Raw genomic sequence first — 72089 nt, 5'->3', positions numbered from 1 at the left:
AATATATCTAATCTAGAAGTCTTTCTTTCAGGTTTGAACAAATAATATTGGACCATTCTTTAAATAATTTTTATCTCTGAGATAAAGTTCTACTTGCATTTTGTTTTGTTTCATTTTAATTTCAAGCTGTAGTTACAGCACATGGAAGACAGAGACAAAACAATGGCTATGAGCTTAAGGAAGCCTCTGACTTATAGTTAGCTCCATGCCAACCTAGGTACAGAGCCAGAATCTGTCTTAGAATAGAATAGAATAGAATAGAATAGAATAGAATAGAATAGAATAGTAAGTTTTTACTATCAGATTTCTCTCTTCCTTTTAGAAGTGGGCAATGACATATACAGCATCCTTTTAGCATCAGAGTCATGCTGTGCCCTGTGTAGCATTCATGTGAACCACACAGCTGCTCAGCTACAGAATATATTTTCATTGGGTATTAGGAGGAAAGCAGCTACTGAGACGGTGACTACGGGCACTTTCCCTAGGCATTGGGGCTCTGACCTTTACTAGTCTGTAGTTTACAGTGCCTCTTTCACTTCTGTGTTCCTATATCAAGTAAGAATTCAAATTTTATGTCATGATGATATGATAATTTACATGAGGTTATTTCAATTTTTTTGTATCTGGTGAGGTTTTCTTTGTTACTTAGTATGTGATCAGTTTTTGAGAAGGTTCCATGAGGTGTTGAGAAGAAAGTATATTCTTTTATGTTTGGATGGAATATTCTATAGATGTCTGCTAAGGCCATTTGAGTCATAACATCTGTCTGTTCCCTTATTTGTCTGGTAAGTTTCTGTCTGGCAGACCTGTCCAGTGGTGAGAGTGGAGTGTTAAGTCTCCCATTATTAGTGTGTAGGGTTTAATGTGTGATTTAAACTTTAATAGTGTTTTATTATTTTGATAGCTGTTTCTTGTGGGGAAGTGCTAGAGTTTTCAATCATGTTTTGCAAAATCTTCTACTTTTCCTTATCTTAAGACTTGCACCTTAATTGCGCTCACCTTTAAAATACGAACTGTGTTTAGGAGTTCATATAATGCCCAACAAAACACATAGAATCTACAAAAATGATAATGGGTCTTTGTGCTTTTGAGTTGGAATTCTTTCCCTTCTTCTATCCCTATTATTTTTAGGTTTGATCTTTTAATGGTATCCCATATTTCTTGGATATTTTGTGCTAAGCCCTTGTTAGATTTAGCATTTTTTTTGACTAATGAGTCTACTTCCTCTATGGTATCTTCAACACTTGAGATTCTTTCTTCCATCTCTTATATTCTGGTGTTTATGCTTACATTTTTGGTTCCTGATCGTCTTCCTATATTTTGCATTTCCAGAATTCCTTTTGTTTGTGTTTTATTTATTGTCTCTATTTTGGTATTCAAGTCTTGAATTATTTCTTTCACCTGTTTGGTTGCTTTTTCTTGGTTTTCTTTAAGGGATTTGTTGATTTCTTTCAATTTTATTGTTTTCCTCCATTTCTTTGAGAGAATTTTTCATTTCCTCTTTAAGGGCCTCACACATTCTCCTAAAATAATTTTTAGGTCATTTTCTTCTGCTTCATATGCATTGGGGCGTTTAAGTATTGCTATTTTAGAGCCAATAGTTTGTGTTGGTGTTGTGTTGCTCTTAATTGGCAGGCTGCCTTTCCAGCATCAAACATTGTCAGTACAGAAAACTGGCAAAGAGAACATGTAACTAAGTCAGAGTTGTACAAGGAGTATTATAGAGAAATATTAGGGATAAATACTATGCTTAGGAGTTTTTTTTTCCTCTTATTTTTTTGGGGGGAGGGGTGGGGGTGGAACCTTTCCTGGAACTAGCTCTTGTAGACCATGCTGGGTCAAGATCCCAGAACCCACATAGCAACTCACTAAGAGCTATATTCCAGCTTTAAGGAATCCTGACCTTTAAAAGAACTGCATGCACAAGATGCACATATATACATACAGGCAAATACCCATAAACACATATACACAGAGAATATCTTACTGCTTCTCCTAATCTGCATATGCTTTCACTTGGACTTTGTTCAATGCCATGGTCACAGCTTCATAGAAATTGACTCTCTCAATTTCTCCTTTAGGTGTTCCCATTACACTTTCACCTTCCCTATCAAAGGGGAACTTCAGGATCCAATTTGGTGATTCACAACCTGGAAATATGAGGTATCCAATGCCCTGATGGCAACTCTTGGGCGGGGTCACAGAGATTGCCATATTCTTACTGTTTCTGCCCCTTGGACAGAGAAGTACTGGTAAACAGCCCGTATGGCTCAAAAGCTCAAGTAAACATTATCTGTAAACATAATCAAGAAAATGATTATTGTGAATTGTTCTGAGTGCTAAGACCTGTAAACTTCAGAGGACAAAGTGGAAAGGTAGTCACTTTATAATTCCCAGTGTCCCCCCGCAAAAGAGAGAGGTCCTGAATTCAAAGCCACAAAAGATGAAGCTATCAGATAACTAGGGGAATTTTAGCTATCTCCTCCTTTTTTGTCTATTTGGTTGTTCAGGAGAATGATCATCTAGACCTAGTAATACGCAAGGATATTCTTGCTCAAATGACTTTTTCAAATACTACTAACACTCCCCCAAAAAAAAAAACCATCCTTAGTCATTTTCTAAAGTAAAGTTTCCCTAGTGATCTTTCCAACACTTAGGCTTCACAGTCTTTTCACAATAGCTCATTTACCTTAGCAGTAAATATGTGTTTATGATTTTGTCTATGCACCTGTATAACTTGAAAGATCATTTTACTCAATGAAATCCCATTATATATATATACATATATAAATATATATTCATTTATGTTTATACCTTTATAATTTATATTTATATATTAGTTATATATTTTAATACATATATAAATATGGATATTTCATTTCACTTTTTAGGGAACAATAACTGGTTGTGTCCAGCTTTTTGCAACTGTAAATTTAGTTGTTATAGAAATTTGCGTGTAAAAGTTTGTGTAGGCATGTTTTAAGCCACTTAGTAAATACCTTGCAGTATGTAAGCTATAGTATTATTAGCTTTATTAGAAACTTTCAAGCTGTCTTTTGATGTGCTATAATCTTATGGCTCCTCCTTGGCAGCATTTAAAATAATCAATTTGGGAAATGTATAGAGAATGATTTATAGATTCATTTTAATTTGGATTTCCTTAACTCTAGTAATGCTAATTTGAGTTTTATTAAAGGTTCTGAACATATTTTATACATTTATTTGCTTTCTATAAAGAATAAATTTTGATGCATTATATTGAGTAGTTTTATACCAATTTGACACAAGCTTACAGTCATCTGAGAGGAGGGGACCTCAATTGAGAAAATGTCTCCATAAGATCAGGATAGCAAGACTGCAAAGCATTTTTTTAATTAGTAATTGATGAGGATGTCCCAGCCCATTGTAAGTGGTACCATCTCTTGGCTGGTGGTCCTGTGTTCTACAGGAAAATAGACGGAGCAAGCCATGGGGAACAAGACAGTAAGCAGCAACCCTCCATGGCCTCTGCCTCAGCTACTGCCTCCAAGTCCCTGCTGTGTTTGAGTTCCTGCTCTGACTTTCTTAAATGATCAACAGTGATATGGGAATGGATGGCAAATAAACTCTTCCCGAGCTTGCATTATGTTCATTTTGTTTCATTGTGGCCCTAGAAACCCTAAGACATGCATCTATTCAGGTTTTTTATATTTTTAATTTTATAATTGTTTTTACTGAGCTATATATTTTCCACACTTCCCTTTCTTTCTCTCTTTTCCCTTCTCACCCTACCCACTCCCTACACTACATGCTCCCAATTCTCTGGAGCTATGGATTGCAATCCGGTTATCTTTTGCTTTGTTTTATATCTTTTATCCACTGTGAGTGAGTATATACCATGTTTGTCTTTCTGAGTCTGGTTTATCTCACTCTGGATGTTATTTTCTAGTTCCATCCATTTTCCTGCAAATTTCATGATGTCATTCTTATAGCTTTTAATACTCTATTGTGTAAATGTATCACATTTTCTTTAGCCATTCTTCAATTGATGGCATCCATTCTTCAGTTATACCAAAAAGGTATAATGGAAAAAGGTAAACATCTTTAACAAGTGGTGCTGGCATAACTGGATGACACCATGTAGAAGATTGCAAATAGATCCAATCTATCACCTTGCACCAAACTAAAGTCCAATTGGATCCAGGACCTCTACATTGAACCAGCTCATTGAACCTGATAGAAGAAAAAGTTGGAAGTAGCCATGAATGCATTGACACAGGAGATCACTTCCTAAATAGGCAGGACACAGAGAGCAACAATCAATAAATGGGACTTACTGAAACTAAAAAGCTTCTGTAAGACATAAGACATGGTAAATAAGACAAAATGGCAGTCTACAGAGTTGAAAATGATCTTTACCAACCCCCAATCTGACAAAAGGCTGATATCTAAAATATATAAAGAACGCAATAAACTAGACAAGTAATACTAAATAATCCAACTTAAAAAAAAACAAGGTACAAATATAAACAGAGAATTCTTAACAGAAGAAACTCAAGTGGCTAAAAAACATTTAATGAACTGCTCAACAGCCTTAATCATCAGGAAAATGCAAATCAAAACATCTCTGAGATACCATCTTACACCTGTCAGAATGGCTAAGATAAAAAATACTAAGGACAGCTTATGCTGGAGAGGATGTGAATTCAGAAGAACAATCTTCCACTGTGGGTGAGAATGCAATCTTGTATAGCCATTCTGGAAATCAGTACGGTGGTTTCTCAGAAAATTGGGAATCAATCTACCTCAAGACCCAGTGATATCACTCTTGGGCATATAGCCAAAGGATACTCAATCATAACACAAGGACATTTCTCAAAAATATTAATAGCAGCATTATTCATAATAGCCAGGACCTGGAAACAACCTAGATGCCCCTTAACTGAAGGACAAATAAAAAATTTTAAAATCACAAATTAATAAATTTATCTTTTATCTTAAGGTTTTCTTGAATACTTTGTTATAAATTCCTTGTCAAATATATGTGTGGGTTGTGAAAATTTTTTTTCTGTCTGTGATTAGTTTTTCATTGTTTTAATAAGGTCTTTCATAGATCTGAAAAAAAAAATAGTTAACAAAGTGTTTTTAGTTTTGAATCTGAAATTTAATCACCAAAGTCAAAATTAAATCAATTTTCTTGTGCATTTTCTTCTAAAATGCTTTAACAGTTTAATTCACATTTTCAGATGTTTATCTTTATGACAGTCATACATGAGTTTGTTGGTAGGTTTTCCTTCCTAGCTTTTGTTTTGTTTTACTAATTTCTCGGCCCCACACATTCAGCTGGCAGGAAATGAGATATTCTCTGTTATTTTTAGACTCAATTAATCAATGGAAAATTAAAACTAGAACATTTTCACTTTTTCAGTACATCTGAGAACTTCTAGGACCAAGCCTCATCTTAGTAATTTTGGGCCCTATAATTCCTCTGTCATGTACTTCCCATGTTTCAGGGTACAGTGATCCTTGGATCCCTGGAGAAATTCAATAATCCTGTGGTCTTATATTGGTTTTTGAAAAAGCATCACGGTATGTGGTAGGGGGATGTGGGGTGTAAGGTGGGGTTTGTGGGACATGGTTATTCTCTACTCTTTAATTGCCTTAATATTTGCAACTTAATAATGTACTTGGGTTTGGGGCTATATTTCTTGATTTTTATAAAGTAGGCTGGTTTTTTCTTATCAAGTGCAGTTTCTTTGTTCCTGGGAAAATTTTACATTAGCAGTTGAAACCGGCAGGAAAAATTGATTCCTTGGCAACCAAAACACACTTATCAGAGATACAGGTGGGTGGGCAGAGCTGACATTTTAAAACCAGATTTATCATAAAGCCAATTTTAAGGTTGAAATGCTCTCCCTTGGGTTGGAATTGGGTCTTGTTAATTAAAAAGTCATTTATCTAAATTGCTTCAAGTTTCTCACAATTCTAAAATGTGAACATCTGCAAATGATACTGACATTCTAAAGCCTGGGCTGCATAGGAATTTAGAAGAAATATGTATTATTTGCTACGCCATTGGTCCAGATTTTCATGGGTTGAAATAACTGTTTAATATAGACAAAATGAAGCCCACACACTCCTTTCAGGAGAGGGATGAATTTTTCGTAAAATAGGATGCTAAAGGATTGAAAAATCTTCATCCTAAATTATTTCGCTATAATATCTGTATGTGGTAGAATACTTTTGATGAATGAAAGCTCTGATTGTGGTTTATATGTACTTGTATCCAGTTCAAAACTGATTGGATCATTGATTGTGGATTAGATAACTTAATTTTTCTGCTTTTTATGCCCATTTTCCTAACTTTTCTTTAATTGTTGTGGGCTTAATGCTTCTTCTATTCACAGGAAAATATCTTATTGGTTTAATTAAGTTTTACCTTTGTAAAAGGAAGTGGCTTCATTTAGCCTGAAGTCCTCAACATCTCTTCAAAGGAGAAAGGTGGACTACTGAAGCCCTGGCATTTGCCATTAATGCCTTGGAAGAGGAGACTCAGGCCTCATCTCAGAAGTATCTCCAAATCATACAGTGTCTTTGGTTAAACTTTCGATGTCACATCCTTTGTTGTATCATTTCCCAGGTCTGCTTTATCTAAGTAAAATCTGTATATGGAAAGACATCCCTATCTTTCCTGTGGTATAACAAACAGAATGAATTTTTTTCCCATTTTGCTTTGTATTTCACTGTCAGAAGAAAGAGAAAGAGTGTGCTTTGAACTATAAAATGTAAGCAAAGACTGGGGAGTACTAGCACACATACCTTGGTAATAACCAACAATCTTTTAATTGGATTTAAGACCCACTCAACAAGAATGATACTGTGCTTGTACTGGAAAACCTAGCCTAATAACCAGAGCTAGTGATGTCATCGATCTTGGAGGAAAACCTACAAGTTCACTTTACTAAACCAGCATACTCTCTAACCACATTCTAAATATTTGCACAAATGAGTGTAGTTCTGACCCCTCATCAAGGATATTTCATTTTACAAAGATGGAGACCATTACAGAAAATGCTTAGTTATAGAGAGCCTAGTACCAGTGGATACAACCACAATATAACCCCTGCTCTTAAGTCTTAAAGACCATTGCAGAAAAAGGGGTGTAAAGATTATAACAAACCTGAGCTAAATGCAGAAAACACTAATATGTCAATATGCTAATATGGGTAGGGAAAGCACACTATGCCTCAGGTCTCAACCATATACAAACAAATCAAATGAACAAACAATAACAAGCAACAGAAAGGCAAGAAAACAAAGAAATCAGTAAAGTAGGAGCTGAAACAACATCATACAGAACAAATCTAAATGTTGCTTCTTTTTGAAGAAATAAATATGATTGAAAACTCCCAGTGAAACTACCAAAACAAAGAGAAGATCCAACTAATAAAGCTTGTGGTGAAAAGGGAAATTTACAACAAAATACAATGAAATCCAAACAAGTATTAGGAAATATATTGAAGACTTACATTCCATAAAACTGAAAAACCTAGAACCAATAAGATTCCCAAACACATACTGTATATCAAGTTAGTTCATAATAATATGAACAGTTTGAAAGACCCATAACATGCAATGTCTGAAACAGTAATTAAAAATATCATCACACAAAAAAGTCAGGACCTAAAGATCTACTAAATAATTCTACCAAGTTTTTAATGAAGAGCTAACAACAATACATAGTCCACAAACTACAAAGATAAGGAATACAACCAAACTCAGTCCATGAAACAAATAACTACCATAAGATCAAAAGTAGATAAGGCTCCAACAAGGATTAAGTTCCTTGATGAACATAGATCCAACATATATCCCAAGTGCTCAAAAACAAAAAGGAAAAAAAAAACCTTGCCAGCCTAATTTTAAAAACACATTAAGATTATACGTCACATCAACTTATTCAGAAACACAAATAAATAAAAGTGGCACCACCATGATGCTAATTATAGCTATGTTGCTAATTACCAACTTGATAGAATCTGAAATTTCCAAGGATTTTGAATTTGGCATGTCAGTGGCAGATTTTCTTAGTTTAGTTAATTGATATGGGAAGAAATATCTTGATGATGAATAAATGAAATTAGATCCTTATCACTCACTCTGCATAAAATTCTAAAGAGATCAAAGACCTCAATGGACTATCTGAAATATTGAATGTTCTAGAAGAGAAACTATGGGAAGTACTTCAATATATGGCATAAACAAGAGCTTTCTGAAAAGTGTTCCTATAGCACAGAAATAACTGCCCCCAATAGAATAAGAGAATCCTATTAGTCTGTTAAATTAAAAAGCTTGGAAAAGCAAAGGAAATCATCACCAAGGAAAAGGACTACTTATAAAATAGAAGACCATCTTTGTCAACTATACTTTAGAATATTGATTAATATCTGGACTATAAAAGAACTACGAAAGTTAAATATCAAACCCCACACATGTCTAATCACTGAATGGGATGATAATCCAAATAGATCCTTAGTAAAGAAACACAAGGAGCCAATGACTGAAAAAGTGTTCCACAACCTTGCCCATCAGAAAAAATACTGTTTCTCCCCAGTCAGAACGTTTACCGTTGAAAAACTAACAACAAATGACAACAAACAGGGTCTACAATGAGGGGAAAGAGATTTTACAAACTGCTGGTATAATGTAAACTAGTGTGTTGTTTTAACTTCAGCACCGTGGTTACACCTTAATCTACTGCTATTTTAGCCAGAAATTGCAACTCCGTAGCTACTAGCCCTCTTCTCTAGCAGCAGCATGGCTGCTCAGATGATATTCTAAAGAGACTTCTGCTCCTGCAGGCACCAGCACTGTCAATGCCACTAAAGATAGCTTTCCCTAAATCTCTATCATTCTAGTTATGTGTAAGACTCGAGAATCAAAGGCTGGGGTGAAAGCCTGCAAGCTCAGAGAAACCAAGTAGCAGTTAGCTAACTCTGTGTCCTTTCTCAGCCCAGGTTTTCCCACTTTGCCAAAACAGAAAAACCTGTACCACTACAAACCCCACTCTACGACTTCCTGTGTCTCTCTCTTCCATATGCCATCCTGAGGGATTATGATTACTGTCAACTAGTTGCTAACAGAGCCTCCTGACCCAAGTTTAATTTACTTCACTAATGTGAATGCAAACTCAGGGTCCACAGTGTAATCAAATCCCCCAACATTAGTATACTTGCCATGAAATCACAAGCTCCAAAATAAATTAAAAATATAATTATATTATGATATACAAATATATCACTTTGGTAACTACCTGAAGGACTCTAATTCTATCACAGAGATAATAGCAATTCCACATTTATTGCAGTATTAATCACAATCACTAAGACATGAAATAAGCCTAAATGCCCATCACCAGGTGAATATAAATAAAATATGGTATGTATACACAATGGACCTTTACTTAGACCTATAAAAGATGAAATCATGACACTCACTATATTAAATAAAACTAACCAGACTCAGAAAGACAAATGCAAATGCTTTCTTTCAGATAGATACCAGATTTATCAGGTACTATGTGCATTTGTGTATGTGGTGGGTCATATAACTAGCAAATATAGTACATGGAAAGAGGAAGAGTTCTTAAAAAGGGTAGAAAGAGAACAGATAGGGTTGTAGCAGTCTTAGATCACTTGCCCCCAACTCTGTACACAGAGACTTACTAATAGGAAAGCTCAGCCTGTAACTTAGGCTTGTCCCGCTAGCTCTTAGAACTTAAATTGACCCATTTATATTAATGTCCATTTTGCCTTGTGACTTTTTACCTCTCTACCAGCTTGCATATCCTGATGCCTCTCTTTGTCTTCTGGTATCTCTTGTGTACCTAGATTATCTCTTTTTCTTCTTTCTCTGTCTGGAAGTTCTACCTAACTTCTTCTTGACTAGCTGCTGGTCATTCTGCTCTATATTAAACCAATCAGAAGGCAGCTTGGCAAAGACAAATCTTCACTTCACAGAGTACAAAAAAAAGACTATTCAACATTTCCCACTTTTTTCTAAATAAAAAGAAATTTTTTTAATTCTAATAAAATAAAACTATAAACAATAAGAACAATTATCAGGCAAGAATTAAATTCACAATGTCCAGTTCATTTGTATTTTGCCTAGTCAGAGAAACTATTTTATTATTTGTCCTATCTTGGTGAGTCCAAAGTTTTGTACCTAATTCCTTTTGCATTCTAACTTGTATTACCAACCCAAAATTAATATTTTTAGACCTCAAAACATTTTATTTGATAAATAATTTAAACTTTTGTGTCTCCCAACTTTATATACTTTACACCTCTTTTGTGAGTACCTTTAGGGAACCTGAGAAAATTAAAATAATAGTAAAGTCATGGGAAAACTAGCCATTATATTTGTTGTCCAGTCTCTGTGTAATGGAAAAACATGAGATTTATAGGTAAAGGCTGCTAGATTAGTCTGTGAGGCTAGACTATGTCAGCCAACAGCAACAACTTGAATTTGTTCTGGGTATAGAACTCCGAGGAAACTGCAACAGAAGCACTCTGAGAAGCTGGATCACCTGGGTCACCCATTTTCATTGAAGTCTGGTTTCCTTGCTCTGAAAACACAAAAACATTTGAAGGTAACATAAATATTTGAATTAACTCACATCTGTGTTGTACATACGCCACCCATAGATGATAATTTTTGTTTTATGTTTGAGCAGGTAAAATATATTTCACAGGTTTATTTCCTGATGCCTATAGCCAGGATTCTCAGGGGTCTCCCCAATCAAACCTTATCTCTATCAACCTTCAATAAATCCACAGACTTTTGTTTCTGTGGAAACAAAGGCATAACCTCTTCCCCCAAAGAAATACATTTTCTGACTTCCACTTTAAGCACTCCTAAATAATTTTTAGGCTGGCTTAATTCAGTAGTCCCTCTTACAATTCCATGTTTCTCAACAGCTGTCATTCATATGTTCATCAGCAATAAAAAATTCTAACTTAATAAGACAACATATAAGTTCCAGATTTTATGCTTTCCTTTCAACTTTATGTGGCTTATGCTTCTTTATATTATTTTATCCCTCTTTAAATACTTCATTTTATTATTTATAGACTATTTTCTATGACTATGCTCATTTTTTTTTTCTTTTTAAGCCTATGCCTATTTTTTTCAAACCTCACTGTAATCTGTTCAGAGGTTTTTTTTTTCATTGTAGATCTGTCTTTACTGAATATACGCAACATTTTCTTATCATGTGAGACAAATCTTAAACTCAAATATCAGCTGCTACATGACTCAGCTAAAATCATGGTACTGAGAGCTACGTCAAGCATTGACCCATCTGAGACCATAGGTATAGAAAGTCACATCTGGTTCCTTGTTCAGAATATTTCTAAGCTTTCTCAAGGTCTGTGTTTGGATATTCAAGCCACCATATTGGATGCCACATATAACAGATTTTCTTGGACAGCCCCTAATCATGACATAGACTTATCAATGTCTCTTATTATTAACTTATGAAAGTTCTCCTGATTGTTTAAGCTTGATCCACTGTTTCTCATAACTGAAATTAACCCATTTAAATTAATTTTTATCTTGCCTCTTGGTTTTTTACTTCTCTTTCATTTTGCAGAGAGTATTAAGGCACATGAAGGCAGAATGGTATTGACTGGGTGGAGAAGGAGATCAACCAAAACTGGGATAGAGAAGAGAGCTGGCAAGGTCAAGGAATAATGAATCATATAAGAAAAAATGATAATGAAGCAAGTCCATTGCTCTGCATGATAATCTTAAAATTTGATTATTCAAAAAAGTGATGTCTGGACAATGATCTCTCTTCAAAGAGATCTAGCTACCTTTGGAGATTTTAGAGTTTGCCATATCAAGGGCTTGTTTCAGGTGCCCTGTGCAGGACGCCTAAGAGGTTTCCCATTGCTGAAGATGTCAGCCATCATTCTAACAAACAGTTGCAAATCCTCTCCCGTTGTTACCTAGTGCTGCTAATGAGAAAAACAATGTTGCTAAAAAGATGATCTCCATTTAAGGATATAATAAAATTGGAAGTGATTCATTTTATTTTGCAACCCATGGATCATTTTTACATGCCCTAGGGTTTGGAGTTAAGCACAGTGATGAAATTTTTACATATTAGTAAGCTATAACCTTTTTTATGTTTCACCAAAGCAAATTTCAACCAATATGTATTCTTTCAGTGTCTCAGTACAGTAGATTATCAACTTGGGACACCTTGAAGTTACACTGGCCAATTATATATTTTTAATTTGTTTGCACTAATTATACAGATTTTTACCAGTGAATCTTAGCCTGTCTTTTATATAATAATAGCATATAGCCATATGCTTTACATGTTAATTTTGAATCTTTTAATCTCTTTGCTATAATTAAGGTTAGAACTTCATTATAAAAATCCCATTCCCTAAGTTTTACAGCATTACAGAAATTATTCCCTAAAGTCACAGTAAACTACCTAGTCATTCAAGTTTCTATATTAAAATATTCATGTGCTTTTTTACACACATATGTGTGCTTTATCCAAACATGAACATGATTAAGAAATTCCGAAAGTTTTATATTATTTTTATTGCTTAGTATCATTTAGAAATGTATTGCAAGTCTACAATTTCTAACCATGTCCAGTAACTTTATCTTTGCTGCAAGTAGCTTAGGTCATTTATAGCCAAAACAATGCTGTCTATGACAGAGACATGTTGAATCATATCTCCCAACTTTTTACTTGTGTGATTTGTATGTATTTTCACTAGTTTGATCTTCTCACAGTAGAAGCACTCAACAGAACTTTGCTCAAGGGCTATGTTTGGTAAATCAATCAGAAACTTTAAAGACTTAAGGAGGTAGCTTCAAAATATTAAAAGTAGTTTTCATTAAAAGTGTAAACCATATGTTCCCTTTTTTTCAACATTTATTTCTTTTTTTTTCTATGTAGGAGTGTATCTGTGAATTCACATACATTCAGTGTCTGCAGAGGCCAGATAAGGTATTAGATCCCTTGGAATTGGAGATGAACACAGCTGTGAGACAACACATGAGTGCTCAGAATTGAACCACAGATCTTCTGGAAGAGTAGCCAATGCTCTTAACCGCTGAGCCATCTTTCTAGCCCAGCATCCTTGTGCATTTCTTCCATTTTTTCCTTAATGTTGATGGAAATAGTCCAAAAAATTCATGGTTATTTGAATTTGTTGTCAAGAGACATAACTCCTAACTGGCATTCTGATCGTGAACAGTCTAGTCTATTTATTTCTTTTAAATTCAGTTCAAAATATGAGAGTTCAGTGAAATGACTTCCAGGATGTTATATTATCTTAAACTTCTGAAATTCTTGGAATTAAAATTTTAGTATCACAATGCCATTATCTAAATCCCAAACACATTCAGATTAGTACTCTCGAATAACCAATTACATCTTTAGAGTTAGACTCTTTTCATGTAAGAAATGAAAGGTTATTTGACCTTTATCAGTATTTCTTGTATAACCCAGAGGAATTATAAGTTGCAAGATTTGTATATAGCCCTGAACAAAATAAAGAATAACACCTACAGTGATGATGATGTGAAAAATAACTATACATGTGTGCATGTATGTATGCGTAATGTTTTGAGATCTTCTAGAAACTCAATACATGATGCATAATATAACGTTATGGGGGTGAAGGATGAAAGCAGCAGATAAAAATAAAATTTGAAAGCTGAAAAGTGAAAGTACAGCTGTTACTAATTTGATACGTTAAAGGAAAAAACTCTAATCAACAATAGGTAAAGCAGAGAAACACTATTTATACAAGCCCTGCCATATTGTCTGTTAACAGCTATTCTTGGATATGTGGATCAACATCAAACTGCATGATTCTAGTGAAAGTCATAGGTGGCTTCCTGCACATATACTTGTTCTACTTCTGCAGCTGGCTGAAAGTTCTATCTCAAGCTAGACAATGAATAAGATTCTAAATTTCTGGATTAGCTAAAACTATAGTGTCTGCTCTAGGGTAAAATAGCACGAGGTCAAGAATAGATGAAAAGTCAATAATAAAAGCTTTCGCACTGATTGACGACTCACCAAACCTTCTCACCTGGCATTAAGGAATTCTTAGTTCTTTCCAGAATACCCTGATATCTGAAAGATGTATTTAAAATGAGAAACAGAGTAATAATTAACTTATATGACATAGATTCCAGATGCAAAAAATTCAAAATGGCTAGGATGAACTTTGTCAACTTTGTCAAAACTCTCTGGAGAGAGAGAGAGAGAGAGAGAGAGAGAGAGAGAGAGAGAGAGAGAGAGAGAGAGAGAGAGAATAAAGTGAAGAAACAACATCCAATGTCCTGTGGCCTCTGGGCATATGTACAGTACACACAACAGCAAAGTGACTAAGTTACCAAAAAGATTAAAAATATGAGGGGAAATGGAGCAATTGAGGAGTGTGAAGGGTGAAGGGTGGTAGATAATAAAGTATCACTGCAAGGGAAGGAGGCTTGTGGCCATTCTTCTGGTAAATAATAAATAAGCTGGGGCCCATTTCCAGCAATTAATGGCCTCACAAAATAAAATTGTTCTATATTTTTTTGAGTTCTGGAAGCTATTTCATTTGTTTAATGTAGAGAAATCAATTGATGCATGTAATGGAAGTGGTAAATTTTAGATGTAAGGGAGATGCAGTGAAATCCTAACCAAAGACTTTGCCTTTTACTGGAAAGACCCTTCTGCTTTGAGCTTTTTGGCTCTACAGCCTCATTTGGTTGCTCAAAATTCCCATTATAGTAACTCAAATATACTGAAATCTTTCATCTTTTCTTGTTTGGTGACTAATGCCATTAAAATTCTTTCTAATATTATTTTTTTTGTTTTTCTTTTATAATTTTTATTTTATGTGCGTGGTTACCTTGTAGGCATATATGTGTCTTGTTGTGTCATGCCAATAGAGGCCAGAAGAGGGTGTCAAATCCCACAGATAAAGTTACAGGCAGTCATGTCATGAGCTGATGTGTGTGTGTGTGTGTGTGTGTGTGTGTGTGTGTGCATGTGAATCAAGGTGTCTGGAAGAGTAGCCAATACTGCACACTACTGGGCCATCTCCCCAGCCCCTTGCAAAAAATTTAAACAAGTTTTTATCAAGAATATCCCAGAAGGCTTTGCAGACTGTTCCCCAAGGGATGGTTCACATATATATTTAGGGACACCTTATTTATTTCTTGTCATTCACCAATGCTATGGTGAGGAGAAAAGCTGAGTGTTGGAAATGTGAAGTTAGTAGTGATCATACTATATGAGTGGTAATACCACAACTCTCAGTTGGCAAGAGTGAGTTCAGCCACATTCTGTCAGTGCCCTGGTACCCAAGCAGAAAACAACTATCACAGTTCATGAAAAGGAGCACATACACACAGCATGGAAGGCTCTCTTCCAGGTTTTAAAAAACAGCCCTAAGCTTGAGCGCATGTATCATGGAGTGTAGAGCCATGAAAACAAGACACAGGTCCAACTTACTTTCCATCCTTCCTCCAACAGGAGCCTTGGCTAAGTTAAGATATGTAGTCACAAATCTGATGGTCAATATTCCTATTTATTTACATAATGCTACTTCCCAACTTCACCTAAGGTCTTATGGAGGTGCTAGAATACACCTCACTGGCTATGGTGCGGGGAGGCTAACAGAAGAGGGAAGTGACACATATTAAAATATTCTAAAGAACATTGTAGAAAGGGAACCACTTTGTGTTCTTCTTAAGTCTCCCTGACACTGCATTTTTATTCATACATAGGAGGGTGATGAATCTGCTGTAATCAATGGGCTTCTTGTTTCCCAGTTTTAAAGGGAGAAATATGATTTAACCATACAGTTAGCTATGATGATGTTTCTCCTAGCTCTAAAATTTTCTACTTCGCAGTGGTTGAGATGATTGTCACAGTTCAGTGAAGAATCCTTCACAAATTGCAAGAGCTCGTTTGAGAAAGCTGGCATTTGAGGATCCATGCTGCGTTTCCATGGAAACCACTTGCAGTTATAAGAACAAATCTTAGTGCCAGATTTTAATCTGAGATGCAGGAAGCACAGAACTTCACTTTCTAAATGAAGACTAGGAATGGGGTACTGGAGCACATGCTAAGAGGAAGGAAGAGAGTAGGTTTCTAAAGTTCTGTGTATTTTCATATATAGGTGTGCACATCTTAGGCATAACATTCATGTTTGATTTTGTTATGTGCCCAGGTGTTTTGGAAAAGCCATTCATAATGACTTACTGACTTTCATTTCTTAGAGGGAATCCAACAAAGCCATTTACAAGCAGGACAATTTTGTTTTCAGTACAAATTGTGAGGTTATGATAGATAGACTCAAAGATTCATTCTTTTGAAAGCATGACAGCATTTCCAAAATAAAATAAAGTACTGGCTGTGTTTAAGATTATGTGCAAACCGCAGGTATTTGAGAAATATGTTAAAGACTCAGAGTAAATACATAGAATTATTGTATGTAACATATAATTAATATGCAATTAATTATAAAAACAGTGGAAGACAAAGGGAAACTTTTTTGATCATTTCAAAATCAAACATGGTAGGGTCAAATGAAGTAGAAGGCATTGCCAATTCGACAAAGCCAAGTGATTTTAAAAGGTATGAAAAATCTTTTCTATGTATTTCAATCTTGTAAATATTAAAACTAATCAAAGGATTACTGATGAGGTAACAAATTTTACAAAATTTTCTAACAAATTATTTTTTTTTCTTATAGAAAGTCCTGGAATACAAAAGAATCAATTGATAATTTGAGACAGACAGAGAATGGGGGATGGGGGAATCCAGTGCATAGACCATTGTGAAAGATCCAATAGATAGAGGATGAATTATTTTAAGCAAGTAGTGACATTTAGAAATAAACTATTTGAATAGGAAAGAGCACCAAAATTCTATTTTTACATTCTATAATTTTTGGTGTTATAGATAGAGCTGGAGGCCTCATGCTTGATGGGCAAGTGCTCTGTCATTGAACGATTACAATGTTCAGCTCACTCAATTGCAAAACAAGGTCCTCTTAATTATATGGAATGTCCTTGAACTCACTTAGAAGCCAAGGCAAGTTTTTAACTCATAATTTTTCTGCCTCAAATGCACGAGACATATCGGTTACAGTCAAAATTATTCTAAATAATGATGTGAGAAAGTTTTACATTTGAGCACAATTGGGAGGTAGAATTATAAAATTTTGAACATAAGAATGGAAGTGGGATATGAAATCAAGATGAATTCTAAAGATTTTGTCACAAGGAACAGAAAGTATACGAATTTACTCCTTTGTGGGGAGGTGGTGAAGAAATGTAGCTGGTTATTTTTCTCCTATTAACGGGTTCCCAAAATAACTACTCAGAGGCTTAATATTAATTACAAACTGTTTAGACTCTTAGCTCAGGCTTATTATTAGCTGGTTCTTACAATTTAAATTTAGCTCATTTCTCTTATTCTATATTTAATAGGAGGCATCTATTTTTTTACCCCACATCTTACTTTTATGTCAGTTGCTAATATCTCCCAGATTCTGCCTTCTTTTCCCTTGTATCTTTTCTTAGATTATCCAGCTGGCTCGATTCTGCCCCATTATTGGTGAAATCAGCTTCTTAGATAACCAATGGTGATAGAATATATTAACAACATACAGATGGGAAAGGCACATCATCTTGCCTTTTCTATCTAATTAAAAAGGAAGTTTTTAACTTCAACATAGTAAAATTACATATAACAAAACAGTTATAAAATAAGAAATTCATTTGCAAACATTAGTCTACTTGTATTTGACAAGAGTAAAGAAAATATTCCATCATCGATTTTATCTTTGTGAGTCTAAGGTTTCATATCTAATTTACTTGTTTTATAATCACTAAGGAAAGCTATAACTATCTATTCTTCAACTCCATCAAAGACCCCAGAGGATATAGTATTACCTAAGTCACCAGGAGGTCTATTGTAAGAGACTTCCAAGACTCTAAAATCACAGAGATATGTGGCTGCCTGGACAGTCTCCCCAAGTTCTTCTGTAATGTTGGAGCATCCATCTTCAGCCTATAGGTCCATAGTATCTAACAGATATTTCAGTGAAGCAGGAAATTTGAAGAATTGGCTCATCCTTTTTGGCAAAATTCATCACTTGCTTTTTTTTCTGTGTACTGAAGAATGTCTGGCAGATTCTTTCATGAAGTAGTAACCTAAAGGATGGTCTCACCTTGTTTGATAAAGTTCAGCAGTCATTTTCCTGTCAATCTTGCATGTCCAGTTTTTAACAGCATATTGTCAAGAAGCAAGAGTACTTTCTTGCCCAAATGGCTAGACTTGCCACACTAAAAGCAAACTCAATAAGGAACTTCTTTGATACCCATCATCCTCTTGAAGAAATTGGTGCTGCCAGGAGCAGATAAGTCTTACTGTTGAGAAAAGTCTAAGTTCTTAAAACATTTTTTTACGGTATTTTTTTTATTGATAAAAGGAGAATAAAACAAAACAAAACAAAACAAGTTTCCATCTCCTCCCAGCCTCCCATTTCCTTCCCCCTCCTCCCACCCTTCTCCCCCTCCCCCACTCCTCTCCCCCTCCCTCTCCAGTCCAAAGAGCAGTCAGGGTTCCCTGCCCTGTGATAAGTCCTAGGTCCTCTCCCCTCCGTCCATATCTAGGAAGGTGAACATCCAAACTGGCTAGGCTCCCACCAAGCCAGCACATTAAGTAGCATGAAAACCCCGTGCCATTGTCCTTGGCGTCTCATCAGCCCTCATTGTTTGCCATGTTCAGAGAGTGCAGTTTTATCCCATGCTTTTTAGGTAACAGTCCAGCTGGCCTTGGTGAGCTCCCTACTGATCAGCTCCACTGTCTCAGTGGGTGGGTGCACCCCTCGTGGTCCCGACTTCTTTGCTCATGTTCTCCCTCCTTCTGCTCCTCATTGGGACCTTGGGAGCTCAGTCCAGTGCTCCAGTGTGGGTATTTGTCTCTATCTCCATCCATCACCAGATGAAGGTTCTATGATGATATGCAAGATATTCGTCAGTATTGCTCTAGGATAGGGTCATTTCAGGTTCCCTATCCTCAGCTGCCCAAGGAACTAACTGGGGACCTCAGCTTGGGCACCTGGGAGCCCCTCTAGGGTCAAGTCTCCTGCCAACCCTAAAGTGGCTCCCTTATCTAAGAATTGTGCTTCCGTGCTCCCCTATCCAACCTTCCTTTATCCCAATCCTCCTGTTTCCCCAAGTCCCCCCCCCTCCTTCCCTTCTACCTTTTCTCTCTCCATCTCCCCTTACCCCCATCCCACCCCACCCCCAACCTCCCACTTTTCTCCCCGGCAATTTTGTCTACTTCCCTTAGCCAAGGGGATAACTATACGTTTTTCCTTGGGTTCACCTTCTTACTTAGGTTCTTTAGGTTCACCTATTGTAGACTCCGTGACCCTTATTTATGGCTAGAAACCAATTATGAGTGAGTACATCCCATGTTCATCTTTTTGGGTCTGGGATACCTCACTCAGGATAGTGTTTTCTATTTCCATCCATTTGCATGCAAAATTCGAGAAGTCATTGTTTTTTACTGCAGCGTAGTACTCTAGTGTGTATATATTCCATACTTTCTTCATCCATTCTTCCATTGAAGGGCATCTAGGTTGTTTCCCGGTTCTGACTATTACAAATAGTACTGCTATGAACATAGTTGAACAAATGCTTTTGTCATATGATAGAGCATCTCTTGGGTATATTCCCAAGAGTGGTATTGCTGGGTCCAGGGGTAGGTTGAATTTGTATCACCATACCAAAATCCATGTAATGTAAAATATCTGAGATTAATAGTTGTCTTTTTATCCTATATTCCTATATTTTCCTAAATATAACAAACATTCATAACCTACCAAATACCCAAAGACCATCCATACCTCCTAAAACTCTTCAAACTATGGATATCATTTTCTTCATTCTGCTTCCTGCTGTTTGTGGGCTAAGTATCTTTAGGGTACCTGAAAAAAAATTGATATAATTACCACATCCTATGAGGGTCAATGGTAACCTTTATTGATAGATATCACCTGTCGAGTTTCAGAAATTGTCCCTTGATCAATGCTTGGTCCATAGTAACCTGGAATGAATCCCTATGACACTTGAAGAAGAACACTTAAAAGAAATCCCACATGAGCTCAGAATTGAGTATAATAAAGGATTATTTATTTAGGGGTAGACTCACAGATCATAATTCTCTGCTAGAATGTAGAACAGCAACCAAATCCCACAGCAGGAAAAGAGAGACTGGATATGCTCATAGCATACAGAGGGAAATCCCACTCACTTCCTCGTTTCTGTTTAAATAAAAAGGAATGTTTTAATTTAGCATAGTAAAATTACATATAACAAAACAGTTATCAAGCAAGAATTACACTTATAACATTTATATCTACTTTATCTTTTATCATAACAAAGGAAAACTATAATAATGACTATCTATTCTTCAACTCCATCAAAGACTCCAGAAGGATATAATACTACCTAAGTAAACAGGAAGTGCATTGTAAGCTGTCTTCAACTTCTTCAGGATTACTGGAACTTGTTCCAGTTCTTGGCTATGTACCTCCTCATCTGCTTTCATCAGTTACTGGATATAGGCTCTCTGATGACAATTAGGGCAATTACCAATCTGATTGCAGGAGATGGTAAGTTCAGGCACCCTCTCCACTATTGCTAGAAGTCTTAGCTGGGATCATCCTGCAGATTCCTGGGGGTTTCCTTGGTACCCTGAGATGCCCCCCCTCGTCAAGACAGCTTTTTCATTACTCTCCCACTTTGTACTGCTGCCAACCCATCCAACCTTCATTGATTTATGATTGAAATGTTATTCATGCTTTAAACAAATGAGATTTATCCTACAGAAAAATATGAATGGTGGTGGGAATGAATCTGAGTGGCATTAATTCCAGAAACAAAGCCTTTGAGGAGGCATGGAAGAGAATCAAATCACAAGCACTTTGTTAGTCTTAAGTATATAGAATGCTAATTTATAGAAATAGACAGAAGAAGGATAGTTAAGATAATTAAAGCTAGAAGTTTGGAATACTTATTAATGGAACATTATAATGATTCTCTTCTAGTGAACTCTGTTCTCTCAATGAGTTCAAGAAAACAAAATTCTGAGGATTCAGAAACACATGAGTTTTATATTACTGGATAACCATATTATCACCAATTTTATTCATTAAAATAATACATTTTATATCCCAATTTAATAAGACATTAGTCCATGTTGTGCTTACATTACCCTCTAGAATTCTGAAATCAAGATGCCATACAAACTATGTTCTCAAGACTTAATTCAGCAAGTATTAATTTCTAAACCTATAGGGCTATATCAAGTCTTTGGGTAGTGATACACTAAGGGCAGTAGCCTCCTGTTGTCTGTTAATTCCAAATTAGTAGGAGTTCTTTGTTACTGAAGTATTCTCAATAAAACTGTTCATTGCATTAAGAACAGCAAAGGAGTGGTTCTGTACATCTATAACCTCTGCATTAAGTAGAATGAGGAAGGAATATATTATCTAGATTTCAAGTTCAGTCTGGGCCACAGAAGACAATTCTGTTTCCAAATAAACAAGCAAACAACTCAAGGGCTAAATATTTTAGGAAAACAAATGCTATGAATTTAATTTTTATAATCACAAAGATGACAAGCATCCACATTCCCAGCATTATATTAGCAACAAGTCACGGGTCCCATGACCCCTTGGACCCACAGAAAGGTAAGTGATAATAGAGCTGTAATACACAGGATTGGAGAGATAGGCCATCAATACAGGGAAGAACATGAGGTCTAGGATAGGGAGGTATGCAGTACCACGCCTATAATCTCATCATTATGTAAAGTCAGGTAGGAGAATCTAGAGTATGAGAACAGCTTGGATTACTGAGCAAAAGTCGTTTACAAGACAAATCAAAACAAAATGAAATGGGGGATGGGTTGTTCAATATCCTTAAAGATAGTTGAGGAAAGCAGTAGGAGTTCAGGTATCATTTAAGGGGACAGGGACAAACAGGATTATAGGAGCTCTTCCCATCAGCACCTGGCTTTTATTACATCATCACCCACGCAGATAATATCAACATTCAGACAAAGTATATATGGAGATCCTGAGTAAGCTAGCTCTGCAGCTTTAAATGGGTTACCAAAGAGTTTTTAATTCAATGAATATCACATAATCCCATTTTTATTTCCCCTTAACAGATAAAAGAATAAAAATAATCTTAAAGATAATTCCCCAGCTCTGCAAGGAGAGTTTGAAGGCATAGTTGGCAGGCAGTCAACACATACTAGCTATGCTTTCATTGTCATCCATGGTTAGTAACCAATCCACGTGTAACCAAAATCAAATGAGCTCTTATTTTATTGATGTTTTCTAATTTGTGAGAACAGGGTAATGCATTTCAGCTCAAGTCAATTTTCAAAATTCACAGCTCAGGACAGACTAAAATGATAGTGTGTATACGAATTGAGCAGAAAATTTGAAAGATATGGCATGTTTCTTGTATTTTACTTGTTCCCTGTTCCCCCGGTAATATAAATTTGGTCTGGAGAAAGATTGCAATGGACTCTTTTTGGAAAAAGAGGAAGGGACTTAAAAGAAAGAAATATAGGGAAAGGGAAGAATGGGAAAGTAAATTCCATGAATGAGGGGGAAAATAAAGAAAACGTATAAAAAATAATAGAATTTATAATGAAAAAATAAAAACCTAAAATAAAATGCATATAAACAAAGATACATACTAAATTCTTAGCAAATTGCCACTCAAAAATGATCAGCTCCCATGCAGCTAGTTGTATCTGTAAGTTTCTTCAATTTATGGTTGGAAAGATTCTAGCCTTGAACATCAATTACCTGTAAGGGTACACAATGTTTCCAAATGGTAAATGTGAACTATAGAATTGTTAGAAAACAGGGTGCAATAAAGAAGAAATGTTTCAGTTGATATATGATTGGATTTGTGGTTATACAAGTAAAAGTTGGTAAAATAAAATTTTGCAGGGCATCATTAGAGATGATCAATGCTTTCTGTGTTATGTTAATAATGTATGATGTCAGAATGCTGAACACAAAGGAGAATCTGCCAATTAATGAGAGATACCTTAATTAAAGAAAAAAGATCTCCAGGCATTTCTTTAATGATAAAAGGATGACTGAGCAGCCTATGGAATTATAACCACATTGTAGAAATCAGATATTTGAATAAAATAAATGGCTTACTCTATAGGCAGAATATTTACTGCAGTAAAAAATATTTAGCATATTGAAAGTATGGAATATATACACACTAGAGTACTACGCTGCGGTAAAAAACAATGACTTCTCGAATTTTGCATGCAAATGGATGGAAATAGAAAACACTATCCTGAGTGAGGTATCCCAGACCCAAAAAGATGAACATGGGATGTACTCACTCATAATTGGTTTCTAGCCATAAATAAGGGTCACGGAGTCTACAATAGGTGAACCTAAAGAAGCTAAGTAAGAAGGTGAACCCAAGGAAAAACATATAGTTATCCTCTTGGCTAAGGGAAGTAGACAAAATTGCCGGGGAGAAAATTGGGATCTTGGGAGTGGGGTGGGATGGGGGTAAGGGGAGATGGAGAGAGAAAAGGTAGAAGGGAAGGAGGGGGGGGGGGACTTGGGGAAACAGGAGGATTGGGATAAAGGAAGGTTGGATAGGGGAGCACGGAAGCACATTTCTTAGTTAAGGGAGCCACCTTAGGGTTGGCAAGAGACTTGACCCTAGAGGGGCTCCCAGGTGCCCAAGCTGAGGTCCCCAGTTAGTTCCTTGGGCAGCTAAGGATAGGGAACCTGAAATGACCCTATCCTAGAGCAATACTGACGAATATCTTGCATATTATCATAGAACCTTCATCTGGTGATGGATGGAGATAGAGACAGAGACCCACACTGGAGCACTGGATAGAGCTCCCAAGGTCCCAATGAGGAGCAGAAGGAGGGAGAACATGAGCAAAGAAGTCGGGACCACGAGGGGTGCACCCACCCACTGAGACAGTGGAGCTGATCAGTAGGGAGCTCACCAAGGCCAGCTGGACTGTTACCTAAAAAGCATGGGATAAAACTGGACTCTCTGAACATGGCGATCAATGAGGGCTGATGAGACGCCAAGGACAATGGCACGGGGTTTTGATCCTATGTAATGTGCTGGCTTGGTGGGAGCCTAGCCAGTTTGGATGTTCACCTTCCTAGATATGGATGGAGGGGGGAGGACCTAGGACTTACCACAGGGCAGGGAACCCTGACTGCTCTTTGGACTGGAGAGGGAGGGGGAGAGGAGTGGGGGGAGGGGGAGAAGGGTGGGAGGAGGGGGAGAAAAGTGGGAGGAGGGGGAGAAGAGTTGGAGGAGGGGGAGGGAAATGGGAGGCTAGGAGGAGGTGGAAATTTGTTTTTGTTTTTTTCTTATTCTCCTTTTATCAATAAAAAAAGAAAAAATGTTTCTCCATTATTTTTCCTTGTTTAAGCTGAAATTATGAAAATATCCAAGTTCTGACTCTATATTTTCGAAACTACAAAAGAAATACTGATTCCCATAAGTATTTGTACATTCTTTTACTGCTCCACCCAGGAGTTACAAGCCCACTGAATCCGGTTAGAGTTTTCAATATATATATTTAGATCTGACTTCTTGGGACTGGATAACAAGTCAGGTGGTTTGTCCATGGAGAAAAGTAATTTTTCCTTTCAGCAGCTGTGGACAAAATCCTATTTAATATTGACTATGTCTCTTACGTATGTATCCTAATCTCCAACCACAGGGTCTATGATGAAATCCTTGACACAATACTATTGTGTCTATAATAACTCAATAATTTCATATTACCTACATTATTGCCTAATTCCAAGTGATCTCTAACTCAGAATCAATGTCAAGATCCTTTAGTGACTATGGTAGTACACATATACCAATCTTCTTCCTCTTTAACCTTTACACAACAATAGTATCTGATTCTGCATGACTCACCAACATGTTCATGTCACAACACTAGGAAGATCTTATGTGTAGCCTCATTGTATCTTTCCTACTGCTCACTGCTTTGTTTATTTCTGTTACAAAGATAAAATCTGTGAGATATAAGCCAAGGGAAGAAATGAAATAAGAATTTTAACACATACGTTTACTATATATCCAACAGCCCACTAGGTGTCTGTTATACATATTGTTTCACTATAAAGGCTTTTCTGTTTGCTTTACAGCCACTGAAACCATACATAGTTACCATACAAAGTACCATGGCTCAGAAATATTCAAACAAACTATATTCTTCCACCACAGGGTTAGTTTATAAAGAACTGCATTTCTACAGGTTCCCTCTTCTGATGCCCTTCCAGACAAGCAGAGTAAACCATGTTCTAAAGCTCAGTACTTTGCAATGAGATAGGCATTATTTATAGGCATAGCTATCTCAACTCTAAACAATAAGATCATTCATTTTGGTCCATACTTCTTGGGTTAGGGGAGGGTTAAAATGTGTGGGGTGTGTGTGTGTGTGTGTGTGTGTGTGTGTGTGTGTGTGTGTGTAGGCACAAAGGTATGGCAGTGCTCTTGTGGAAGTCAGAGGACAACTTGCTGAAGTTAGTTCTCTCCTTTCTACAAAATGGGTCCCAGTAATCAAACTCAGGTCATTTGGCTGGTAAGCAAGTGGTTTTACCCACTGCACCATCTTCTGATCTTATACATTTATAAAAAGATATGTACCCAACAAAAATTTGAATGGACTACACTTTGAAAACCTGTCTCCAACTAGTGACTATGTCCTCCACCTGGTATTCTCAGTGCATGAGGCAAAAGAAATTAGAGATTAAATAAAGTTGAACTGAAGAAGGAATCATAAGATACTTTACCTATATAAAAATATGTCACACAAAAGATTATCAATATTTTTCTGTTATTTATTTAAATTTTTAGCTAATTTTAAGTGTATTAAAATTCTGTATTCTGTATGCATTCCATGATGTAATAGTTCTAGTCAGCTATTACACTGTCTAGACATCTTATTTTTATATCTGTTTAGTAAAATATTAAAAATAAAACAATCCTATTTCATAAATTTTCTTAATGAGCCTTTTACATAAAGTCAATACCAAGAAAGTAAGGTTCTGTAAATGAAATAAACAGACAAATGAAAAGCACAAATGTCATTGCACACTGAAAAAATAAGTCAATTATGTTGATTTAAGATAAAGTAATATAAATTCTGGAAGCAGTCCATTATTTAAGCCACTTTCATGAGTCATACATTCTGAGTTCCTTACATAGCTCCTGCGTTCTCTGACACACTCTTTTGGTAACTTTAATAAAACTATTGAAATATCACGTGCCAGAAACCTTTTTAAAAAGACTATTACAGTTATTTTGTGTGTACGGGTGTTTTTCCTCCATACATTCTCTGTGCCATGTATGTGTCTGGTGCTCAGGGAGCCCAAAAGAGGGGATCAGATTTCCTAAAATTGAAGCTATAGACAGATATTCGTTGCCATGTAGGTATTGGTAATGAAGTTGGGGCCCTTCGGAAGCAGAGCCAGTGCTCTTAACTGCTGAGTCACCCCTCCAGTCAACCAGAAACTTTTAAAAGTCAATATATGTGTTTTAGTCAACTTTTTTGTTGAATATTAGCTTCATTTCTCCATAATTAGGATCTTTTGTAATCAATACAGTAATCAATATCAATCCTTTCTTGTTGATGGCAGATTCCATAAACACCACACAGAATATCTGTAATTGACAAAAGGATGGAAATGGGTTGGGTCAGCCATTACCTTCAGTGTTTAGGAACCACACCAATTTTAAGAACTTACTTAATGTAAAAATGTGTATTTTTTTCTTATCTGTCTTGAGCCCTTTCCCATTTGCTGAAATCTGAACATCTTTGTTCCTCTATCCTCTCGCTCCGCTGGCAATCTTGCTGCCGATTTAACTGAGAACCGTGAAGTATCGGGAGTGGGCACACTTCAAGCCAGGCCTTTATATACTCCTATACCATGCTAGGCAAGATAATTAATTTTTAACAAGGAGTTAAGTTTAAGAGAGTTTAGAGTATGTCACTGAAAACTTTAAGCAAAAGGTGAGTAAGTCAAGAAGGTGAGCTCTGTAAAAGCATTGTAGGCATTAAAGATTGAAAATAAGTCTATCCTTCTGACTTCAAAGGAGTGGGCTACCAATACTACTGCCGTTTTAGGGGAAAGGGTTCTATGAGCACCAGCAAAGGCTTGGAAGATGACTGCACCAGTCACTGTGAACCAAAAACTACCTGAGAAAAGCAATTCAGAAAGTAGAAAACTATTAATTTGTTTCATTGTTTTTGAGCAACTGGTTCCACTAATTGTAAGAAAAGGGTATCACGACAGAATTATGTGATATAGCAAAGCTTATCATATTACAGCCAGGAAGCAGAAAGAGGCTACAGACAAAATACGTCTTTTCAGGACCTTCCCTCAGTGACTTACTTCCTCCATCCAGGCTTGACCTACTAATTTCTAACACTTAATAATTACATTAAGTCATAAATGCATATATGGATGAATTTGTTGTTTAAATAAGACCTCTTCTCGCATGATCTAATTCCTTCCCTCAAACCCCACCTATCTCTCATGTATCTTGCTGCATAGGGAACTCATGCCTTCCATGTATATAATCTTTGGGGTAATTAATCTTTGGGGGAGAATTCATATGGAAATTATGCACTTCTCAGAAGTCCTTAGTACTTGCTGACATCAAGAAGTATCGACATGTAAGATCTTCGCCAAAGATTCAGTTAAGCCACACCTGGTTACATGAAAACCCCAGAAAGATAAACATACATGGCTAAAAGCTGTTTAAACTGTAATAATTTGTTACTCATATGTAAAACAAGAAAAAATGGTACTCAAAGCACTCCTTAGGCTTTCTCTCCCACAGTGTATTCATGTGCACTGGCAGCCTTCCTTCTCTGTGAATGAACAGTCTATTTTCATCACGAAGCAAGATTTCCCCCTGGGTTCTAAATCCTATTTCCTCTTTTCTGCTTGAAAGCATTCTGTCCTTTCTCGCTCCATCATTAATTACTCGTTCTCTGGTGAGCAGTTATTACCTGCAAACAAGATTTATTTTCTCCTGACTTTATATAGCCTAGCCAAGTTTCCTTTTCTTTCTCTGTTCTTCTCTTTTTCTTTTTTAAAGAATTCCTGCTGTAGAAGGAGCTGGGGGAGGGGTTTTGTGCTCTCTTATCTTCACCAACCCCACAACAGACAAAGGTCTGATCTCCAAAATATATAGAGAACTCAAGAATCTAGACTTTAAAAGGCTAATTAACCCAATTAAAAAATGGGGCACTGAACTGAACAGAGAATTCTCAACAGAAGAAGTTCAAATGGCCAAAAGACACTTAAGGTCTTGCTCAATCTCCTTAGCAATCAGAGAAATGCAAATCAAAACAACTTTGAGATATCATCTTACACCTGTCAGAATGGCTAAAGTCAAAAACACCAAGGATAGCCTTTGCTGGAGAGGCTGTGGAGGAAGGGGTACACTCATCCATTGCTGGTTGGAATGCAATCTTGTGCAACCACTGTGGAAGTCAGTGTTTCGGTTTCTCAGGAAATTCGGGATCAACCTACCCCTCGACCCAGCAATACCACTCTTGGGAATTTACCCAAGAGATGCTCTATCATATGTCAAAAGCATTTGTTCAACTATGTTCATAGCAGTATTATTTGTAATAGCCAGAACCTAGAAACAACCTAGATGCCCTTCAATGGAAGAATGGATGAAGAAAGTATGGAATATATACACATTAGAGTACTACGCTGCGGTAAAAAACAATGACTTCTCGAATTTTGCATGCAAATGGATGGAAATAGAAAACACTATCCTGAGTGAGGTATCCCAGACCCAAAAAGATGAACATGGGATGTACTCACTCATAATTGGTTTCTAGCCATAAATAGGGGTCACGGAGTCTACAATAGGCGAATCTAAAGAAGCTAAGTAAGAAGGTGAACCCAAGGAAAAACATATAGTTATCCTCTTGGATAAGGGAAGTAGACAAAATTGCCGGGGAGAAAAGTGGGAGGTTGGGGGTGGGGTGGGATGGGGGTAAGGGGAGATGGGGAGAGAAAAGGTAGAAGGAAAGGAGGGGGGACTTGGGGAAACAGGAGGATCGGGATAAAGGAAGGTTGGATAGGGGAGCACAGAACCCCATTTCTTAGTTAAAGGACCCACTTTAGGATGGGCAGGAGACTTGACCCTAGAGGGGCTCCCAGGCGCCCAAGCTGAGGTCCCCAGTTAGTTCCTTGGGCAGCTGAGGATAGGGAACCTGAAATGACCCTATCCTAGAGCAATACTGACGGATATCATGCATATCATCCTAGAACTTTCATCTGGTGATGGATGGAGATAGAGACAGAGACCCACACTGGAACACTGGATAGAGCTCCCAAGGTCCCAAGGAGGAGCAGAAGGAGGGAGAACATGAGCAAAGAAGTCGGGACCACGAGGGGTGCACCCACCCACTGAGACAGTGGAGCTGATCAGTAGGGAGCTCACCAAGGCCAGCTGGACTGTTACCAAAAAAAGCATGGGGTAAAACTGGACTCTCTGAACATGACGAACAATGAGGGCTGATGAGACACCAAGGACAATGGCACGCGGTTTTGATCCAACGCAACGTACTGGCTTGGAGGGAGCCTAGCCAGTTTGGATGTTCACCTTCCTAGATATGGACGGAAGGGGGAGGACCTAGGACTTACCACAGGGCAGGGAACCCTGACTGCTCTTTGGACTGGAGAGGGAGGGGGAGAAAAGTGGGGGGAAAGGGAGAGGGGTGGGAGGAGGGGGAGAAGAATGGGAGGAGGGGGAGGGAAATGGGAGGCTGGGAGGAGGTGGAAATTTGTTTTTTTTTTTCTTTCTTTTCTTTATTCTCCTTTTATCAATAAAAAAAATGGTAAAAAAAAAAAAAAAAGAATTCCTGCTGTAATACTCCTTCCCCAAACAAATAAAACCAAAGCAAATGAAAACTTTAGGCTGGTTACATTAAAAAATAAATAGAAAATTCTAAATGTTGAATGTCTCAGAATCCATGTAAAAGATGTGCACAGAAATATCCAGATCATGAGAGAGAGAGCAGGAGAGAGAGAGAGAGAGAGAGAGAGAGAGAGAGAGAGAGAGAGAGAGAGAGAGAGTTGAGAAATAGACTAACTTTAAGCCATAAAGGGTCTCCTGACTTAGAGCATGGTGTAATAAGGTTCCTGCATATTGAGTATAAATAGCAAAGAGACAATGAAAGAAAGAAGCTGGTATCTGAATAAATTTTAGTGATTAATGTTGGCTTATTAGTCTTAATAATCTATTGTGATAAATCTTCACTTTCCCCAGATATTTGTTCAATTTCCTATAACCTTTTGTGGTCACTGGATTTGCATTAGTTAGTGTTTCTGTTTCTGGGAATAAAACATCATTGACCAAGAAAACATGGGAAGGAAATGGCTTGTTATATATACTATAGCTTGTAGTCCATCATCCACGGGAGTCAGGACAGGGTTTAAGACAGGAATCTGAAGACCATGGATGAGAAGGGTGCTGTTTACTGTTTTGCACCCCGACTTAATAAGCCTGCTTTCTTATACTGTCCAGTACTATCATTACCCTTGATGGGCTGTGCCCACCCACATCAATCATCAATTAAGAAAATTCCCTGAGGGGTTGCCTACTGGGCTGTCTAGGAGGGGTATTTTCTCAATTAACATTTTCTCTTCCCAAGTGGTTGTACCTTGGGCCATGTTTACATGAAACTAAGAAGCACAATTGATGCCTTGTCAACTTGACACACAAACACATTACTATTCAACTACAACCTTACCTTTCTCAGTTGTTTCCACTGTGACATGTTTATATTTATATCACAATAAAAGACATTTTAATTTTCAGAAGTCATAGATTCGTAAAAATTTAAATATTTGTAAAATTCAGTTTTTTAAATATATTCAAATTCTCTTTAAAGTTTAAAATTGTCTCTAAATCAGTCAAATTCTCTCTAAAATAAAAAAAAAAATTACCAAAAATTTTAAAGACTTTTTTAAAGCTCAAAGTCTTTCAACTGTGGGCATCTATTGTCCTGGGGATGTTTGCAGAGAGCCCCACACCCCAACTGTACTGAGAACTGTTTGTTGGCAGAGCCCACCCCACACCCAACTATCTTGAGAGCTATCTGTTAGCGGAACCGCCCCACATTCCAACTATCTAGAGAATTGTTTGTGGTTGGAATAACAAAAGGAACGATTCCTCTTGCATAGAGAACACTAGGTGTGTCTACTAGTGACCAAGTGTCGACTCGTGACCATTGCTGCCCTGGCAAGATACCATGCCCCTGCCCCCTGCCCCCTGCCTCCTGCCCCCATCCCAAGCCAAATTCCTCATACAAGGGCTATATAAGCTGCTGCCATTACGCTAATAAATGGAGGCTTTGACGAGAAAAAAAATAAAAAATAAAAATAAATTAATTAGATACTTTCTTATTCTAAGAGGGAATAACTAGGGCACCGTCAAAATCAAATGACAGAAATAACAAAATTCAATGGTGTAAATAACTCAGTGTCCAGCATCTGGTATTCACTCATGAAAGGACTTGAACATCTCAGTTCTCAGACTTTGCCATTTATAGCATAAAAAACATGGCTTATTCCACAGACTCAGGCCATCTCCACTCCACAGTGGCATCTGCACTTGGTGGTCATTTTATGGTACTGGCATCTCCAAAATGCTGAAATCTCTACTGCAACTGAGTGGCAACTTCACCAATGGCCTCTCCTGGGCTCTCTCTGAAAGTCTAATCATGCCATATGGTGCCAGGCTTCAATATCTTTCCATCACCCCTTCAATGTGGGGCTTGCACTGCAACTGAAGTTTCCCCTTCACCAGTGAACTCTCCTGGTCTCTCATTCTGCCAAGCCTCATCTGGTTTCCATCAGCCCTTCATGCCTTCAAAATGAGTACCATTTGGAAAGCTCTTACACATTACCAACTTGGTCTGCTAGTATGGTGTACAGTCTTAGCCGCTTGTGGAAGAACGTTGGGTGCTGATTCTCAATAAACTCTTGCCAAAAATTCAATGCTACTCTCATCTTACTCACAATTGATTATTCAGTCCCAGCTGTCAAGAAATTCAGATTACTCAAAATATTAAATGGTCCTAACAGAACCTTTATGGAACTCTCAAAACTTTTTCCTGAAGTTATGTTCAAGCCACGTCTCCATCTTTGTTGCTCCTGTTATTATCTTCCAAGTTCCCACAAAAGCTCATTAATCTCTGACCACTCAACAGCTTTTCTAGCCAATAGTTCCAAATTCCTTCCACAATCACCCCCCAACATAACAAGGCACCTTTATTTTCATTTAACCAATAAACTGAACATAATGTGTTCATTTCTAAGGGTTTTAAGTTTAAAAACATTGGAAGGTATCTATTGGTGGTGTTTACCAAATGTTTCCTAACACTTTTACACACGCACACACACACACACACACACACACACACACACACACACACACACACATCTCTTTTAACTTTTGAGGATTCACATTTCCCAATTCAGTGAGATGGTTAGATTTGTTCAACCTGTGTCTTTGGGCTTGGTGCACAGCTCTCTGGCAAACTGACCCACTCCCTTTGCTGTGAAATGGAATCATGGTTCTGCCTTTAAATCAAGCCTCACTTGAAGCATTTCACAGACACATTCACCTGACACAGAGAACAAAACTCCGACGGAGACAAAAGAATGATGAGAAGAGGTAAAGCTTTGATCACATATTTTGAACAGTCAAATTCTTCCCTGAATGTGTGTATCTTTGGGAATTTCTATTCAACTGTGAACTTTTCCTTTGTTGAAACTAATAGTAGTTGGATTTGTGTCCTGGAACTCAGACAGTGGTGATTTAACTAAGTGTCTGTGAGGACACATGACAAGCAAAGGAACCTAACAGAGTTAAAGAAATACTCTGAGTGCCAGACACTATCTTAATTCTACATACATGGTGGGATAGACTGTAATAATTGCTTCCAGTGTCCTACTTGAGAGGAAGCAGTTAAGATCCAGGTCAAGTCAACCCCGGAGAATTCCAGCCTTGTCAACTTTACCCATTAAGCACTTTCCAGAGAAGCTCATTTTCTGATTTATCATTTGTGAACTACTTGCCATTGTGTTCTAAGATCTCATTACACTAGTATGCAAATTTTTACCACAGACTGAGATTTCTTACAAATGGATGTAATTGAGACCTGAAGCCTTCTCACTCTGGTCTAATTAAGATAAAGAATGTTATGAAAATTAAAGAATAAAACCGAAGTATGACATAGGTTAGACTAGAAGGAAATATCTAATTTACCAGCATTCTACTGCCTGAAGGCTTCTAAATCCTGAATGAAGCTGTCACTATCACATGTGCACAAACATGAACCAATAGTTGGGGGAATCAAGTATTTCTTCTGGTATTTCTGAAATATAAAGTCAGAATTGGGATATTGACTATTTCAGCTGAAACATGAAAAACATACTGAAGAAACATTTGAGTGAGGCATTCTTAGTAGGTTGGTTTTGACTTATATAGAAAATTTTACAAATTATGTATTAATTTATATAAGGATAAGCAGCAAATGTTGAAGTACAAGTCCTCCTACAAATGCTGAAAGATCTGAGAGAATTTTAGGACATTTTTGCTTGCTTCCAGAAAATTGTATCTCATACCAGTTGATATAGAATTTTTCCTTTTCTCACTTTTACTGAAAATAGATTCTTTTCTCATACGATGTTTTCTGATTATATTTTCTCTCCCTCTATTCCCTCAGCTCTTCTTCAACTCCCCTTGCCTCTACATTAGCTCCATTTCTCTCTCTCATTTCAGAAGAATAGGCTTCTAAAAGGAATAACCAAATATGACAAAATAAAACATAATAAAGATGGAGCAAAGACTATCCTATTGAAGTTGGACACTGCAACCCAACAGGAAGAAAAAGTCACAATAACAGGTACAAGAGTCAGAAGAAACCCACTCCTTCTCACCCTCAAGTGTCCCATAAAAAGACTAAGATCATAGCTATAATATACAGCAGAAAACCTGATACAGATGCATGCTTCTGTGCAAATGCACCTTCCTTAGCTGATTCATAGGGCCTTGATTCCCTTGGGCCCTCCATCTCCTCTAAAAATCTTACCTCCTCCCCTTCTTCCAGATTGCCTGAGCTCTGAGGGGAGGGAGTAGATGGAAGTCACCAATTTAAAATCTCTCTTCAGGTAATAAAATTTTCAGCAAAAATAAAAAGATATAAGTAAGTTTAGCAATAACTGACATATTGAGAAGTCTTCCATCTCAGTAGCCTTTGTGATCACCTACCATATTTCCACAATATTTAGTATTCTTATTGTACCTTGAAATTTTAAAGGTGATATAGATATCTTTGGTTAGCCCTTTTTTACTTTGCAAACACCCATGGTTAATCCTTTTATTGTCTTATTGACTTGATAATTGTTTGTAAAGGTCTTATACAGCCCTTACAATACCCTTAAAGGTTTTGAACTTTTTATGTAGCTGAAGATAACCTGAACTCATGATCATTTTACCAACCTTCCGACTAACTGCTGGGATTGTATTACATGTTCCCTCGTGCTTGTTTAGGCTTATTTCTTGTTGCTATGCAGTTTTCCATTGCATTTCAGAAGTCATTCATCTTCTCATCCATTGAAGAACATATGTTTGATCTCCCTTTAAAATGATAATAGCATCATCTGTTGAAGAATGTTGGGAGATTTTTGGTCTTTTGTTGCTAGCATATTTAGTAATCACAACAATGGTAATTGAGAGCTAGAGTAGATAAATTTTGAGGGGATTAGACATGTGAATCTCACTTGGTACAATATTATTGAATTTATTATTAACTTATTAAAATTACTTTATAAATACATGTGGGGGAGAACACATTGGTTTGTGTGTGTGTTTGAGTGTGAGTACATGTTCATGTGATTTCATGTGGAGGTCAGTCAGAGGACAACCTCATCTGTCATTCTTCTCATGCCATCTACGTAGCTTGGAACTTTTCAAGTAAGTACCTATTAATGTGGGATTCCCCTCTGTATGCTGTAAATATGTTTTATTCCCATTGGTTAATAAAGAAGCTACTTTGGCCTACCGGCAAGGCAGAATAAAACAAGACAAGAATTCCAAACAGGGATAGAGGAGAAAGAAAGTAGGTGGAGTCAGTGGGATGCCATGCAGGTGCTGGAGGAGAAAGACATGAACCACCAGCTAGAACCTTGCTAGTAGGCCATGACCACATGGTGATGTACAAATTAATAGAGATGTGTTAATTTAAAATATAAGAGTGAGCTAGCAATATGCCTAAGTGATTACCAAGTAGTGTTGTAATTAAAGTACTTTCAGTGTGATTATTTTGGGTCTGAGCCCTTATATTGGCTTCCCTGTAAATGGCGAGTTCCAGCTAACAGGTCCCTTCAGCAATTAAACTGTTTGAAGTACAAAGGTCTAAGCAGTAAATCTAACTTCATGTTCCTGAAGGTCTAAGCACTACATCCAACCTCATTTTCCTTTGTGGAACTAGTATATATCTGCCCTGCTTGCTGTTCACCTTATTTATGTGTATTTTTTTAAAGATATATTTATTTATTATGTATACAACTTTCTGCCTCCATGTATACCCACATGCCAGAGGAGGGCGCCCGATCTCATTACAGATGGTTTGGAGCCACCATGTGGTTGCTGGGAATTGAACTCAGAACCTCTGGAAGAGAAGACAGTGCTCTTAACCACTGAGCCATCTCTCCAGCCCCTTATACAATCAGATCTAATTAGGTATAAGTAATCAAATGAAGTCTGCATTTATTAGAACATAATACTTTATGATCAAAATCTATAATCATATTGAAAGCAGACCACTAATGTCGGACACTAAATCCCATTCACTACAGAACTCTCTGGCATAAAGACTTCCTCAATTAATAAATACTCAAAATCCCAAAACAAATGTTTCAGTTAGCACATTACCAACGAGCATGCCACCACTTCCCATCATCATCTATTATCTACATCATCTGTCTTTAATGAAGTATGCATTATTGTGAAAAATATATTTTCAAGTTTTCTTTGAAACAAATACTATATTACAGTGTCATCATGAAGATCCTCAGAGGCCCAGGTAGATGGATTGATTGGTAAAGCGCTTGTTCAGTTCCCCAGAACCACGTAAAAAGCCAGGTGTGGTTGTATCTGCGACTGTACGTGCTGGTAAGGGGGATATGGGGAAGATCCCTAGTGTTTGCTATCCACCTAGTCGTGAGGAATTAGTGAGCTGTGGGTTTAGTGAGCAGTCTTCTCTCTGACCAGTACGGTATGGGGAACAACTTGACATTGACCTCTGGCCAAAACATGAACACCTGCAATTACATGTGCCTTCACCTGTACATGAGCAGGCACACACACACACACACACACACACACACACACACACACACACACACACACACACCACTGACACACACGCAGATACACAAATACAAATACACACAAAGACATGCACATTAGAAATTCTCTATTAACAAGGAACCTACATAATTCTTGATAATTTCTCTTATAGATGAAAACTGTTGAAAGCATGAATCGTATTTTTTCAACTGGCAATTCAAGTTTGAAAGAAATTTTGTGACCATCAATTAGAAGTGAGTTTTACCACAGTAGAGTTGACTTTTTATATTAGATTCAAAATACGTCTCCGTATTATTTTTATGTTTCTGAGACCAGAGTGCCATGTGCCATGCATTCTAATAAATCTTTGGCATATTTCTGAAACAAAAGGTATTGAAAAAAATCAGTAGACTAAGACTACGGAAGATAGACAGGTAAATTTGTGGGCAAGAAGTGACTGGGGATAAAAGAAGGTTGCAAAAGTGGGGCTAAAATGAAATGTATGTCTTGTTTATCTCCTTGCAAGACTTCAAAAATAGGTGCATATTAGATTGCATTCTATATATAAACACCATGTAACAAAAGTATGCCACATGACTCTCAGTTGAATAAAAACTTAAAACTAGCTCCCCAAACGCAAAAGTAGGAGGAATATTAGAGAACACTGATGAGATATATACACCTGGCTAATTTGTTTTCATTTCTGAAAGTACATCAGGTTAGCATTGAGGTATATGCTATAACAAATGCAGAACCCTTCTTGAATTATGGACTTGTCTCCTATTGTTATGGCTAAATTGTCACTTTTGTGAACTAGCGAGTACTATGTATTGACACGGGATTTTTTTTAAAATAGAAAATTGCACAGTAACTGTAAGCATGCATTAGTTTCACACATACCTAGGTGGTAGCCAACAGCTTTCTAACTGAATTTAAGACCCACTCAACAAGAAGACAATGTCAGATACTGGAAATCTAGCCTAGTGCTAGTGAAGTCAATGTTATTGAAGAATCTAAAACTAGAATGATCTTTGCTTAGTTTTCACTTAATCTACTTTCAAAGCAACATATACACACATATGATGCATTACAAAATATATAAAATACACTGAAATATAAGCAATATCATCTCATGGCAATCCTTGCTTTGAATTGTGAAGTATTTGTTTCAAAGCATTTTATAAAGACCATTTAACTTTAGAGTTGAATTTATAGCCAGTTTTATGTAAACTGTGCTACTCAAAATTTATATTTTAAAATAAAATCAAGGATATGCACTTGTAAAATGCCATTATATTTTGATTTTGGTAAATTTTAGACCCATGATTTGCTTTTGGTTATTTTTATATCATAATTTACATAGTAATTGTATGACAACAAATCCCTCAGTTTTGCTGACAGATTAAAATAGCAATAATGCTTAGCTCACTGATGTGACTAGAGCTGAGTCTCTATGAAGTAGTAAATGATAATAGAGCCTGCATTCTTAAGAATTAAAAAAATAGACTAAGCTCAAAAATAATAAATGAACTTTAAGTAGTTATACAGCAAAGTGGTTTTAAATTTAATTTGGAGTGCATTTTTCTTTCAAAGAAATGTTCCAAACAATAAAGACCTTTGCTTCAACCTAAGCAATCTTTTTTTTCTAAAATGGTAAATATTTATTTAAATATATTTTGGCTGTATTTAAGTAAAATGTTGCTTTTCCACATAATGATTCTCAAGCGCTTGACTGTTAATCAAAATTCCACAACATCTTTATTTATTAAACATAGTAAGGTAGTCCTATCTAGCACATGAGTCAAGAGAAACAAAAAATACACAAATTGGAAATTAAACTGCCATTGTGGGCACATGAAATGATCTTATGTACAGAGGCTACTTCTTTCCTCCTAATTCTACCCAGAAGTGCTTGAGTACATAAATCTAGCAAACCAGCACTGTTTCTACATGGCAATAATAAAATATCTGAAAGAGAAACTAAGAAAGCAAGCTGGCTTACTACAGCTATGAGATTTTGACAGTTGTAAAGGTCTGTTGCTGCAGCTCTATAAGCTTGGGAAGTCACCATTATTAAACTAAGTAACTGTCACCAGTTTACAAAGCCCATAACTATGGGTGTGGTCATTCAATTGAGGCTTGTTACTTCACTATTTTAGATTAGTTTTCATCGGAGGTAATGTATAAATTGTACCGAAGCAAAAATTACAAAAGAATTTCAAATTTTTTAATAATTTTTTTTATATTTTGTAATAAATTTTTAAATTTTTTTTTAAGACTTAAAAAGTCACATCTCCAGAATTAAACAAAAATTGGCATTTATGTGAATACAAAAAGTTAAATATACTTAACTTGTAAGTGCTCCATCTCATACTGACTAAATACTACCTCTCCTATACTAATAAGAAATCAAATAAAAGTTATCAGAAGTTAACAATAAACAGATTTTCAATTAAGAACATCATTTTTGTTTATGTTTTTATTATACAAAATTAACATCTTACAAAATAAATCATTTTCCAAATTACACACATAAATAAAAGAAAATAAACAAGTTAATACACAATTTAGATAAACATTACTATGGGGAGCCTTTTATAATTATTTCTTAAAAGCAGAAAAAGACCTGGTTATTCTCTACAATCTAAACAATTAGATGGGTTAATCTCACAAAATAAATACCTTACAAAATAATTGATTATAATCCAAGCATTGCACATATTATACCTTTTTTAAGTTTACTGAATAAAAAACATTCAGATTTTTAAAAATAGATACTGGATTAATGGATTAAATTTATTTGTGATCATTGCAATCCCAGCTGTGTTTCCAGTCAGACAGCAGAGGAACCTAAGGGGTGGGGGTTGGGTGCTCTGAAGGTGTTTCTCTAACAATCATTAGCAACAATTGCTAATATAGCCATCCCTTGGTACTAGTGTGGAACTGGCTCCAGAACCCAGAGATAAAAATGGCTGAAAATTCTCTGGTCCTTTGAAAAAGTCAAACAGTATATTTGAACATAGCCTAGAATGATCCTCAGGTACACTTGAAATCATCTCAGCTTACTTAAAACAGCTAGAAAAATATAAATTGTGGTTATACTGTACAGCTTCCAGGATAGAAACAGCACCCTGAACATACTGAGAGTATTTCTGCTCCAAGTTGGTTGAATATTTGGTTGTGGAAACCAGAATGGGGTAACTCTGGTGTTAGAGTGAATTGCCAGAAGCTACAGTTGAACTGACAGTTGTGTTTCCTAATTTTCATAGACTTTCCCTTAATCACAGAACTGTTTCATAAAATTCATTTTTCGTCATGGGAGACTCAAATATAAAATGCAACATAAGGAATGAAGAAAGCAATATATACTATAAAATACTATGCATTGATAATTCATTTTTAACATAGGAGCAATTAAAAATATACAGGTTATATTTCTGCTTATTCCAATGAAGATGCTTGGTAATATTAAATATTATATTATTACTCTTAGAATTTATCCTGGAAAATGCCAGATTATTATTCTCATAACCTTCTGTGGCCTAATAATTCTATGATCATTAAGGCTGAAGATGGATGCCCCAACGTTACAAAAGAACTTTGGATAACTGTCCAAACAGCGAGATGTCTCTGTCATTTCTAGAGTTTTCTTATTTCTTGTTTACTTAGGTAGTATTATATCCTTCTGGAGTCTTTGATGGAGTTGAAGAATAATAGATAGTAATAGTTTTCCTTAGTTATGATAAATGATAAAATAGATATAAATATTATAACTGTAATTCTTGCTTGATAACTGTTTTGTTATATGTAATTTTGCTATGTTAAAATTAAAGCCTTCCTTCTTTTGTTTAAACAGAAAAAGGGGAAGTGATGTGGGAGTGTCATATATCAATCTGTCGATTTCATTGGTTAAGCAATAAAGAAACAGCTAGGCCCATTTGATAGGCCCACCCTTAGATGGGTGGAGTAAACAGAATGGAAGGCTGGGAGAAAGAAGCTGAGTCAGAGAGTCACCATGATTCTCACACTCCAGACAGATGCAGGTTAAGATCGTTCCTGGTAAGCCAGCTCGTGGGCTACAGCAGATTATTAGAAATGGGCTAGTCCAGGTGCGAGAGCTAGCCTAGAAGAGGCTAGATAGAAATGGGCCAAGCGGTGTTTAAAAGAATAGTTTCCGTGTAATTATTTCGGGTAAAGCTAGCCATGGGGGCGGCCGGGTGCCGGGGATGCAGCCCTTATTACAACAGGAAAGTTTAAATTTTAGAAGGTTAGTATTTCTCTACAAAAAGATTTTATTCCAAAAGCATTGCTTGAAAAATAAGTTAAACTTCTCTCTCTGTGTGTCTGCAAATATTCATAAGTAACTGTGAGAGTAAATGTGACATGGGGTGGGTGTCCATGTCAGAGAACCACCCTGTATATTGATCCTTGCCTTCCACCATTTTTGAGTCAGGATCTTGTTTGCTGCTGTGTACAGCAGGCTAGCTGGCTCACACACTCTCGGGCTCTTTCCTGTCTACACTGCTCAGCTCTGCAGGAGCAGTGGGGTAGAACATGGATGCTAGTGAGCTCATCTCTATGTGAGTTCTGGGTGTTCACATCTAGGCCCTCATGCTTGCACTTACTCATCAGTCTCCTTTACCCTAAAAGATGTTTCCTCTCTGCTGTGTTTTATGGCCAATTCCAGGACTAGCCTCTTTCGGAATGTCTTTATGCTTTGGAGATTGGCATGTGTTATTTGTTAATATGACTCAACTGATTCTCTCAGTAGAGTTAATAAATAACATTTGTGTAAAATTAGCTAGACTAGCTGATTTTTCTATTATAATTATAAATATTGAATTCAGTAGATTTTTAAAAAACCTTTTCATTTTTACAATAATTTCTTTTTAGCATAAAAGTTATCAATTTTTAACCACATGACAGCTATGGATCACTGTTATTTTCTTTTTAACTTAATAGACACTGTAAAAGACTTTTTCATATAAGCATATACTTCAAAAATATGGTGCTACCTTAAAATCATTTTTATCTATCTCTAATTTTGCAGTTATAAGTAAATTTTCTGTATTATTTTTAGTAAAATGAATAAAATTCTCACATTAACATTATACTTTCATAGTCAATTCAGTAGTCTCTGGTGAACATTTAATTTTAACATATGAATAAGAAAATGAGACCTAGAAAGATTGACAAGATGCCCTAAAAATAGAGTATCTCAATTCCAGAAACCTTATGATGACTGAGAAATATTTTTTTTTATAACATAGAAGCAGTTGCTACCATTTCCTAAGCTACATCCTAATGCTTCTAGTCTTTTATTCAGCAGAGCAAACAGGGACATTAAACATGCAAAAGCACTCGGCACTGCAGGCTCCGAGTCTTCAAGTGATGACACCATGAATGCTCTGCACAAAGCCTGTCTTGCCCCACGACTGAAGAATGGATAAGAAAATGTGTGCATTTACAAACTGGAGTACTACACAGCAGAAAATAATGACATCTTGAATTTTGCAGGCAAATGGGTGGATCTAGAATCATAACATTGAGTGAGGTAATCCAGACCCAGAAATATAAATATAACTCATGAGTGGCTTTAGACATAAAGCAAAGAAAAACCAGCCTACAATTCACAACTCCAGAGAACCTAAACAAAGAGGACCCTAAGAGAGACATACATGGATCTAATCTACATGGAAAGTAGAACAAGAAAAGATCTCCTGAGTAAATTGGGAGCGTGGGGATCATGAGAGAGGATAGGAGAGGGGAGGAAGAAAGTGGAGTGAAGAAAAATACATAGCTCAATAAAAACAATTTAAAAAAGAACATGGCTAACAGTCAGATTAGAAAATATAATAAAATAAAATAGCCTGTAATTTAAACAAGTTTTTGCTCACAAGAAACTTGACAAGTACATTTGATCACTAGGGGAAGCCAGCCAAAAACTGAATACGAACAAAACTGAGAGCCAGCAAAGAGTTCAGAAATGATGCATATCCATCTACTGTCCTTTTGTTCTCTATTTCTGTGGTCAGATGTACCTGACATGTACATGCTCCTGTCTTTGGATTCAGAATACAAGTACAGCTCACCTGCATGTTAGCTAGTTTATAAATGCAAGCACTTTCTCTACTGTGAAACAGAAACCTAAATGGCCATCCCATTCAAACTTCAGAAAAATACGCCAAAAGAATGCTACCGCATGACATCTCTCATGAGATGTTTTCTTTGTATGGTTCTGTCCACTGTAGAACAAGTGATATCTTCTTTTAAAAATAAAAATGAAGTAACTGGCAGAGGGAACAGTAGCCAAATGCACATTGAGTTTGACAGTTTTCTCTTCATAATCAAAACACAGGATGTTTACTGAAGTTAGGCAATTTGATAAATAAACTATAATATACATTACGAAGCAGGCAGCTGTTGATCTAATGCGTATGCCATTCTTTCCTTACTGTATTTTTCTGACCATTTTCGGGTTAGTTCTAGATAATAACTTGGTTTATGAGGTCGGTAATCCAGGTATACTGTGTTAGTGGTTCTCTTGGGGACAGCATTTTCAATCTGAGTTCCTTCATGCCACTCATTGAAAGAGGTGATGGAGATTAAACTGGGGTGGGTCTGGAGTGCAGTGCTTAGACCGACTTCATAATACTTCCCATTGATGCGGTTCCTAGTGTTCTGAGAGTTCCATGGACGAATGTTTGTATCAATGTATCCTGGGCCTACACTTGGGATAAACATCAAGTTGTTCTCATCACAAAATGACTTCAGGTTAGCCCAGTTCTGATGTGATGAGCCATACGTGAAGCCATTGGTGGCAAAATATGTGTAAATTCCATCAAAACCACTTTGAAGGATATCATATTTATGCTTTTCTTCTACGAGAAGTGCAATAAACAATCCATCATAAGGAGTACCGCGGACACTCTGAGATCCTGAAGGTGTTAACAGATTGGCCCACATTTTAGGTTTTGTTATATAGGAATCATAGACATAAAACATAGGCAGAGATTGCCCCGTACTTGTCTTGTACCTATAAAAGGCTGGATGGTTTCCGTATCTACAATAAAGAAACATTGAAAAGTGAGAATATGTCACAATAAAATTATACACTGAACTGACAATGATTTGAGAGCTTGAGCACACTGTTCCCAATCTTCAGTGAGTCAGTTATGGAAGCATAATAATGCTAATGCAATCATACTTTTAATTTCATACATTATGAGACACTGGTATACTTCAAACAGGAGGTTAATTATCTCATGCCAAAGTTAACAAATGGTGATTAAAGCTATAAAAGTCTATTATGAACTACACAAATAGAAAAACCTATTTATCTTATCAATGACAGATGTCCATTTGTTGCTGAGAGGATTCTTTGTAAAATGAAATACCTCAGAGAATCTTAACAGTAAAGTACTTTATAAGAATGAAAATAATCATAAAATTCTTTTTTTTGTTACTCTAGATACAAATGAAGATATGCAAACACTGCTATAAAATTAGCTCATATTTCATTTGAACCTTCCTTTAAAAGACAAAATGTATATTCATAAGATTTTAAAAACAGAAATGTAAAATGAGCACAAAAGGAAATCATACATATCTTTTAAGGTATATAAAAATAGCTAAAGTAGCAACTTTTATTCATGCAAAAAGTAAACTGTAAGAACCTGAGAATGTTTGTCAGTTTACTTGTGGTAAAATTACCAGAAATGACAGATCATAAGCCAATTCCCATTACCAGATCAAAGAGCATAACTATGAACATTGAAGAAACTCACTTGTCTATAATATACTTGACATTTTTATGCATGTTTTGATCATCTCGATTGCTATACGGCTCTATATGAAAGGTGACCTAAAAAACAGGAAAAAAAAATCAATTAAAGAAAGCATTATCTATGAAAGTATATTTTGCATTGTTAATAAGCTGTCAATTCAACAACATTAAAGTGAAAATTTAGTGAGTTTAGTGGTTACTAAATAAATCTTGGTAGATAATACTAACTGAGAGTTTTCACAGCTAACCTAAGTGAAGCATCTCATACGCCAGCCTCTGTTACTGTATAAGGTGGCCGCTGACTCGAGTTTTGAAATAAAGAAGTTGGTATGGGTCTAGTCAGTTGCCAATAGGCCCCAGTTTGTTGGATACAATGTGTGGTAGCTACCTACACATATTAGTTGTACATAATCAAGTTGAACAAATTATGCCTAATAAACAGGTTGGCTTTGTACACTATCTCTAACTAGTAAGATAAACAGCATAAGGAATAATGTAACTTTAAAAAGATAATCATAAAAAGTATTCTTAAATTCACTGAGTTATCCATATCAAGTCTATTTTATTGGTAATCTAATAAAATTATTGTTTGAATCTTATATTTTAAATGGGACTGCCTGTTTGACAAGACTTTTACAGTACTGCAAGCTTAATTCTTTTGTTAATTACCCAATTAAAGCACAATGTATTTTCATTAGTAAATTTTCACAGAAGTATTTTTAAAGTCAGGTCATTTAGCAAATCAATCATTCTCTACTTATAAGAGCACAATGATGTAAGGTTTTGGCAATAACAAACTCAGGTCAAGACATCCTTACAATCTGCTTTCAAAGCTGCAGGCCATAAATGATCAGCTTCTTCCATCAAGTGTAGATATATATATTGCAAATTCAAAGTTATATATTTAGAACTTCTCAACTAATTAATTTTATATTTTTTAATTAATAACAGATTTTTCACTATTTCTAACTCTTCTTTTCAGAAAAATATTACACTAACAGTAAAATGAATTTTAAATGACAGAATTAGATACATAAATTTAAATTTGTGTGCATGATTTTTAGAGAATGTGAATCATGTAAAAATTCCATTTCACACTTCTGATATTGGCTTTACCCAAACTCTCTGAACCCTGTAGCCAAAACACTTCTTCCTTAATTCCTCCATCCCTTGACTTCACTGGGTACCCCCTTTATATCATACACAGGTGAGGCATTCCACCTATATAGCTGGTAATGTCAAATATGTAGTAATTTTCTCTTTCCATAACTTAACTTGTATTTGGTTTTGTTCTTTAGTAGACTGCAAATTTGCTATATAGAAGACAAAATCTGTTTCTTTCAGTTTTGATATGGTTGGCATTGTAGCCCCCATCCTCTTGCCTCTACCGTTTTGTTCTTTAGTAGACTGCAAATTTGCTATATAAGAGACAAAATCTGTTTCTTTTTTTTCAGTTTTGATATGGTTGGCTTTGTAGCCCCCATCCTCTTGCCTCTACCTTCCACCTAACATTACAGGTGTGTACAAACATATCCAGCTCTCTTTCCTAATACTGCTCATACGTAGAACAGAATCCGCTGCAGAGTAGACACAGCATGAGTATCTGCATGCTTGAATTAATGATTTCAATGTATACTAAACAATAGTCAAATTAAACTCTAGGTGGTCTAATTACATACCATTTAGGTAAGATTTGCCAAGTTCTCACTGTGAATGTATACTCCTCATTTGAGAAACATAACTGATTAAAAGCCATTATTATTAGACAAATGATTTACGCAAATGTTAAAGAACTCGTTACTTCATAATGAAATTTTAAATTTATTGAAATATAAAGTATTCAACAACTGGGGTGGTTTTTTTTTTTTTTTTTTGCCCTTATACTCCTCGGGGAAAGAACTGATTACTCCAACTAATTTTATGTTGTTAGGTCTTTGGTTTCCTTGGGATCTGATGTGATGATGTTGTATAACAAACACTCACAATTTTTAACTTTCAATTTTATTTGATGCACATAAACTTTATTTATTACTGTGATGGATTTGTTCTAGACTGTGGATCAAGTTTAAATAAGCTCCACAGTTTTAGTCATTTGGATTCTAGGGAAGGGTGGAGTTTCTTCTTATACTAAAGCAAACACAAGTACAAACATGAAGCACGTGGCATGCATCATATTTTCTGACAATTCATTAGCCCAAGCAGGCCAGGCAGAGAACCTATCATCTACTGGACAGGAAACATTCACTTCCTAAGAAGGACAAGGGAACAGGCCTGTGCTCAACAGTGGCAGTGTCTACCAATAAGCTCCTCCACATCTATGGCAGCTGTTTCAATGGTTGTTTTCTCAGGATGTTACATAGACATGACATAGTACGCTGAAAGCATCCAGCTGTGATCCTTATAACTGTGGCTTCAGTGCCCTCTGCAATTACAGTTACAAGGCTTCAAGGGTCTGCTCCAAAGAATAATACAAGCATACACAAAAAAATTACCTTTGAAAAAATTAGTCACCATTTAGATTTAGATTTCATTGATTTATATTTGGGAAAACTGTCAATATGGGAAAACTTATGCAGAAGAAGTCACTAATTCCTCAAACATGTTTTATTAACTGTGTTTCTTCAATTATAATTAAAAACATGACTTTTAGTTTAAAACAATCAAAACTGCAGATACAAAGTATTTAGTGACTAAAGCTATTATGTAATCAAACTAATAGACTATAACAAAAGCTTAACTGTAAGGCAAAGCCATTACCTAGAACCTCTATTTCTAAACAAGTAATAACAAAAGTGAAACTAAACACTTTTTAAATTCCAAACAGAGAGAACTGTAAAATCAACCCAACCAAAAATAAATAAATAAATAAACAGAAATGTATTTGTAGAAGTTAATGTCACATTAATATAGTATAATTATTAAACAATTTTCAAAATAAATCTGGTAATTTGAAGAGCTACTGAGGGCAAACAATCTGTATTCAGCTTTGGGGAAACATGAATATTTGCAAGAAAAAATGGAGAACAGTATTTTATCAAATTTTCTAGTCATTAAATATTAAATCTAAAGAATGGAGAGAACAAGTATGTTGCTAATGTTAGAGAGACAATGATCGGCCAAGGTCTTCATTCATTTCCTCTTCCATATGAGAGCTTTCAGTAGAATTAAAAGCAGTCTATTTTCATGTATAATGATATTCTAACTACTTTATCTTTAAAAACCTCAGTAAACGAAAATGTCCAGTTTCATTACTGTCCACAACAGCACTGGGGCACAGACTGGACAGATCAGGGGCCTTGGATTTCTTTTGAGAAAAAAATAAACCAATGGCTTAATCAACCTCAGTTGCAGTTCCAGACTTGAAGATGTGACTACTGCAGATTCCAAACGCCGATGAGCAATCACTGAATGACACTGTGGAGCATGTCATGTCGTAGCTCCTGTCAATTCATTTGAGAGATACTATCAAGACTTTCTTTAGGGCTACGGAAATATTTAAGTTAGCTTTATGTATTTTTTTAAAAAAACCAGACTGTAATACAAACTACAAAAGAAAATCTTTCCTCCCCCCAATTTAGATCCATAAAAGAAAAGAGAAAAGATAAATTTCCAGAAGCAAAGACAGAAAGAAATTTTTTTAAAAGTCAGACTAACAGACTGTCTAACACAGGTGGTGGGAAATCTCTGCCTCTGCCCTAAGATGTCACATAGTATGTTGGAGCAAGAGGGAGAAGGTACAAGCAATTAAATATATTGCTAGGAAGCATAGAAAACAGTACATACCCATGTCTCCAAACTCCAACCCCAAGAGAGACCCAGAGAACCTCAGAACCCCTCATGGGAGTTCATCTGATCTAAAACTCTGTGGAATAAACAAAGTCATATTAAGACCATTGACACAGGCAGGCTGAGCCTCAGCAGGATGAAAACTGTTAGCTGCAAAGTGACACAGGAACAGGGTGGTACAGGCAACACTGAAATCTAGGCAAGGTTAGTGAGATCACCAATTACATTTGGGAAAAGGGAACTGGCCTAGGCAACAACACCCTACCCATGTCAAGGGTCAGAAATCATCTAAGGAAGGGTGAACTTCGCTTCTGAAACCAGGCAGAAATTCAACCCCACAGGCAAACTTATGGGTCGCTACTGAGACTCTGCATAGTCAGATCTGAACTGCACAGAAAGGTAAACACCTCTCTCAGTAGCAACGATAATTTAATAAGACTTCTTAGACAGAAGAGAGCTTTTCCTGATGTTCTAATCATGAAAGAAATTTAAACTGGTATTTTTATTTAATTTTAATTTTTTTTTTAAATCTTCATTCTCGCTAAGTATTTGTTTTTATTTCTTATATTGCTCTATTAGATTTAACACTATTTCCATTGTGTCCTCTCAAGTATTCTGTCTTTCAGCCCATATACTTTCTCTCTCATTTCTACTTCGTGTCATCTTGTTCTCTTTCCCAGCCCCTCTTCTACAGACTCCTAAATGCAATTTTCGAATGTCAACAATCTTTAGAGTCTGATTTCCCTAACACTTTCCCAATTCTTCTCTTCTATTTACTATTTTATATGAGTTCCTGGTGACACTCAATTTACTGTCTTTCCATACCTACAGTTAGTAGGTGATATACCAGCAAATATTATCTTCTTTATTTCTTAGTGATCATTAGACTTAAGAGAGATAGCTGTTTTTAACTATTACTTAGTTTCCATAGTAGGTCTTCCCATCAGTGGTGTTCTCCTCAAATACTCTATTGGAGTTGAGCTGGATATTATACTTGATGCCCCCTGAGGAAGTGAGCTATAAGTCTAATATATGAGATAGAAGGCGAAGACATATTAACCCTGCCTCAAGTAAATAGTGGTATATTATTTGTGCTTTAATAAACAAAGCTTGTCTGAAGATCGGTGCAAAGCAGCTACACTACTCAGCCATACAGGCCAGGCAGTGATTGCACACACCTTTAATCCCATACTAGTTAGTTAGTGAGGCAGGGTGGTGGTGGTGCACACTTTTAATCCCAGCCCTAGAGAGGGATATAAGACAAGAGAAGACAGGTTTCAGTCTCAGTCTCAATCTGAGGATTCATGGAGGCAGGATCACCCATTTTTGGTCTGAGGTAGATGTAAGAGCCAGTGGCTGGCTGCTCTGGTTTTCTGATCTTCAGGTTGAACCCTAATATCTGTCTCTGGTTTATACTATTCGTGCTACACAAACTAGTCCCAGAAGAAAAATGCCAAAAAGAATTTCTAATTTCAACACAAGAAATAAAGGACATATAATAAAAATCCACAATGACCTAATCTTAGCTATGCAAATATTAACAAAGAAATAATGATCACGAAAGTAAAGAAAATAGGACTCCTCCCAAAATTACCAATTCAACAGTAATAAGATTTCCAAAACAAGGTATCCAGAATGAAATACCAGACAAAGAATTCAAGAGGATGATACAAAAGAAGACTGAGCAAATTCTAAAAGGACATAAATTCCCTATGGTAAGATAGCTTGCTTAGCTTTAATACAAGGTGGCAGGGGCTTGGTCCTGACTCAACTTGATATACAGGACTTTGTTGACACCTTAAGGAAGGCCTTACCTCCTCTAAGTTGTGGATAGGGATAGGACGTGGAAAAGCAGGAAGGTAGGAGGAAAGGAGAGAGGGGGAACTGAGGCTAGTATATAAAATAAAAAAATTAAATAAAAAAGAATATTAGCACCTAGATAAAAAAGGCGATCAATGCATGATATGAAATAAATTTAATATGGATAAATAAATACTTAAAACATCAAATGAAAATCTGGGAAAAACTAACTGAAAAATTCAGTGTTAAACTGTTACTGAAGATAACACTTGCATAAGTCACGGAACCTGGAAACGTTGACCTTGTAGTTCCTTCACACTGAGTGTTCATGGGACTAGAAGGTACTCTACACACTACCAGAGAGAAAGCTAAAAACCAACCCAGATACAAATTTGCGATCTACAATGGTGACCACCTGCAATAGTGACATAAGCATTGTAGGAGTAACCAACTACTCTCATTTGAGGTCCACTCCAAGAGTTGGTAGCCATGCATGGCCCTGCTGGGTAGCCCAGAGCCTGAGACTGGATAGGCCATAGGTCTAGAGGAAAATCACGGACTACTGCTATGCTCTATGGAGTATAGTAAAAAAATGATTTCTAACAAGATTTTGCTACATCCACAGATCAGTGTCTCAGCCATTATCAAAGAAGTTTCCTTTGGTAGTAGATGGAAATATACAGAAACCCATAACTTGATAATGTACAAAGAGTAAAAAATTTTAGAACACTTAGTACTACTATATGGGATATTTATCAAACACCTCCGCTCAGAGCTCATAAAAGGAGATGAAAGACTGTAAGAACCAGAAAGGATGAATGACTCCAAGGAAACATTTCTAGACATAATAGGGTGTACATATGGATTCACAGAACATAGGGAAATCACTCACTGTTCCTGCACAGGTTTAAGTAGACTGGGTCACAGTGCTGAGTGGTTTAAGTGGATGTGAGTTATGTAAGTTCCTATACCTATGCAAGAAGTTATCTGCACTGACATCCACTTGCAAAGGAAAAAAGTATATCTCACTGGGTATATTGACCATGCTTCAGGTTGGCCCCATGCCCTGTAGTAGATGGCTAATACAAAACAAACTCAAAGCTTTTATAGACTTTTCATCTCATACTGTTCTATGTGGGCAATATTTGTCTTATTGGTCATCTGTGTGTATATTATGGTTTCTGTTTGTATGTTTATGTATGTATGCAAGTTTCTTGGTTTTGTTTATTAGTTTTTCTTTTGTGTTTATTTTTTAAAAGAGAAAGGACACGAACTTGGGAAGGTGAGTAGAATCTGGGAGTAGGGAGGAAAAAGCATGGTCAGAATATATTGTGTTAAAAAAAATTTTCATACAAAAAATATAATAAAAGAAGATTTAAAAAATATCTTTTAAAGATATCGTGTAACCCAAAAAGCCTAAAACATTTTATATTTGGTTCGTTTTAGAAAATATTTGTCCAACTATTATGTAGATTTTTAACATAAAAATAAAACACAAGAAATAACTAAACAAAACAAAAAACCAAATTAGTAGAAACCCTTACCAATGAAAGGATCAAAGAAAACACAGAAGACCAAGGCTTGAAGAGTAAATAAACAAGAACATTAATGCATCAATAAAGATAAAACAAAAAGAAAGTATAAGCAAAGCAAGTGAGATACATAAGATATAATTCAGATACATAGGATATAATTAAGTGAGATACATAGGATATAATTAAGTGAGATACATAGGATATAATTAAAAGATCAATTTACAAATCAAGGACATAGACAAAAGTGAAAAATACTAAAAGTTGTTCTCCATAAAACAAAATGTCAAATTTCCTAAATCTAGGAAGAGATACAGGCATTTCACAATTCAAAATAGACAAGACTAGGAAAGAATATGTCACTTAATATTAACCAATATATAGATCAAAGAAGGAGTATGGAAATGACATACATAAGACTGTAGGGCATACTTCCAAACATATGTTCCAATATTTTGTGTAATTCTGAAGTAATGGATACATTTCTAGGAACATATGTCCTCCTAAAATTAAAACAAGAAGATCATTAACATATCTACACACATAGTAAGATTAAAGGAATACCTAAGTATCTTCCAATTAATCTTTCTTGAAATGCTCAATCCCAGACTTGTTCAAACCATGCAAATCAACAAAGGTAAGAAATTACATAACTAGGTTCAAGGATAAAAATAAATAGATATAGAAAAAGCATAAAATTTTTTCATGACACAGGAAAATAAGAAAAAGAATTCCTTAAACCCTAAGAAGAAAAGGTACCCACTTTGACATAATATGGCATATTTATATTCAACAACACACTAAATGGAAAAGATTCAAAGCATCACCACAGACGGGTGTCAACCCTTTTTTTACATGCTGAAGTCAATAGAGAACTTTAACTCTTAGTTATAGAAATAAGATAAAAGACAGATATAAGAGATACAAAAGATTTATACTATTTGAAGAGAAACTAGAGCTGGGCAGTAGTGTAACAAGCCTTTAATCCCAGCACTCAGGAAGCAGAGGCAGGGAGATCTTTACGAGTTCAAGGTCAGTCCTGTCTATGGAGTGAGTAAGGTTTAGGATGGCCTAAACACACAAAAAAAGTCTATATTGACAAATAAAACAAAGTAAGACAGAGAGATTAAACAACTGAAAATTAATTTTTAAAAATGTTGAACTATTGACAATATTCTTCCATTCTTCCTTATTCTCCACCCCAAAACTTGACTATACCATTTTTCTGATGAAGACACCACAAACCTCAGTTATAGAATATAGAGAAATCAAGTTGGTACTAATCTGGAATGTTTGTCCCTACGAGAGAGCTTTAATAGTGCTGAGAGTTGCTATGCACACTACTGGTTGACACAAGAATCTCACCCTGCTATAAACCCTGTGAATTACAATAACCAGCCTAAAAACACATAACCACTGGTGAAACAGTAGCATAAATGTCATGAGAGAAAGAACTACCTTCAAGGCCCACATTTAATTTAAGATTAAACTTCTACCTAGAATGTTTATGTAGCCAAGAACCTACGGCTAAATAGGTTCTAGTTCCTAGAGGAGAACTTACTACTATTATTCTGTTAAATAGATATGGTACTAAGCTAAACTCCTAGTGATTTACTGTTATACCCATAGATAGTTCATAGTTCTACCCACAGAGATACTTGTTTCTGCAGTACATAGTGAACCAAACTCCAGTGGAACGCCAAACATCCAAGAATATTGGACAGCATGAACTGGAGTTGATGGGAGGATGAGAGAGAGAGAGAGAGAGAGAGAGAGAGAGAGAGAGAGAGAGAGAGAGAGAGAGAGAGAGAGAAATATATATATGTACTGCAGAAACAAGTATCTCTATGGGTAGAACGATGAACTATCTATGGGTATAACAGTAAATCACTAGGAGTTTAGCTTAATACCATGTCCATTTAGCAGAATAATAGTAGTAAGTTCTCCTCTAGGACCTAGAACCTATATATATATATATAGAGAGAAATAGAGACAGAGAAACAGAGACAGGGAGGGCAGGTAAGAGGGGTGAATCTGACAGGAGATATTGTGACTATGAACAAAAAGCACCTGTACAAATTTCTCAAAGACTTAGTTTAAAATTTCAAAAATAAAAAAAAAAAATTGGACAGGAATTTATTTGTAAATTTATATGTAAAGTTATATAGTTAAACACAGTCACTTTTGACATTTAAAGCATATCCAGACATAAACTTCACTAATTTCTAATAGTCTGTTTACAAAGGAATCCATAAAACCTTTCTCTTCCTAATAAACACAGATAAATGGGTGCATGTGTTTAATCATAGCACCTGAGAGGCAGAGACAGGAGGATTACTGTGAGTTCATCAATCTGGTCTACATAACAAACTCCAAGCCACTCAGAGCTACATAATGAGTCCCTGTTTAAAAAAAGATACAAAATGTAGTAGATGAATATAACACATGGTTAGAAAAAAAAAAGCAAGGGGTATCTTATAATTGGATAAGCATTAGAATTTCAATTATTAAAACAAGCATTTTTTAGAATACCTTTGTTGCATAAAACAAACTTTTATGAAGTAATATTTTAAAACATTTCTACATGTATAAAATTTTAATTAAAATGAGTAATTAACATAGTATTACTATCAAGAGGTAACAATGATAAAAATAGTTTGAAAACAAATTAAATACCTTCAGATTATATTTATGAGCTTTATCCATAATAGTTGGTACCAAGTGATCAGTAGCTTCTCCATTATCATCACTCGAATCAGGTGGGTACCAAGAAAGGGCCAGGACTCCTAATAGTAAAGCATAACGAAGAATGAAAAGCAACGAGAGTGATCGCCATATGAGTTCCAAGTACATTCAAAGGGTATTACAGCAATTTGATTACTTTATCCAATATTTATGCACTATTTTAAGCAACCGATATCTTTTCAAATTAACATACTACACATTTTAGAATAATTAAGTCTCTTAGCAAGAAGGCATGTAGTCCTTCTAAACGGTCTCCTACAGACCACAACCCTCTCCTCCAGTTATTTACATTCACATACTAGTTGCAGTATTTACTATGTTTGATGGACAGTACCATCATATTATTGTTAACTAACGACCACAGTTTTTACTAATGTCAAGCAGTCCTGTGGAGTCTAACAAAACTGTAAGTTCATAAGCTAACCATTATGGTACCAGACAGACTGAATTACTATAAACATTAGGTCCCCACCTATGTAGCCCTCCTCCCTGTTTACACCCAGCAGTAAGTGATTTTTCACCCTCTATAATTCTGCCTTTGCCAGAATGTCATAGAGCTGAAATCATAAAGTATGTAGTGCTCTACAACTGGACCCATCTGCTTGGCGATTTGTATTGTAGGTCTTTCATGATGTCTCATGACTCAGTCATAGTTTTCTACTGCTGCATATCCATTGTGTGGATGTTTAATGTTCATATTAAAGGACATGCTAGTTGCTTTTAAATTTTGGCAACTATGAATAAAACTTCTATAAGCACCCATATGCTAGGGTTTTATTTTTAAACACATAACTTAAGATTTAATACAGGCAAACTGATTGGAGTTGTTCCCCACAGTACCCACTTATTTCTGTACTAAGAAATTAAACTTTAGGTATTAGAAACACCAGACTACAGAGAAATCATTAACTACAGTTAACATATTTAAGACAAACACTTCAAACCTCCAAATATAGAGAAATGCAGGACAGTAGAGAGAGACAGCATGGGTATCTCAACTAATCAATATTTTTTTTTTCTACAAAAGGAAAGAAATAATCTTATATAAAGAAAAGCTTGTAGAATTAAGAAATCAAAGCAGCCAAAATTCTACCATGGAGAGGGGCAGGGCTAATCCAGTGTCACCATTAGCTGAGGAACTATTGACAATCTGAAGGTTGTTATTTGAGCAAAAATCAGTTTTCTGCAGGGATGTGGTCACTAAGAGGTGATCCATGTTTCAGGAGATGGCCTTATCATGCACATATCAGCTGTGCTAACAGGACTCAATAGGTTTATAAAAAAAGCACATAAGTTTGAAAATGAAAAGTGATGGTGGCTGGGGGCTAGGGGAAGAACTGGAGGGGAGAGAATGGGGACTAGATTTATTAATACATATTAAATGCATGGATGAAATTCTTAAACAGTAAAGAGTAAGAAGCTGCAGGAGACCTAGATTTCAACACTTAATTTTCTCATAGTTCTAATACGTTAGATAAGAATTCTAGCTGGAGGAACAAAGTGGCCCTTTCATTAAAGCTAATGGGGGAAAAGGCTATCTTTGTCTGCTATCCACGGACAGCAAAAAAGCAAAACATTGAACAGAACAAAGAACTAATAGTGGATAGAGATCTAGGGATGTTACGGCTATTGAAGAGGGGAGTTGCACCTAGATAATGATGTTGGTGAGAACCAAAGTTGGAAGAAAACTGATCAACATACAGCCCAGGAAACAAACCTCCTTCTCAGAAAAAGCAATGAAAATAAACACACATAAGGGAAGCAACTCATATCAAAAAGCCAAAACACACACAAAAATTATGAAAAATGAATTCTTCCATATTCAAACCATGATTCTATTTCTAATAATTTCTAATAGCTATTGATCTAATAGCATAGAATCATCAAGCATGGGCAAGAAGAAATGCCATGACAACAAAGACCTACTCAATAATAAAAAGGTACTAGCCGAGTGACTGAGCTAGTAATGACCATGATCCCGGAAGTCAGTCTCCTCTAGAAGTGAAGCAGCTCTAGGAAGCAGCAGCCTGCCTTCCAGTGCTCACGTGTCTCTGCTGCACTTTCTGCAGATACTTAGGTGAGTTAGCATCAGCATTCTCAACAGCAAAGACAAAGCAGTCACTCAGGAAGCTATCTTCTTCTTGAGCTCAAAAGCATGTTTCAGAGAATAATGAATAAAATACAAGCAAACACAATAAAGAAATCTAAGGAAATAATGCATCAGGCTTTATTAATGGAACTCCAAAGACAACAGACCTGGCTATGTAGAACCCTCAGATGTTGGCTCTAGAGACTCTACATTTCTCAGACGCCAGATAATATACTGTCATTGGTAAGAGTTTATGATTAAAGATATGTACTCTGAAATTATACAGAGAAAAGAAAAAGATGAGGGGTATGGGTGACATAAGAATAACTGATCACTTTTCACCAGTTAAGTTAAATGTTTACACTGCAATACTATAGTGATATTAAAAATAAATAAGAATGACTACATGTACTAGGCCAAAAGAGATTGCAAGATTGAAAAACTCACATTAGTGTCAGATAAGGCACATAAAAAATGAAGAAAAGACCATAAACAGGACAAGTGGAAATGCAAAATGGAACATTTAAAACCTCGTTACATTAAATAAAAATGAAACTGACACAGAAATTGGAAAGGAGTAGTAAGAGTAATAAAGCCACACTGTATGCTACAGAAAGGAAGAACAGTTGAAATGCCCAACACAACTACAGAAGCAAACACCCTCAATCATATAATGAGATATTATCGCTGATAACAATGACTAAAACTGTTATCTTTAACAACAGGTGAATTACAAAATTCTGTGCAATGCAAATCATAACAAGCAAACAGATTAGCTAAATACATTTTGCTGTCATTAGGGAGGAAACAATCATAACCTCACAGTGACAGAAGTCAGATGCAGTTGCCTGAGTGGGGTCAGGATTAGCAGAGAAGAGGGCAACAGTGATCCCAATTTTAGCTAGGCAGGGAGAAAGGTCCCGCCGCACTCAACTCATGACCCTTTTCCTTCAGCTTTCCCAAGGAAAAAAAAAGTACAGCTTAATTCAGGATATGAATTAAGATCGTAATTAATAAAAGTATAAAAACTGATAAGTAATTTATTTGGCCACACACATTATTTATATATGTAAATAAAATAAACTAATTACCAACCAATCGAGGCTGAGCTCATTTGTCTCATGTGAGTTTCTATGACAGAAGGGTCCCGAGAGCTGTAACTTCCTAACTCAGGATAAAAGTTGGAGCCAATGTCATCTGGTGGAGTATGTCTCCCTTGTGGATAGTTCTTAGCTATTCTAGGGTCCCAGTGCTCCAGGACGGGATGATTCCAGTGTATGTATTTGCCATCAAATTGTGGATTTCCATACCAACTGTAATAAAATACGTGTAAAAAATAATTCAGAGGAGGAAGTTCTTCCAGGGTCGCCTCAGAGGCTTTGGGTGGCCTCACAGGCATGTCAGCAGCTTCTGAGTTCTTCGTATCAGGCATGTCAGCAGCTTTTGAGGTCTTCGTATTTCTTTCCATGTTGATTCTATCACTCTTTTGGAAGTCAGCTTTGTTTCCCAAGGGGGCGTTTGGTAGATGAAGTTCTGGAAGAAGGTCAAGCCCAAAAGGAGTTCCAAAGGATGTTGTATTTGGCCTCAGCATCTTTAAGCCCATCATCAGAGAGAAAATAAATAGAATAAAAAGTGACAGAATGATGCAAGTCTTTCTTCGAAATTTTGCCATGATGACATTCTTTAAATTCCAAAATTGTGAATGGTTTGCTGCAATTTATTTTTAAAAAGATGATTAGTAAATAATATTAATGTTTTCTACAGTATTTAAAATGAAAACTAAAATCCATTGACTACATTAAAAAGTAAAATATAATAAACCACAAAATACTATTAAAAAACATGCATGCACACACGCATGCCCACAAACACTCATACATACACAAGAGATACTGATTTAGAAATAGCCGGTAACATTTAGTCAGGTGGACTCAGGAATCTGTTTAATAAAATAAAATATATTTTATCATGTGAATAAATTTTGTGTATACAGAATATACAAAGTCAATAATTCATATATAAGGACTAAATTTTAAAATGGTAGTTAATGAGAGGAAACACTTAATTGTCCATATTTATGAGCCTTTTCAGTAAAAACACAAAAACAGTGATAAAGTTTAGGGTCTTAGAATTGTTGACTTAGGCTGGTGAAATGCACTAGTCAAGATATATAACAGAAACACAACTGAGTTTGGAATTTGAAAAATATATTAATCATGGGACCCTCAATAACTCACTGAGACTCTTTATCAAGTTTTATCATTTTGTTTTTTGATATAATTTCTTTTATGGACAATACAAGGTAATGTTGGCAAAAAAAATAAAAACGACAAGTGTTTAATTACTGATTATTACTTAAGACTTGAAGTAAATGAGGAAAGAAACATAAAAAGGACATTAAAGATTGTGTGTGTGTGTGTGTGTGTGTGTGTGTGATTTCTCCTTCCTTTATTAGATCCTTCAATGCATAACCAAAATTTACATTTATGAACACTGCCTTTGTATCTCTGCCCCCACACTTCTTGCCTATAAATTTAATTCCTTAAGCTGTACCATTATTTCTTATATTACAGATTTTATTCATTTCAAATGACTATTATATCATCACAAAACCAATTCCATCTTTAGCGATCAACCACGAAGGGTATCCCAATCTTCTTAACAAGTCGCTTCAATCGCTGTATTGAAAAGTCTGAGCTCTGCCCCTGCTAGGCCATCTTTCATAGTGCTGGAAGGTGCTATGAAGGTGGCTGGGGTAGGAAAGGCATAAGTGGTCTTACCTGGTGCTACAATAGTGATCTGCCAAATATGCCTACTGGTACCTACTGTGTGTAACCAGCTGCTCTCTGGATTACATTTAAAGCATGCTCTACAGGGATAAGTTCATGCCTGCTATCTGTAAACATGGTCAAAATCCATGGCTAGGTAAGTCAAGGGTTTCCAGGAGAGGTTTTGATGGTCAGACTTCTAAATGTTTATATATTCATAGATTTGGGACGCTCTTGGCTGTACAGAGAGACTTCTTACTGTCATTGATCGTAGTTAATGAAGAGATTCATTACTGAACAAATTGCTGAGAATAGAAAGGAAGTGCTTAGTTGGAACTATCTTCTTGTCCCTACAACATCGGAACATGGAACACTGCTGGAGAAGAGCAAAGCAAATGTAAGAAAGGAAAACTTTGAAACGCTGTCCTCTGGACATGGCCTGGATGCTGCAGCTAAGAACTCAATAGCAGCCGTGCTTAACTGAATAAGAACTAGAGAATTACAAATTCCAGCAAGGAGCAGTTCACCCAAGGCCCAGAATCTAGCTGAGGAATATTCGGAGTTGATGACACTTAGAGGAAGACAGTCTCATTTTCTTCGGGGCGTGGCCACCTCCACGTTGCTCATACCACAGGAGATGAGCCCACACCCATGTGTTCTTGTGCAGCACTGAGTAAAATAATTAATTAGTTATGAGGTCATAAAGTTGGGAGATGGGACTCTGGGATTCTGGAAATTTGTAATGTGGAGAGTAGGTAAGGTTAAGATACATTGTAAGCATACATAAAATTTTCAAACCATAGGTAAAAATTATTATTTAAACAATTTTAGCTCTGTAGTAACAATAAGTGCAAATTTCTATCTTTGCTTCCCTAGCTCGATGTTTCTACACTTTTCTCCACTGCAGTTCTCTCTCTCATAGGATTTTTGTCCGCGTGAAGACTTATTTCCCATCTGATAATAGATCACTAAGCAATTATGAACCATGAACAATTTACTTATGACGATAAGGATGAAAAGATGGGTGGCATGACAACATCCCACAAGTAGCACATGGCAGCTGGATGTGGTGACACACACCTTTAGTCCCAGAACCTGTGACACAGAGGCTGGTAGAACTCCATGAGTTTCCAGGCCACCCTGGAACTTCCATGCCAGCCAGAGCTACCTAGTAAGGTTCTGTCTCAAAATAAATAAACAAATAGGCTCTGTTTCAACATAAATGAAAATAATAATAATAATTAATAATAAAAACCAACCCAGCATATGGAACTGAGCATGTCGTTCAGGCGTTAGAACATATGCCGAGCAATGACCAATTCCTTGGGTTCTAGGTTTGACCCTTAACCCTGCAGAATACAAACAATAAAGCGTAGTCTTTATTATCTCTAAAATAATATTCAAGGTGCAAGACAAAGCAGAAATCTGCCTCCTCTTCCTGATTCTTCTCCTAAAGACTCCTGAGTAGAAAGCTCTATTGAGGCAGCAGCGTTTTCCTTTAATGCTGGCATTTCTAACACTGTACACTGTGTAAACTATATGTGTACAAGTTTTCTATCTCATAGAAATGGAGGTTATTTGTACTCTAGTAGATCCCAACAAATATCATCACTGATCACTCTTAAGCTTACTTTTTGGCCCTCCTGTTTCTGACACTGTCACGTGTTTGGGCAGTATGTCTATAACATAGTAATAGTCTATAATAAGCAATACTATAAAAGAAAATTCATGAAAATTCAGTAGTTTTAAAGTCCATCTAAACAAATTACTGTCTTAATATCTGTGCCAACACAACGCCTCTGGACTCTAAAACAAACACTAAAACACTAACAGTGCTGGAACACTTCCAAAACACTGCTCTCGCAAGAGACAGGCAAAGGAACTACCCACCTGGTTTTAACTAAAGAATGGTTTCAGAAGTTCCTTCTGAGAAAAACAAAAAAGCCTCTACAAGTCAACTGCTGGTGGAGGTTCTCAAAAGTAGGAAGCTCAAGGTACTGGCCAGTGACAACTTGTCCTCATCAAAAGGAAGTTTACATGTCCCAGAGTTCCACAACTGGTTCTCCTGAAACCATGTTATTTTTATGTTTGGTGCTTTTAATATTTTAAAATGATATTTAATGTGAAAGTCTAGTGATTTCCAATAAAAATGTATTATATACTTAACAGCTAAGAGATCTAAATGATTATTTTAAAAGTATCTGCTCATATTAGAAACTCAGAAACACCAGTTTCCCTTTTAAAATAATCAAATTATAAAGATTCCTCCTACTTATTCTTCTATGTTCATACTACGTTCTTCTAATTTTATGCTAGAAGTACCTAGAGACAGACCAAACTAGTGCTAAGAACACACAAAGCATCTGAAACTTTTGGAGTCTTGCCCCGGGTCAGATTTACTGCAAACTTCATTCAGAAGTCCAGTCAGGCTTCCCTTTTGATCCTCACAACCATCTATGAAGCAGAACTTCATGTTACCGGCGATAGAATTAAGCAAATGAGGTTTTGCAAGCTTTTGAGCCAACTGGCAAACAGCCAAGTAACCTGCCACTAAGCACCCAGCAAGAGCAAAACAGGGCTGCAACGTGGGCTCTTGCCTCCGGCCTAGGTGGCCTCAAATATAGAAGACTTTACTGCAATGATTTTTGCGCCTTGGAAGCTGACAGACGAAATAATCAACGGTTTCCTTCCAAACTGCGGTCCACACTTAATGAGAAGGCAGCTCGTGATCACATACTAGTTACTTACTATGGAGTAAGAGTCTCAGCTTTCTGTATTACACAGACTACAAGCCGTAAAATTCAGGTTTTCATGGCTTACAAACCGCTCTTAGAGTGCAAGAAAGTACTGCATAAAAGCGATTTAGAAATCTGAATTAGTTTTACCAAAACTTACATTAAATTTGCATTTTTCTTTAAAAATGCTGCCTACAGAGTACCGTCCTGTCTCATTTATTTGTCTTTTTAAGCTCGTACAAACAGATCCACACGAGTGCTGATGTAGTTTTTAGGACTTCTCCATCTTCCCCTCTATTATCCATAAGTCCTTGACACAAGAAAACGAAAGTTTTAACCGCTTGTACCCTCAACTTGTTCCTCCGCAAATGGAAAAGAAACCGGGCACCCTTCTCCAGCGAAGGGAAGTCCACAGTACCGAGCCTAGCGTGTTAAAGGGGAACAAAGACCTCGGAGGGCGGACTTGTCCAGGCCGCCTTCGGGGCTCCAGCTAGGCTGGGACAAGGGCGCCACGACCGCCCGGGCCCTCCAGACGCACTCGAAAGTTCGGGGCTCTAGGAGGAGGGGTGTGGAACCGCCTCGGAGAAAACTTGCAGCTTGTGGGGTGCCGGGCAGCAGGCCCAGGTAGGGCTCCCACGCGCTGCCGGCATTGACCTAGCGGGAAGCCGGCACCCGGGCCGAGCGGGATTAGATTCCAAGGCGCCCGGGACGCAGGGTCAAAGGGCGCAGCGGGAAGGAGGCCTACGATTGGCTGGCGGGCAAACGCGCAGGCGCTAGCAGTGGAGTCCGCGTGGGCCGTGGTTTAGGTGTCCCGCAGCTACTCACCTGGGGCTGGGGCCTGCCACCAGCGGGGACTCGCCGACCGGACCGAGGGAAGGAGTCCTGAGTTCTGCCAGGGAAGACTGCAGCGGCCACCGCCACCGCCTCCGCCTCGTCCCGCCTCCCAGAGGGCAGCGCGGGGCGCGGCTCGGGGGCGGGGCTCCGCGGGGCGGGGCGCGGCTCTGCGGGGCGGGGCTCCGCGGGGCGGGGCGGGGCTCCCCGGAGCGGGACTAGAGCCTCCAAGCCTGTTCTGGCATCAAGCCAGGGGTCAGAGTGGAGGCAGCAGGAGGAGCAATGGAAGGCTAGATTCCCATTCAGATCTCTGACATTTTAGCCTTTAAGACTAAGCAGTGACACTGGTCAAGTCGTCATGTTGCTTGTTATTTATATTTCATTAGATGTTTACAAAATTTTAAAGCTAAAAATGTGTTTTAGTTTATAAATGAGAGCAAACCAGAAGTAGACAGACAAAGATAGGTGGAAATTACAGGTCTACCAGGAATCGCACGTGTCCAAGGACAATAAAAAAAGAGAATAAATCAGGTGCAAGAAAAGAAAAGAACTTTTGTAGCAGAGGCTACAGCTGGGATTTGCATCTTACATCAGCCTCAGACACCAAGAGGATTTTGTGTTTTGTTTTGTTTTGGTTTCATGGTAACCAGGAAACCTTGACTCAAAGACTGAAACTTGCAGGTGTGAGTATGTGAACAGTATTGTTAAGTCTCCTTTTAAAAAGCTGTTGGTTTTTAAAGATATATGAAATAATTTAAAGAATAATAATTAAAGCCATAGCCTGCCTGCAGCAAGCAGGGTGGGCCCTTTGTTTGCGAGCTAACCAAGCAGCACGGAGTTTCGATCTGGGCACCGAGTGAAACACCATTGTGAACCTTCATCTGGTGATGGATGGAGATAGAGACAGAGACCCACACTGGAGCACTGGACTGAGCTCCCAAGGTCCCAATGAGGAGCAGAAGGAGGGAGAAGATGAGCAAGGAAGTCAGGACCACGAGGGGTGCACCCACCCACTGAGACAGTGGAGCTGATCTATTGGGAGCTCACCAAGGCCAGCTGGACTGTGACTGAGAAAGCATGGGATAAAACTGGACTCTCTGAACATGGCGAACAATGAGGGCTCATGAGAAGCCAAGGACAATGGCATGGGGTTTTGATCCTACTTAATGTGCTGGCTTGGTGGGAGCCTAGCCAGTCTGGATGTTCACCTTCCTAGATATGGACAGAGGGGGGAGGACCTAGGACTTACCACTGGGCAGGGAACCCTGACTGCTCTTTGGACTGGAGAGGGAGGGGGAGAGGAGTGGGGGAGGGGGAGAAGGGTGGGAGGAGGGGGAGAAGAGTGGGAGGAGGGGGAAGGAAATGGGAGGCTCAGAGGAGGTGGAAAATTTTTTTTATTCTCTTTTTATCAATAAAAAAAGAATAATAATTAAAAATATGCCCCAGTGCTTATTCCAAAAGCTTAAAACCAAAATTCTTGTTTTCCTATCACTATTAGGTAGCCTTTTGCTTTTTATTTTCTTTTTCTTCTGAAAATAGGTTTTCTAAAACATCCATGGTTTTGCATGTTGTATAAGTGAATTAATTGCTCTGAGTTTCTATGCTAACATGTTTTGATACATGTTTATGTATTGAAATTCCTACACATACGAATCATATTGCATCAACTAACTTACATCTTCCATGTAAACACTCTTTTAGGAGCTCACAAGATGGTTCAGCAGTTAAGAGCACTGACTGCTCTTCCAGAATACCCAGGTCCAATTCCCAGTGTCCATGTGGCAGCTCGTGACTGTAGCTCCAGTTCCAGAGGATCTTACACCCTCGCACAAACATACATCCAGGCAAAACACCAATGTACACAGAATAAAAATAAATCAATAATTAAAAAACTTTTAATTTTTGCCTGAAATGTTATCTAATTTAAGTCCCTTTAATTTGTGCATTTTTTCCCTCCATCAAGGAAATATGTACCTCTTTAGATCCCTATGGCTATGAGACCTTCTGGAAAGATGCCTGTTCTCAGCTTACGTTCATTTTATTTTGGAATGTTGGCTTTTAAAAATTAACTTATATGTGAATAACTAAATTTACTTCATGAGTTACAAATACCTTCACTTCATTGTATGCATTTTTGTGGTATCTTGATAATCAAAATCCATAAAGCTTAGTATACTGGTTGTTGTGTCGAAGAATATTGTAGTCGCATAATCTTTCATTTACATCAGACACAAAAATTTATGGCCAAACTTTAATAGTGGTGTATTAATGTTAAGTCAAGATAAAATGTTGTTAGTAAGTCTATCAATGGGCTACTGAAGGCCATCTTATTGTATCGTTTTCAAAATGATCATGAACAATTTTCTTTTGCTTCTAGAACTTCAGCTATGTTTAAGTTTAGTTATGAGATATATTAGATACAAATAACTGAACATGAAAAATATAGACAATACCTAATCAACACTAATCTTTATGTATCTATAAATTTTTGCAACCTCATTATCCTTATTGATGTTATTTGAATTATGTTAGCTAAGATTGGGTCTTTATTCATTTTTATAAGTATAAAATACTTGGAATAAACCAGCCAAGATCCATTAAAAAATTCTGTTTGGATATTTATTGTGCTTTAATGAAATTTGAGAATTGAATTTATAGATTTTTTTATGGTTTAGAGAAATGTCTTTGGTGAACATTTTATGTATATAGATTTATGTATGGGTCCAGTATGTTCTGTAATGCTTTTTAATTCATGCTATTAAAGTTTTTGCAGGTTTTTATTACAAAGATTTCTCATAATTATTGCAAAATTGGGCACAATTTTCTTTACATTACATATTGTGTGGTTTGATGCTGTGGTAATGGTAAAATGCATGAGACCTCCGAGATAAATTTCAAGCACTGCAAAATAAAATTCCAGCAGATTATTAACATTATTAGCACGAGGGGACAATCATTTTCTGTTTACCACGCTTGTGTCCAAAAGATATGCTCACCTTGTGTGCATACTTTCCCTTCTGTTATATATCCAGTGTCTGGAGACAACTGTTTTATTTATAAAGGTGATTTTTTTCACTTTTTAATTCATCTTGTCATCTTCAATATACATTAACTTGATCTTCAGTGCAATATCTTATAGTCCTAATGACAGCATCGATATACTACTCCAAGCTTATTTCAATACCATTAAATTTTTACCATGAATTTTAGGTGTGATATGGGTTTTTCTTTACATAGTTAGTTGATCCTGATCATTCAGCTTACTAAGTATCCTATTTCCAATTGTTTAGCATGAATACTTGCTTAGTTGATCAAATTAATTTTAGTATTTATTGAGATAGTCATAGTTTTCTATTCTAATACATTTATTAATATATTTCTCTGATGTTGAATGAAAACCATATTTACTTAGTATATATTTACTTTGTAAATATTTATTTGTATGCCCACTCTAAAACAGTCATTTATTACTGCCAGGGAAAACCATTTAAAAAGGATTCGCGTTGCATCACCTAGTGTTTGAAAGAACATGCAGTAGTGTTTTAAAAGTGAGTTGAAATTGGAGGTAGTGTCGTGTCCTGCAACTCTGACCACTCAGTTCCTCCCCTTCTTTCCTTCCTTCCAGTTTTCTTTTATCGTCACATATTTTGTTAATTAAAACTACAGTAGAGAAAGTATGTACACTACATTTAATAGGTTAGTTACATCAAGACAACAGAACTCTACATGCATTGATTTAAGTGTAATGTATCAATGGTGGTCAGTCATCGAGAAAGCCATTAAAACGCTATAGAGAGGGATACAGTCCATACGCTTTTCTCATTGATTCCTTTCATGTATTAGCCTAACATAATAACCTGCTGGCCTAACACAGTAACTTACAAGCAGCCTTTGATTTCTACTCTCATTTAATTACGATAATAGTTCCAAAACCATAAGGTGCCTGTGGTTTCACTTATCCCATTAATGAAGCATCAGCAACCGTTATTTTCCTATGGACATTAGAAATAAATAGCCTTTTTATTTTCTACACCTACCCAAGTTCTTGCATTTCAGGCATTGTTTGTCCTCCCTCTTTCAATGAGTCTTATCTATCATCTGAATATTGCATGTCCCTCACCCACCTGCTTTTTCCAAGTTCTGGCCACAAAGTGGGCTGTTGGGAATGCAATCTTGTGCAACCACTTTGGAAATCAGTGTTTCGGTTTCTCAGGAAATTCGGGATCAACCTACCGCTGGACCCAGCAATACCACTCTTGGGAATATACCCAAGAGATGCCCTATCATATAACAAAAGCATTTGTTCAACTATGTTCATAGCAGTATTATTTGTAATAGCCAGAACCTGGAAACAACCTAGATACCCTTCAATGGAAGAAGGGATAAAGAAAGTGTGGAATATATACACATTAGAGTACTATGCTGTGGTAAAAACAATGACTTCTCGATTTTGCATACAAATGGATAAAAATAGAAAACACTATCCTGAGTGAGGTAACCCATACCCCAAAAGATGAACATGGGATATACTCACTCATAATTGGTTTCTAGCCATAAGTAAGGGTCACGGAGTCTATAATTGGTGAACCTAAAGAAGCTAAATAAGAAGGTGAACCCAAGGAAAAACATATAGTTATCCTCTTGGCTATGGGAAGTAGACAAAATTGCCGGGGAGAAAATTGGGATCTTGGGGGTGGGGTGGGATGGGGGTAAGGGGAGATGGGAAGAGAAAAGAGAGAAGGGGAGGATGGGGTAACTTGGGGAAACAGGATGATTGGGATAAAGGAAGGTTGGATAGGGGAGCACGGAAGCACAATTCTTAGTTAAGGGAGCCACCTTAGGGTTGGCAAGAAACTTGAGCCTAGAGTGGCTCCCAAAGGCCCAAGGCGATGTCCCCAGTTAGTTCCTTGGACAGCTGAGGATAGGGAACCTGAAATGACCCTATCCTATATCAATACTGACGAATATCTTGCATATCACCATAGAACCTTCATCTGGTGATGGATGGAGATAGAGACAGAGACCCACACTGGAGCACTGGACTGAGCTCCCAAGGTCCCAATGAGGAGCGGAAGGAGGGAGAAGATGAGCAAGGAAGTCAGGACCACGAGGGGTGCACCCACCCACTGAGACAGTGGGGCTGATCTATTGGGAGCTCACCAAGGCCAGCTGGACTGTGACTGAAAAAGCATGGGATAAAACCGGACTCTCTGAACATGGCGATCAATGAGGGCTGATGAGAAGCCAAGGACAATGGCATGGGGTTTTGATCCTACTTCATGTTCTGGCTTTGTGGGAGCCTAAACAGTTTGGATGTTCACCTTCCTAGACATGGATGAAGGGGGGAGGACCTTGGACTTTCCACAGGGCAGGGAACCCTGACTGCTCTTTGGACTGGAGAGGGAGGGGGAGAGGAGTGGAGGCAGGGGGAGAAGGGTGGGAGGAGGGGGAGGGAAATGGGAGGCTGGAAGAAGGGGGAAACTTTTTTGTCCTTTTCTCAATAAAAAAAAAAGGAATACCAAAGGGGGGAAAAAAAAGAGTACACTTAGGCTCTTTCTCTTCTGTGGCTGAGTTGTCAATACAGTAGATCTGCACTTACTAACCTCACACTCTCTGCATATTATGCCTTCTTCACAATTCTATTTTGTTGTTGTTGTTGAGAAAATCTTGATGACTACCTATGTTGAACCTGTTCACCAGTACTTCTTTAGTTTTCCCAGAGTAGAAGTCACTTCTTCCCAATAAGTGGCCACAAAAACAAAAAAAGCAAAAAGGTAAATCACCAAGGAAAATCTTTATGTTTTTCAATCACAGTATGCTTCTTGAATTTCTTGTAAAATCTTCTTTTTTCCATGTGTGTCCTATTATATACTGTTTGATTCCTTTATTCACAGTTCCATTTAATGTTTTGCCACTAATTATATTTTTGTTGTTTGTGTCATATTTTATTTCATAAATGTTTGATTAGAGAGGCCTATGGTAGAATTTGGCATATATTTCTCTAAGAAGTCCAGAGTAGAGTTCTTCACTTTCTACTGGATGGCAGTGGGACTCTTTCTGCTATTTTAGCCCTTTGTTGTTTGTACAAGGCCATCTGGAGGATAACCAACTTTCAGGCCACAAGGAATGAAATTTAACTCCAGGAATATGTACTCACCAATGTTGATGGAATCAAAGAAGATGCTGACCTTTCAAAGTCGTGACTGAAACCTATAAGTGAGGTACATTTACAGAGTTTATAGTGCCCACAATTAGGCAACTTTTTCACCAAATAATTGGGCTTTTCTAAGAATACACTCACACTTGAAGATTAAATTCATTATAGGTAACTCAGAACTCTAAAGGCCAAGCCTCTCTAGTAAATATTCTATGACTGCATGTTCCTAGGCATAGGTATTTCTGAGGAATGCAGGTTCCAGTGCCAATTTTTCTCCACATTGATAGAATGCCAGAAAGCTCCTGCCTGGAAAATAGGTGCTGATAGATGTGACTATGCTAATGGCTAGGCAATCGCAATTTCTTCCGAGGGAGGATGTTCCACTCAGTAATGGTGACTACTGGGCAGGTGCATAGCTACAGATGGAAGCTGATGCAGCACGGAGATTCAACATGTCCTGAGAGGGTAAGTTACTGAAAACGTGGACACAGAACCTCTGAGCATTTGAAGGAATGAAGTTTCATGTACCATTTCCCTGCTTCAGTGCCCTGACACATTCAACCAAGTTGCAGATATTACACCATTTAAAATGTAGATTTTTGCCTGCTTAAGGCCATATGATTGGTGCTTCTTCCTCCCCAAAAGATCATGGATTATGGAGTCAATGGCCTTACCCTATCTTCAATTATGAAATAGAATACATATATAAAGTCAGAAAATTAAAACAAGCCTCACCATGTCTCATAGATAGATGAATTCCCTTGTGTTCTGTTTCTATAGCAAAGACCAGAGGCAGTTCATCTCAACACAAAGATGCTTCAACATGATTTTTCTGGTCTGCTGATTCTAATAGGTGGTTTATAATTCCTTATATTAAAATAGAAAAAGACAAATATAGGTTTATTTGCTGATATTTCTTTAAGAATGTTGTCCAAATACACATGCACTGTATACCTTTAAAAAATCTATAATGTCAAGTTCCATAAGTACGTGTATAGAAATGTACTCCAACAACCATGTCATAGTAAGTCCTTATTGTAAGGTGATCAATGACTCCAAAATTTAACCAGATCATAATCTCTTGCATCTGTAAATGTTTGTTTTTCAAAGGAGACCTTTCCCACATGATTGTTAACCTTCAAATTCTCTGTCAGGAGGTCTTGATAGAGGGACATTTTGATGTGAATGAGGATTTTGCTTACAGGACGGCAGTCCATGCCTGGTGACCACAGAGGCCAGAGAAAGCATTAGAACTGGAGTTACAGATGGTTGTTAGCAGTCATGTGTGTCCTGGAGCAATCACTGAGCCAGGCCTCTCTAGTTACAACAGTGGATAATTTCAAGACTAAAGAAGGTCATTGCCATAGTAAAACATCATGACTCTTGCTTTGTGGACTGGGAACAGGGCAAAGAATGTGAAAAATGCAGTCTGTCTTTGCTGTAGGAGGAGCATAAGCAGCAGAGACCACACAGCTAGCTTCCCTGGGTGCTGAGGCTTCTCTATTAGAGAGCCCAGTCTGCTCAATCCCAACTTTCTGCCCATGTGTCCATCTGTTTGTCATTTATTCACTCCCTCACATTCTTAGTCATGCCAAGTTGCTGGGAATGATGTGTGTAGCTGGTAAATGGTGCCCAAGGAAGGAGAAAGATCTTGGGCAATAGCTATTTGGAACTCTTGTTGGTCGGATAAACACGCTTTGGAGAAGCATGTTTATATAGGCAAAGGAAGGAATACAGAAAACGAGAGAAATACAGGAAAAGGGATAAAGAAAGGCAGAACATTGAGAAGGAAAAGGCAGCAAATAAAGGGATAGAGGGAGCACAGTTGGAAGCGCTAGGTGTAAAATGTGACACAATCAGAATCTAGAGATATATTGGTGCTTTGGGGGAAATTTGGGGAGACCTCAGAAGAAAACTGGAGGGACTGCAGCTTTCTAGGACTCTGTTCAGGAGGCATGCACTCGATTTTCAGAGAAGGTAGTGTGAATTTGGCTTCTTGAAAACCAAGTAAGTAATAGGAGGAAAAATTAGAGATGCTTGATTGCTTTCAGTTTCACTACTTCCGTGTTCCATTTGGCGATAACCAAACAGTAAGCGGATGGCAGATACTTGGTGGTGGAGTTCTGTTTTGGGTGGCTTTGTGGGCTCCAGGCCAGGTCCTCAAGCAGTCCCTCTTCAGAAGCTTTTAAGTAAGTGGAACCTCCAGAACCCAGGCCTGCAAACATGGAGATGCTGGTGATATAGGCAGATAGGTGGCCCAAACTGGTGCCTGTGCTGTCTCAGTAACACGGTGATTGTGATGCAGAAGTGACTGCCTTCCAATGGCCAGATGTGCTTCTATTTCTCCATCTGGGAGCCCAGTTCACTCAATCCCAGCTTTTCTGTATGTGTCTTCCATCTGTCTGTCTACCACATGGTCTTTCTGCCCTACTGAGGGCTGTTCCTGAAGCCATGCAAGAAGTAGCAAATGCTGATGTGGCTGTGGGAAATGTGGAACATTTCTTCACTATTGGTAGAAGTGAAAACGGGTACAGCCACTATCGAAATCAGTGTGGAAGTTCCTTAAAAAGCTAGAAATAGATCTACCATAGGATCCAGCCATAGAATTCTTCAGAACTCAGCAAAAAAAAATTTGCTCATTCATGTTCATTGCTGCTTATTTCACAAGAGCTGGAAAAATTGAAACAATCTCAAAGTCCATAAGCTGATGAATGAATAATAGAAATGTGGTATGTTTACATAATGTAATTTTTCAGCTCTGCAGAAAAAAATGAATTGCAAAGTTTCAGGTAAATGGAAAAAACTAAAAACAATCATCCTGAGTGAGGAAACTCAGACCTACAAAGAAAAATTCACATTTTATATCATTTGTGGATGTTAACTTTGACTATGTGTGTGAATGTAATTGTACATGTTGTGTGTGTTCATTTAAAATAACAATATAGGTCAGGAAATTTATAATGGGCCAATGAAGCGATTGAGAGTTTACAAGGAAGTAAGGAAGAACACCATCATATAAAGGGGGAATAAAATGTTGGAACAGGAGGCTTAGATGGAATGGGAGTTTGGAAAGATTGCTAAAGACTTTTGCAAAATGTCATCTGAAAAACTACTACTGAAGAGACTTCTAAATATATATACATACAAACATACAGAAACATTGTAATGGAGTTGCCCTACAATGAAGCAGAAATGACAGTACAATGTAAAAAATAAAACTACAGCATGCTTGCCTCTTGTTCAACTTTTGACCAGTGAGGTTCCACAGAGTCACAAGCATTATTAGCTTTTTAAAGCCTTTGCTTTGGGTTACTCCTCGGAACTTGACA

At 36.9% G+C, this 72089-nt stretch overlaps 1 protein-coding gene across 5 annotated transcripts; it reads right to left on the bottom strand.

The window, feature by feature from the left end:
* Window positions 1-38261: 38261 nt before the first annotated feature.
* Manea (mannosidase endo-alpha) lies at window positions 38262-62735 on the bottom strand. Of its 5 annotated transcripts, XM_075971289.1 has the most exons (6): window positions 61933-62400; window positions 60928-61102; window positions 57365-57979; window positions 54112-54221; window positions 44319-44395; window positions 38262-43594 (listed from the first exon to the last, which is right to left on the bottom strand). In XM_075971289.1, the coding sequence occupies exons 3-6, from the start codon at window positions 57939-57941 to the stop codon at window positions 42937-42939; spliced, it is 1422 nt and encodes a 473-aa protein (XP_075827404.1). In that variant the 5' UTR covers window positions 57942-57979; window positions 60928-61102; window positions 61933-62400; the 3' UTR covers window positions 38262-42936. The 5 variants fall into 5 exon arrangements, with proteins under 5 accessions (XP_075827404.1, XP_075827403.1, XP_075827406.1 ...); XM_075971288.1 differs by lacking the exons at window positions 60928-61102; window positions 61933-62400 and adding an exon at window positions 62598-62735; XM_075971291.1 differs by lacking the exon at window positions 60928-61102.
* Between the last annotated feature and the right edge of the window lie 9354 nt (window positions 62736-72089).

Source organism: Microtus pennsylvanicus, chromosome 5 (genome assembly GCF_037038515.1).
Source record: "Microtus pennsylvanicus isolate mMicPen1 chromosome 5, mMicPen1.hap1, whole genome shotgun sequence".
NCBI lineage: Eukaryota > Metazoa > Chordata > Mammalia > Rodentia > Cricetidae > Microtus > Microtus pennsylvanicus.
The sequence above is the reverse complement of the archived record's forward strand: the minus strand, read 5'-3'. Positions and strand labels throughout refer to the sequence as shown.

Excerpts from the sequence above, each read along its gene's own strand:
- Manea (XM_075971288.1), bottom strand. The coding sequence starts at position 57,941 with ATGGCAAAATTTCGAAGAAAGACTTGCATCATTCTGTCACTTTTTATT. Across the intron at positions 54,222-57,364 it reads AATGAGCTCAGCCTCGATTG|GAGTCCTGGCCCTTTCTTGG; the intron begins GTTGGTAATTAG and ends CTTTACTATTAG. Across the intron at positions 43,595-44,318 it reads GTCAAGTATATTATAGACAA|ATACGGAAACCATCCAGCCT; the intron begins GTGAGTTTCTTC and ends TCTTTATTGTAG.